Below are 72,089 nucleotides of genomic sequence, written 5' to 3' on the forward strand. Positions count from 1 at the left end.
CCTGACGAATGCTTCAACCATGTCTTTTACGTCTATGCATTCTTCAGTGTTGTGGCCTTTTGTCTTGTGAGTCACAGTATTTGCTCCGATCAGCATCGTGACGATATCGGATTATTGGAGGCTTTGGCCACGGGAGCTCTTCAGTGGCGAATATCTCAGTGACGCTTTTGGTGAGTGGCGTCCATCTGGAGTTTCGGTGCGGCTGTACATTATCCTTTCCGCCCAATCGATGTTGCAAGCCGGATGAGGTGTCAAAGTTTACCCTTGACTGCCAAATGCCTAGCTTCCGCTTTTTATTTAATCGGGCGGTGAGGACATTGTCTTCTCTCGTCTTCTGAGTGTAGAGGTTTGTGCTCTGTGGGAGATCTCTACCCAGTTGCTTCTCCGTTTCCGCATAGCGTTTTGCTGCTGTCATGATGGCATCCCATGTGGATGGCATGCCATCTTTACCCGTTAGGGTGCGGATGAGCTCTGGGTCATGTGCGCCCTGGATGAAGGCAGCGCGAACAAGATCTTCACTGATATTGCCCAAACTTAGCTTATTTGAGTTGAAGCGAGTGATGAAGTTTGGCAGAGATTCATCTTCTTCTCGTATGCATTTGAGGATTGTCCATTGCTCCTCGGTATACTTCCGTTGCTGGCTGAAGTGTTGGCCAAACTTCTGCTGGAAGTCTGCCCAGTCGTAGATGTGGTTGACCGGGAGACGATCAAACCAAGCTCTAGCAGCCCCAACAAGCGTCATTTGGAACATGTAGCACCACGTGGGTTCCGTCCAATTGCTGACGGTTGCCCCTGCTATGAACCTGTTCAAATGATCGTCTGGATCAGATATACCGTCATATGTGCCTATGTTAGGCATTTGTTTGGCACTCCTTGGGGCGATTGCTTCCGCAATGTCCCTTGCAAATTTGGACGTTCCTGCATTTGCAACGTTTGGTCTGAACGTTTTGGAGAAGTCTCGTGGACTTCCACCTGTGCTTTTTGGTTTGAAGGCTTGTCCAAAATGCCTTTTCGGTTGGGATTCCATTTCCTTACGCTTCCCTTTTGCCCTATGGCGAGGGTTCGCGTCGGAGTCGGATTCCTCCGAGTCATCCTCCCAATATTCGAATTCGTCGGCCTGTTGTAGGGAACGCAAGCGTTCGTTCAACTCGGCCTGGAATTCCTTTTGTCGTGCCTCCGCCCATGCCTTGACTTCATCTAGAGTTTGGCGGGGGAGTCTTCGTTTCTCAACCTGGGTATCAGTGGATCCCAGTAGGCGATCATTTACTGCACTTGCCCCAGCATGAGTAACTGGGGTAGTGTTCGTAAAATTTACTTCACTTGCCCCGGCTTGGGTAACCGGGGTAGTGTTTGTAAAAACTGTGTTACCGGTATTCCCCCCAGTAGCTGGGGTCGTGGTTACCGGAATTTCTCTAACCATCTTTGTAGAAGTTTGAAAAAACTGGAGAAAAATGTAGTTCTAGCTTTATGCACGGATGGCGCCAATGAAGAAACACTAACCGGACCCCGAGCAGATTACTGGTAACCTGGGGGTTAGATGTTTCCCACGAGGGGTTAGACCCTTTGAAGATGGTTCTTCTGATAACCTGCAAAACAGACACCGTGAGCTCGTCACTGTGAAGGGGGGGGTTCCTCCTTGTGACCACCCTCCGGCGTGAGAATCAGACTAGATTGCTCTTTAAATATGAAAGTATATTAAGAGATTGCTAGAGCAGATATCAGGTATAATATGATGATAATGTGATAAGATATGATAAGATGAGATGGTCATACCATTTGTGGTATTTATAGCCGAAGGTAGGTTTCCAAGGAGGTATGGCCGGCTGCAACAGTGTTCCTGTTCCACCAACAGTAGCCTACGCACGTGCCCTGCTGGTAGTTGGTGGGTAGGTAGCGGCTGATAGCGACCAGGCCTGCTGTATACTATTCCTTTTCCACCAACTGTCAGCTACTCACGTGGTATGACAAGAGTTGGTGAGTAGGCAGCGGCTAATAGTGACATACAGTGTAGGAGCATGCTGCTCGCCATACTGTTGTCTATAAGCTGTCGTATCTTTAGTCAGATCTTTTTCCCATACCTCGTCAGGTACAGTACAGAAGATCTTCCCGTATCGTACGGACTGGCTTATTTGGGCGGGAGTATTCCCCCTCCCGCCCTTGTGCGGGATTGTTCCCGGCTTCGCTCATTCCTTCAGGTGACACTGAACGATTGAGAGCTAAGTGCCTTGTGCGTGTAGCCTTGCTGCGCGGGTGGCCTTCCCTAATGGCTTGTATCCGAGGCTGCGGGGACAGGCGGAGTCCTTCACCATTGGGAGGCATTTCCTGCGGGACCAGCTTGCGTACTGCGCGTAAGGACGTCACGTCTCTGAGCATGGTTGGTCCTGCGGATCCAGTTGGTTTTTGCGCAGACGTCCCTGTTTAAGGTGAGTCTCGCGGGTCCAACTGGGCTCTGCTGGGACCTACCTCTTCATATATATATATATATATATATATATATATATATATATATATATATGTGTGTGTGTGTGTGTGTGTGTGTGTATGTGTGTGTGTGTGTGTGGAAGTTGATTGTGATATTCTCATCCAAGCCCTGCTATCATTTATTCAATAAAATTGTTAGGAGCTTTATAACTTTTGTTGTGAGATTAGAAAATGAATACACGAGTATTTCCTGGTCCAAGTAGTTTCGATTTGTTATTTTTAGGTGAAAATCATCGAGCCTACCATTTGTTTCATAATAACAATTTTAGTCAAGAACCCCTAATAGTTCATGGTGGCGACCAAAAAATTTGGGAATGCGTTAGACGTAAACCTATACCGGAGAACGTTATGCCCCACATACGTGTTGCTAGTTTTGGCGGTGGTATTGAACGCAGTTACAAAATGGTTGATAATCATCTTGTAACCACTTTAGTTGAGAGGTGGCGTCCGGAAACACACACATTTCACTTCAAGTTTGGGGTGACCACAATAACCTTAGAAGATGTGCAAGTCTTATGGGGTCTACCAATTGGAGATGAGGTTGTTTCTGGTAGGGATAATAGATTAACATTTTCCGAGCAACGGTATTTGTGTAATGAACTTTTAGGCTTGCATGTTGAAGAAAATGATTTTAAAACTCAAAAATTAAGGTTAACTCGTCTTACAGCTGAACTAGGAAATGATTTTCCGGAGGACGCGTCGGAAGACGATTGTGTTAGGAGAGCAAGAGTGTATATACTACACTTATTGGGTGGTACTTTGTTTCCCGATTCTTCGAGTAGCAGCGTATTTTTCCATTATCTAAGTCATTTACGAGAGATGAATGCGAGCATCTTCTAAAGCCATAGAGATTTATGGCCCATCAATGTTGTTGCAATATGGGCGTGGGAGATAATAATTCATGTTTCACCAACACACTCAATGGAATATCAAAGTGGCAAAGCATACGGTTCAAGGTATATCTATTAAAATAATGAGTGCTTCTTTTTCTATTTTTAGAGCTCTCACACTTTTAGATTCTTTTACTATTTATTAGATCGAATTGTCATTTAAGTTTTCGTGAAATACCAAATCATGCAATCTCCCACTACCGTTCACAGTTACAATCTTTACAAGCATTTGAGGTATTCAAAATTGTGTATACATATAAACTTTATTCATATTGTGATTGGGTGTTAATATAATTTATTTTTTATTAACAGTTTAATTGGATGCCATATTTTCAAGCAGAAGACCTTCTTCCGAAAAGTTGTTTAAGTGGAAAAGATAGTTGGAGATGTGATACGGCTCTCTTATTTTGGGAAGTTGTTGAACCACATTTACCAAGCAGGGTTATGCGTCAATTTGGAATGGTACAAACCATTCCTAGAAATTTGATCTTTAACAAAAAAGAACACATGAGAATGCATAAAGTCAACCGGAAAGGATAAGCAAAGCACTGGAAAAATGAACACTTAATTTATGTTGAAATGTGGTAGGGGAGGTTAAACAATGTTGTAAATGGTATACCATGTGATACAAGTGTGGGTAGCGAAGAATATATGACATTGTTCATGGCTCGAACCGTATTTTATATTTCTAAACCTAGCTAAGCAGGAACATCACAAAATCACGGCGGTAGATTTGAACTATTGGTGTGTTATTTCTTGTATATAATTTTGTATTTAACATCTTATTCCGTTGTTTTATAAAATAACTAATGTTTCATCGAACCTTGAGCAAAGCCTTGAACAATTCTGACATTATACTATGTTGGAGGTTCAACGTAGCCGTCTTCATCAGTTACATCGGTAGACAAGCTCAAATCATGTCTCACATCTTCCGAAGATTCAAAGCTTTTATAATCAGAGTTGTCAAATCCCCCTTGATCGTCAGTGTCACTAGCTTGTGGATCTGGAATATCGTGTTGGCTGGTAAACATTGACGAACCGGCTGCTACATCATGAGTCAAAAGATTAGATTCAAATGGAGTTGTTTCTTGGGTTGTCACTGCCACACCCCGACCAAAGGCGGCGGAACATGCGGGGGTGCAACGGATTGCCCATGAACAACAAGACACTATTAAAGTGACAATATTTAAACAACTCATTAATTTCATTCAATCACCAAAGTAACACATCTCGTTCAAACAAATAAGCACCAAATACAAGAAATAAATATTGTTCATTCTTCTAATAACCTTGCGGTATCAAATAGCATGACGTCTTCAAACTCCAAGTCAAGTAATAATCAAACCTGTAACAATGCATAAAATAATATTTGTCAACACGTATTTTGGTGAGCAATTTCATAGTTTTGAGTATATATATAATATGAGCGAAATCCATAAACGTATATGAGACTATATATAAAAGTATAAATCGTGGTATATAAAACATATATAAATGAGGATCCTTTCTAATCGGTAACAACCGACATACTCGGATAATGAGGCCCTATTCTACTAGCACAAGGCTAAAGTAGTTAGGGGAGCGTATGATCATACTTATTGAGGCTCAACAACAACATAAAAATAAACACTCGTGCACGTAAAGCATATGAAACATATAACACACAATAGAGCAAGTATTCTAAGTATCATACACCCTAGAGTTTGTGGTTTGAGGATCGAGTATAACAAATCATTCTTGTTTTAAATAAGTATGCATGTTACCCCCAAAGTATAAAAGTGAAAACGGGGGATGAAATGTACTCACTTTAACTAAGTAACTTGAAAGATTGATTCATGAATAATCGGAGATCGGTTTAACGAGCAAGACCTAGATTAAAAGGGTCTTAAGTTAGTAGGTAGTATTGAAAAGGTTTAAAGTAAAATATATAAAAAGTAACGTAAATAAATAAAGTTTAGGGTTTAAAATGTAAATATTTGATATTTAAAGAAATGTTTCTTGAAAAATAAGTTTACCCGAAACCAGGTGTTGGTATTCCATTCATAAATATTACTCAACCTATGTCAAGTAATTATGTGGGTTATAATGCACTATTGCAAGACCCTTTGTTATATAAATACCAAAACGAGGTTTTAATCGAGTGTTCGGATTTGTCGATTCGAGTCTTGATAATTAACCAAACTCAAAGTCAACTTTCCAAAATGGTAAATATTATGAGATAACTCAATAAAAATCAAAAGACTTAACCAAATATATAGTTCTATTGTGAAGAACCTTAACGTCCATTAAGCGAGTATTTGGTTTCACCGATCCAAACTTGTTATAATATCAAGTTAGATTCCGACACACCAAGTATGTTGAGAAAATAATTTAAAATTAGCTTTAAATACACTCTTGAAGAAAAGATGAGTTTCGGTGGCCCAAAACACACTTGTGTGTCTTAAGCGAGTGAACTCGGTTTAGTTCGGTTTTGGTTTTGTCCTTGACTCGGAATGATACCGAGGATGGTTTCCACATACCCAAATACCATAGAACTATAAAAACGATTTTAGAAGTTATAATATTCAAATCTTACATAAACATGTTTATTTAACTATATAAAAAAAAAACTAGTAAACAAGAGTTCGGTTTTGGTTCGGTTCTCAACTCGGGATAAAACCGAGGCTAGTGACTTCATACCCAATACCATGGAACTCATTTAACATGAATTAGAAACTAAACTACTTATACTTTGATCAAGACTTGTAAGCATTAAAGGAAATATAGTATAATCAAGGACTATAATGAGTCCTCCATGTAACCTTGTCTTGTAGCGTATCACCTCAACCAACCAAGGCCGGAGAAGGTGAAAGTCGAAGGTAAACAAGGGGTGCATATTATATATATGTTGTACCACAAGCTTCAATTACTAAGTAACAAAACAAAATTAAAGAATGGTTCTTGTTTGATTATTAAAAAACCTTGAAGAGATGAAGTTGTGTTTTTTGTTTGGGAGAGTAAAGAAGTGAATGAACAAGGTTGGAATGAAGAAGATAAGCTTGTTTATATAGGGTAATGGTCAAAGTTTATTTCCAAGTTTTATATCAATACTTGTATGTGTTTTAATTGGTTAGCAAGTCAAATAATACAAACAAACAACAAAAATTCATCACAAAGTTGATGCAGACACCAGTAGCGCCGCGCGACCGGCCTCTCCCCCTTGGTCGCACGACGCGGCATGGTTAGGGGTGAGGTGGTCTGGTCCGGTTCATTTCGCGTCGTTTCAGTCGTTTTCGATGCGTTTTTAGCGTTTTAAAGTGTTTTAATAGCCGTAAAAGGGTGTTTTTGAAATCCGACAAGTGTGAGATGATTATGTAACATAAAACCCATCATTTTATATTATCGAAAGATCCGAGTTACAAAACGGGTCGGTTTATAGTTCAATCGTATAAAAAAGTTATCCAAAATTAACGAATGTCATAGTCTCTGAGACAGAAAAACTTCGTAGGAGGTCCATACAACCCACTTGTTGGACGGGAATTACTGGTTCCATGTAAATATCACCCCTGAATTTTCTATCTGATTCTGCTAGAAAATACAACATTTCTAAACTCCCGTCATTGACAATATGTGACGCTTCACGTATCCCTTGAAACTTGTAGGATAACAACACCACCAAACTATAGGATTCTTTAGGAAGACCAATAAGATTATAAATCATATCAGCTAACTATTCGTAAGACATTTTTTGGCGAATAGGAAATGAAGAAATTCGGGTTGATTCGTCATAAGAAACAAATCCATTCTCATAAGAAATATTACCACCCCAGAATATTCTTAGAAGAAATGGACTGAATGAAGACATCTTGATTGAGTGAGAATAAAATTAGAGAAAATGCCAAGTTAATAGTTTTATTCTGAACTATGTGTTTATAATTTATTTATAATGTCATTTAAAGTGTATTTTTAATATACCATAGTGCATGATAAGTTATTGAAATGATATTACACTGAAAAGTTACTGAATCACATATCTCTGCAAAAGTTGTGAGATGAAATCTCACTGGAAAACTTGCATGCTTTATCCCACTAAATAGTAACTTCAATCATATCTCTCTGCAAAAGTTGTGAGATGTTACATTTTGAGAATCTTGCAGGCTATTATCATCACTAAAGCATAAAACAAAAACATGCATGCAAATATATTATGTAAATCTGTTTAAAGTGTAGAGAATCAAGAAACATATCAAACCGTGGTCTTGAACCACGGGTTGACTAAAAAACAAAAAGATACATGTGAACATTCTGTACTTGACAAAAAAAATAATAAAAAGCATCAAACCGTGGTTTCAAACCACGACTTGACCATCAAAACCACTTCACTCACGGAAAGCAGTATTAGGTTTATATTTTGGGTGCAATCCGTGGTTTCAAACCACAGTTTGTATTATTTTATTCATACTTATTTTTTTTTTTGGAAGCTCACCATTTGTAAAAGTACTTTAAAAAAATATACCATTTGTGAAACAACTTTTCTTAAAAGCACTATTTAAAAAAAATTCAAGAAAACAACATAAAAAGTTAGCTAGAAAACATAACGTGCATAAATCATAAACTAGAAAACTTTAGTGGGTAGTTTATGAATATAATAATAAAAATCACGGTGACCAAAATTCAGAGTCAAATGTGGGATACAGGAATAATGGAGCGAGTGGTGGATATGAGAGGCACAAGTGTGCGGTGGTGAATGTTATTATTGACTCTCATTGCCCTCTGCTCTCATTGGCCAACTGCTCCACTGTTGCAACCAGTCTCCTCCTTCGTCTAACAGGCAGGTACTATTTCAACTCCCATCCATGCCGCAATAGGCATGATATCCAATGGTTATTATTATTCCGAATTGTGTTTCAATCTGTTCATACTTTATTGTCTGTCTGTAATCTACAAGCCAAACCAGTAGGATTATATTAACTTATTTTATTCTCAGAATAGTTAGCTTGTGTAAAATTATTTTATTGATCATGGTTTATGAATCTAATAAAGGTTAATATATTATTTTATGTAACTGCATATTCCAAAATTATAAAATAAAGGTAGAACTGAGCTGAGCTGAGCTCTATAATTGCAAACCAGCCAACTTGCTTCGCTTAGATGGTTCGGTTTTAACAGTTTATTTAGTCTCTTTGCTTTACTAGTATAATAGGTCTGCTTATTCATTACACTGTATAGATCAAAAGAATTCATACTTTGATTTTTTACTTCTTACAGTTGATACATATCAAGAATTAATAGCGAAGACGAAGAACATCGGCAACTCTACTTTTTTGATTTTTTAGCACATTAAATCCTGGTCTATACATACTTCAGTGAATAAACATAGCACCATGATTCACCAAACCCTCATGCCTTTTGCTAAAGTTAAGATCCACAGCACACAAACCGAATTCAAAAACCAGTCAACCTTACTGGAAACAAACTCCATGTGATAACAGAATTGTGGTTTCACACCATCATAGGTCACGGTTCCACTATCTACGAGTCAACTGTTCTTTAATTGAGATAATGTAGAATGTGGCAGATTTTCATGATCTTTGATGCATGTTGCAGGTGATTGATGAACAATCAGATATAGCAGAACGACTTCGAATTAAGGTATGATATTTCATCTATTCAAAATTCCTTTCTTGTTTTACCCTTCCCGGGATTTAGCTTTTGGTTCATGGGTCGGAAAAACTTGGGCATGACTGAACTGATGGTTTTTTTACTGTTATTATTATTATTATTCATCATCATCATCATCATCGTACTCAGTATATCCCACCAATAGCAATGCTATGGTAGGGTCTGAGGAGGGTAAGATGTAGACAGCCTTACCTCTATCCCATAGGGATAGAGAGGCTGCTTCCGGTGAGACCCCCGGCTCGATAGTAGTTTTGAATCAAGCCTTGGACATAAGACACATAACACTCAATCATCGGGACACCGGCTGATTGGTGCATGTGCCCTTGTCTTTCGGCTATCAACGCCACCACATGATGCCTGATTAACCTTCCGCCACTTTTAACGTTATTTTCACGTGATTAGTAAAATAACGTCAAAATTAGTGCAATTTTACTTTTGCCCACCCAAGGGTTCACACATATATACATTATATGTGCGCACCGCAAGCAGGGCGTATTATTATTATTATTATTGTATAATTTTCTTATTACTATATACAGTCAACCATCTTTATATTTTTAAAAGTTTTTAATGAAAACTAACATTTTAAGTTCAAAGAGGGAAACAACTCCAAATCGCCAAACCGATGGTTTGTTCATCGCATATTACAAAACCATAGTTGGTTGTTCAACCTATAATACAAATTTTAGTCGACACCGACCAAATCAGACTCGACTCTTTTTTAGTCAGATCGGAGCCAACACTACAAGGTGAAGTTTTGTAAGTGTAGTTTTTAAATTGAATTTGAAACTAGCCCACTGTGATTCGGTTTTCTGCTTATAACAAGTCAAAATTAGACTCCAACATCCCCTTTACTGTTAAATAATTTAACCTGGTCACTCTGTAATTTGAGTTTACTTTTAAATTTGACACAGGCAGTACCTCTCTTTCATTTCTACAAAAATGGAACCCTATTAGAAGCTTTTCCTACCAGAGATAAGGAACGAATTAAAGCGGCTATTGAGAAATATACAGCGCCGACACCTGCTCCTGCTGCTTAATAAAACAAATCGATCTGGTAATACGCTTAAATTTTGCCATCTGCAGATAATAGTTAGCTATACCTTGCATGGTATCATATATATAATTCAATCCATGCTACACATACAAATTTGCAATATTCTTATTCTTGTAGGCTACAAAATAAACAATGAAAAATGAATAATACCATATATTTGTTACAAGACAGGTCAAATATTCGTTTATTATTATTCGACTTCATTGATCCATGCTACAGATCGACCACATGGTGGAAAACAAAACTAATAAGCACGATTACAACAAAGGCAAAAAATTAAAAGAAGAAAAACGAGAACCAATCGATGATCAATAACCTAACTATGTTGACTTTCCAAGTCCAGGTCAAACATCCTTTGACTCTCATTATCATCTAATCTACATCTTCAATATTTGCTTTCAGCACCCTAAGCCTTAAGTGGGTTAAAAACATATAAATCGTCACCTATAATGCCTTTCGCCTTTTATTACCAATAAAAGACTATGGTAAACTAACCGAAGCCCTTCTTCTTTTGTGGAAACATAACTATCGGGGATCTATAATAATCTTTTACAAAAACATGGAACGCTTGATTTTTAATACACCTAATTTGCTGATACAATAGACGCTCGTATTACCCGATCATTTAAGATTCACACCTTTTTCCTGCTGCATGACATGTCATCAACAAAATTTTGATCCGTTCCCTCTGTAACGATAGCATGTTGATCCAGTTGAGAAGTTGCGGTTGAAGATAGCCGTTTGCGGGACCAGTTACTGAAATGCTGAATCCAAGGGTTCCCTGGTGAAACACGAGGCCTGTATGCACGTTTCGCATGTGGACTTTGTCTTTTGAAACTTTTCTTTGACCGATAACCACGGCTAAGAACCTTGTACTGACAAATGAATATTATCAGAATGGTGGAAACATATAAAATAGCTTATGACGTTTGTAAAGTTATAAATAGGATTTAGAATTTAAACCTGGCCAGATGAAATTTCATCAGAGCAGTAGGTATTTTGTGTTTGACAACTTGGCATATCTAAAGAGTTGTATAATTGATCAACGAATGATGCTTCTATTGACTTCAGATATAAACTATGTTTCTCATTCGTCCATTTTGATGATTCCTTTTTCGGCGACATCTGAACAGTAAGTTTTAGTGAGCACCTCATGTGAGGAAATAATACATACATTTTATAAACATAGTAGAGAATAAAAAATACGCATATACAAGCAACCCTTAATCCAGATTAATGAAAATTAAAAGCACCATGTTTTTCGTCATGCAGAAATATTTCAATTTCCTGCTCAAAAGATGTGTAATCTTTCTTTTGTGTTTCAGCTATGCTCAAAAATGTGTTTCTACCTTTTGTTTTAAATCAGCACATGCTAAACTTTAAGGTCTTTATTAATGTGATAATGTCACATAAGATTTCAATGACTGGTAAGTGCCAAAATCCTCTTCTGATTCATATAAACAATAAAAAGATGACTAAACAAGCCCTAAGCTATTAGTTATCCAACAAAAAACTAAAAGAATGGTTTGTTTTGAGCCCAAAATATCACCAATTTCTCAGAAATCAACACAAAACACTCTTGCCTAACCGTTCGGCTTTGATCTGTTAGGCTTTAACACATGCAAAATTCTGCACATGATTGCCTTTTAGGAGACAGAAATCAGTATTCGAATCACGTTTATTTTGATTTCAAAAGCAATTATGCTCCAAAAATTCAATACAAATCATAAAATTCTAGCTCTGCCAAAACACCTCATAATAAGAGACCTTAATTTGCTAAACACAACAGACCTACACAAAATATTTACACCAACAATCATATTCACATAACACGAAACCAATTTATCGCAAATTCACAATTACACAAATGGAGCGAGAAAATAACCGCAATTCAGATCAGAAGATGATAACAAACTAAACAGATCTTAAAATTATCAAATCTAAATCTAACATCATTCAATACATACAATCAAATAAATAAAAAGTAACATAGATTGTTTATAATAATAATAATAATACCATAATTGAACTCTCCTCTTGCTCATCGTTACCGGTCATCTCAGACGCCAGAGAACACGTCTCAACCACCGTCTCCGCCGCCGGAGAAAACAGTTCACCTTCCATAGATCTATTACAGATAATTAATTTAATTAAAAATATAAAAATGAGAGAAAACTGTAGATTTGGATATTTTTGTTTTTGTTGGTGAATCAAGGAATATGAGAAACAAAAACTCAAAAGAGCTTCAATAGGAGGAATGATAAGTGCCAGGTGTCATATGCTTTTACACGTGTTACTGGAACCACGTCATCTTCACGTCCACGTCGGCAGCCAGATATTTTGTTGCCCGTTGATTTTTTCTGTGAACCAGATATTTTTGTGATTCCATTCTCCTCTCAAAATATCAGGCTATCAACTGACCGCCTCTGGTTTTATTTTACACGTGGCATGCTTTCAATGGTTTGATTCCTTTTGTACGCATTTCCTACCATGCTATAACAATTAGTAGAATTATAAATTAAAGTTAATAAAAGAGAAAATTCTCAAAATGATTCAATGAAGGATTATCAGATTCCCAAAACAACCCATTAAATATGTACTGAGGCGACGCATTGGTAAAATAAACGACGAGATTTTTAAACCAATCAAAAGTTGACATGTGGAAAGAATCTGACTTACCCGACGAGATTTTTAAAAATCTCGAGGTTTCCGTCCAAATTTTGTAGTTAAGTCACTTTTTAAAAAACAGTCTCTCCAGACGGTTTTTTTATGTTTCTTGTCTGGTCCGTTCATATTAATTTTTTCTTGAAAAAAGAGCTTTCTGAATCTCGTCTTTCAAGACGCATTTAGTTTGAATTTCGTCTTCCAAGTTCATATTCTCATATTTCTTCTTGTAAGTTCTTAAGGTTTAGAGATGTGTTTTGATTAAATATTGAGAGCTATAATGCATTTATGAAGTAATCCACTCGATTAGGAAATGAAATAAGCTATTAATGAGAAAATTGGGTATAATAACCATTGTTGTAAAAATCGTGTCTAGGTGCCGAGTACTCAACGAGTAATCCTCACCTAGGCCGAGTTCTCGGTGAGCCATCCCCAAGTGCTCTCTGACTAAGGCTGAGTACTCATTGATTAAGGCCGAGTACTCCTAACTTCCCAATTGGCCGCCTAGGATCCGTCTAGCGACTTTTACAACCTTGATAATAACTAACAAATTTCAGCTTGGACAACAAGAAAACGAATCGGGCTGTTTTAAAACATTAATTTTCGTATCTTGGAGCTTTTTCACATCCAACTATAACAACGAGTAACTTTTAAATGGCAATTCCAAAAAAACGTACTTCGATATCAAAAAAGCGTATTCGTAAAAATATTTGGAAAATGAAAGGATATGGGGCGTCGTTAAAAGCTTTGTCATTAGGGAAATCTCTTTTTTTGCAACCTAGTCTATTTCAGATATCAATTAAAAGTTCTTAGCGGGAGCTGCTTCATGTTTTTTAGATAGAGTACATGTTTTTTAGATTTAAATAGAGTAATAGTACTCTATTCCAAATCACGCAGGGGAGACGGATTGGATCGAGAGGCGATGCTTATACCTCTTCTTTATCGATAGGATTCCCATCATTTGCAGTCTCCGGCGAAGGAGATAAGGGCGAGGGACCGAACATGTTCTATCCTCAACCTCCATCCGGGTATGGTATAGCAGCCTTTCCGAGCGAACCTCGTTTCTTTAATTTAGTCAAAAATAGGAAAGAGTTGGCAAAATTAGTCCCTAAAGTTCCAAAATGCATTTTTTAGCCATATTAAGCAATTTTAAAGATTTCTAAGCATTGTTTGATAAGTTTGAAAGTTATTAATATATACAATTAGTTAAACCAAGTTAAATACTAATAAATACAAATTTTCATTAATACGAAAGATTCGAAATATATTCCGGAGTCTGGTAAACGAATACGAATACAAATACGAAAAATCAGAGATGTTACATCATTTACACCCTAGATATCAACTAGACTCAAACTCAAACCCAGTTAAAAATAATATTTGTTGGGTTATATAGGTGTTAACTATTCATATTAGTATGTAAATACATAGTCACATGCCAATGATCTTTAATTTAAGCGGTTAGGATGAGACAATCAAAAACTTTAATTTAAAAAAATTTTGAAAAGAGGAGGTTTCATGTTTTAGTCTAGGAGGCTTAAATTAGACCAGTGAGTTTTCTTATCTGTTGGTTGAATTTCTCCTGAATGTGAAATGTCAGTTAAAAAGATAAAATACAAGTCACATTTCCATCTCATCGTATCCATAATCCAAATATCCAATTGAGGAATCCACCACACCCGACCCATATCCAATCCAATAGAATGTTGTTACCAACAAAACAGTTATCCTCATCAGCACTTGTTAGTTAACACCAACACCCTTCTCTAAACCTCCAAATCCACCTCAACTGGATTAAAAAACTAACTAGGGTTTATAGTTTACAACCACTATGGAATCATCATCTCTACACACTCACCTCCACCACACAACCCTTATTATCTTTCCACACATATTATCCACAACTCCTTCCATAGTTTCATTTCCGTATCGACTCTCCACATTGCGTTTTGCTGGTTTGAAAGCAGCTAGTAGTAGTAGTAGTAGTAGTAGCCGACGGCAGGATGAATTTGCTTACGATTTACTCAGAAAGCCGGTGGTGGAGGTGAAAGACGAGGTGATTGATTCTGATTATGAAGATGATGGTGGTAATGAGGATGGGTGGATTGATTGGGAGGACAGGATATTGGAAGATACGGTGCCTCTGGTTGGTTTTGTTAGGATGATTCTTCATTCCACCAAGTAAGATATTACTTATTGTTTGTGCTTATGTATCAATTACTCTTATTATTGAGCCTTAGATGTTGGAATTAGAGAGCATTAGGAGGTTCTGTTTGATGGATTGAAATTGTATACATTCTCATTAAGTTGTTAGCAACTCAAATCTATCTGCCTGTTCATTTTTAGGGTTTAATGTTATGCGGACTCTGATTGTTATAACGAAGTTTCTTGTTGCAGATACGCAAGTGGTGAGAGGTTAAGTCCCGAGCATGAGAGAACTATTCTAGAGAGGTTGTTGCCACATCATCCCGAAAGTGAGAAGAAAATTGGATGTGGCATCAAATACATCACGGTTAACTCTCTCTCTCTCTCTCTATATATATATGTGTGTGTGTATGTGTGTGTGTAGGGGAGGGATCATGAGGAAACTCTTCTTCATGAATCATGAGTAAACTGAAAAACTTCAAGCTGATATATGCAGTATACTGTGGTATAAATAATACATATATGTAATTCTAATAGGGACCAAAATAGGCATTTTTGCCTAAAATATTCTCAAAATAGGCATATGAAAATTTCCTAACCAAAATAGGCATCGCTTCCGTTATTGCTGCTTGTAGGGTTTGCATGGCTAATCACATCTTGACACATAACCCTCTTGGACACATTAGGCACTAAAGGGGCCAGCACGGAATATCATGTAAAACTTAGTTGGCTAAACCATATTATGACGTCTGTCACAACCGGGCTATAGTGGTGCCTAAACAATGATGAATAGGCAACAACGGTGCCTAATAACACTCCTTTTTAGGCATCTTTTGAATTTGATAAGGCTAAAAGAGTGCCCTATTGTCAACGTGTGGGATCCAAATGAGCTTAACTCATGCCATTTAAGGCGTCTTGGGTAATTGCCTAGTATACAAAGGTGGCCTATCACCAGCGTTTAGGCGTCTTTGGGAATTGTTTGGTGCACAACACCATCGTAGCCCACTCATCGTCATTTAGGCACCGCTGTATCCTGATCGTGACACATGTAATAAGGTTTTGCCAACTCAGAGGGGAAGGGGCACCTATATGGGTAGGGTGTATGGCTTCCAAACCACATGGCAACACCACCCCATCCCATGTGGATAAGGTGTACGGCTTCATTTCATGGCAAAGGTTTGCCACACTACATTGATTCATTATTGGCCATTGAAGAATTAAAATGAATTAATAAAGTTCTAGGGTACTTGTGGGTAGGCGATGTCTGTAAGTTTGTGGTTTTTGGGTACTTAATGGTAGAAATGAGGTGGCAGTACATGATTGACCAATGCATGGGTAATACCCATGAGTGCCCCTTCCCCTCTCAGTTTTGCTGATATTTCATGTCGGCCTATTTGGTGCCCAAAAGGGTTATGTGTCAACATATATTAGCCATGCCTATTTTTGTTAGCAAAATTTTTTATGCCTATTCTAAGAATATTACTGTCAAACATGCCTATGCAGTTTTTTGGTTTTCTCATGGCCTATGTTTGTATGTGTATATATATGTAGACACAAGTTTTTATCTTATTGTCATCAGTGTTGACACCTTAATATATCAGGAGATTTTTGTCAAATTGTCTTGATCTACTATGTTAATTGTGGTAACTAGATTGCATATTTGATACAACGTGTACTGCAAACTTTGAAGAAAAATATCATATGATCGTAAATTTAGCAGCAAAAATAGTTCACAGGGTATGTTTATTAAAGATAATTCGGGTTTGGATTTTGATGTTTCTGAATATTGGGTTTGAATTGCTATTTCATTGTAGCCACTCAAGTCGGTTTTCTCAGCATGTGTTGTTTGTTTACAGGTTGGTTACCATCCAGATTTCGAAAGCTCGAGATGTCTGTTCATAGTGCGAAAAGATGGAGAGTTGGTTGATTTTTCTTATTGGAAATGCATCAAAGGTTTAATAAGGAAAAACTATCCTTTATATGCAGACAACTTTATCCTAAGACATTTCCGAAGGCGTAGGCATAATGATTGAAGCTGAATCATTGTATACATCGTGCGTATCACAGCTTTCATATGTATTGCCTGCGAGTTACAAGAAACATAGGCTCTGCTATTACGTGATGTTAGGTTGCATCAAGATTAGTGTGATTTTTTCTTTGTTTTCTGGTTCATATTGCTAATGCATACGTATGCAAGAATGCGATTATGCACATTTTTGAGAAAAGTGTAAAGATGAACTATGACATTCTTTGCAGTTGAAATTACTCTTCTATTTTTGGCATTGTATAAGGATAAAGTGGAACACATATTTATGTTCACACTTGTTGATCTTATTATTTCATTATGTTATTTATGTGAATGTGTACATGTTTGGTTGGCGATGACGGGAATTTAAGTTAATTGCATAATTTGCATCTGCTAATGTTAAGGAGCTTAGTCGCTTTTCACTTCACAGTCGAAAAGTTATAATGATTGTAGTTTTGGTGGTGGTGACGGCGTGCGTAGAAAACCGAAATAACTGAACACTGATTGGAAAAACCGAACAAGACAGTCGAATCAATTGAGAAACTGATAGTTTAGTTTGATTTTGGTTTTCTATATCCAAATATGTTCGGGACGGTTGAATCAATTGAGAAACCAATAGTTTAGTTTAATTTTGTTTTTCTATAACCAATTTAATGGTTTAGGTTATGACTGTGTCTACAAAGAAATAAAAATTTATGGTTTATTAGTATGTTTATATAAATAATATATTATATGTTAGAAATTTTGCTAGATTCTTTATACATACTTTAATGCATGTCTTAAGAATATATGAAACAAAAACTTTATCGGATTTATCAACCGAATTGGGACTGGCCCATGCCCAGAATCAATATTGGTTAAGCAATCTTTTTCTCCAATAATTGAAAATTTGAAATAGCGATTCTGAAAACGATGGAATATAAAAATCTCGAAACAATTATTATAGGTTGTGGTATGAAATAGAATCAGTTTAATTATATACATAAGAGCATTCCCAATGGGTTCTTCATCTCTATTTTTAAAATTTAACCAAAAACCACAATTTCTTAATTTTATATATCATTTTTTAAAAACCTGTTCCAACCCATTTCTATCTTTCTATTCTTTTTTTATTATTTCTTTCTCTTTCTTCCATTTATATCTTAACTACTAACTATTTTGTTTTATTATCATTTTCATTTTAAACTAGTAGTATTACCCGTGCATTGCAACAGGACACGTCAAATGCATTACATGTATTACCAATAAAACACTACTACCAATAAAATCCAAATTACAATCCGACGCTTTATCAATAAAATAGAAATCGCCTACTATGAAGAAAATGTAACCTTATTACAATATGACTCCTTAACAATCAACATTCAATAAATCTTGGTGTGGCGATTCTCCAATCATGTGTCTTGCAATGATTTGTGTCTTCCAATCCGGATGAGTTCTCTCAAATCTTGGGGCCATTAATGCCTCGAGCATCCTAAGTACATTAATATGTATTTGAATTCAACTAATAATAGAAAGATACCAAATAGACCATCGGATGATGCAAATGATTAGTTGATAAGTAACTCCTTTTTGTATGCTTATAAAAAATATTTCCAAAGATCAAAAAGTACATAGAACCAAGCCTGCAAAAAGTATATGAAAGTTGAAAGACCTCTAAAATATAAAGATAGAAAAAACAGGCATCAAGGTAAAAGGGATATAAACATTTTCCATTTGATCGATCACTTGGAAATATGAGCAAAGACATTTGAACACACTGTTAGCCTAAACACTCTATCTGCTCATCTACAAATTCTTCTAGCTTCTCCTAAATGTACAGTGAATTAGCTAAGTGCATCTTTTGCTCTACTCTTTTAAAACAACTAACGTGACATTATAATGGTTCTACTATTTTTTAACTTAAAATTTTGTAAATTCCAAAATTTCATATTAGCAACATTACCACATGTTCTCACCAAATGAAGCATTTTTTTGGAAGGAAACTTAAAAGTAACTGTTATACTATAACTCTTCAAATTAGAAAAAATAAAATAAAATAAACCACCCATATCCTAACTTGTAAACAAACACAGGCACCTCTAAATAAAATCACAAATGCAACCCAATGTCCCAATCTGTAAATAAATTAATAAATTCTCAAAAGAATAGCAACGCATCAGGTTGGCAAAAGAAAGACCCTAATTTCCTAACAATGCAATCATGTTTATTGACAAAAAACAAAAAAAGACTAAACACAAATACGGTTGTAAGAAAAATCGAGTACCTACGAAGAAGAAGTCACCATTTAGAATAGAATCGGTAAAGACGCAGAAGACCGACAACTTACCTTAGACCTGCATAAATCAGAAAACATGAGCACAAACACTTTTAAGACCACTGTAAATTAACAGATATATAAAATTACATACCGAAGATGCAGTTTACGATTTCTGCAGCTCTTTAAACGACTTCTTATTAAGTAAAGCTTCAAGATCCTTAAGGTCATCTTCCTCAGTTTTAGGCGGCTTCGGGTTCGATTACCGGGCCACCAAATTGTCCACCATCTCCTTGTCCAGCCCAACCGCCCGGCCCGGTGATCACCTACCTTTCCTGATTCACATTCCTGCCACTCCAATTATTCGAATTCGACTCGTTATGCTTAAGTCAAACGAGACCAAACATTTATAATTGTTCCCAACACAAACAGTAGTGAGTAATGATATAAAGCAAACGCAAGTATACGACACATGATATATTTCAAGCAAATGAAGCCCACAGAAAACTACCATGTCCAGTCAAGATATAAATCATATGACAGACAAACGCAAAACATGGAATGATGAAAATGTAGGTTCCAACCTCCTTAAATTTTTTGCAAATAAAATACTAGTACCAACAGAAAATCAACCATCAAAATAAAGTTTAAGACCGACCCTAACACAAAAAAAATAGGCATAAATATTTCCATGTAGAACCAAAATATACGCACTAGTCTTCGACTTTCAAAATTATCTCAAGTATGATTGCGCCTCATTATGATTTCCCTCTAAAGTTCCTCAAAATATAGCCGCTGGATTTGTGACATGCTACTCATGTCCCCCATCATAATCCGTTGTTCGGACTCTTTCTTTGCAAACTCCATCTTCTCCGCTTGCAATGGCAGCCTTTCATCTTCAACTTTTTTGTCATAATCAATCTTCTTGGACTGCAATCTCAACCTTTCATCTTCAACCTTTTTGTCATACTCCATCTTCTCCAACTGCAACCTCAACCTTTCATCTTCAACTTTTCTGTCATACTCCATCTTCTCAGCCTTAAGTCGATAAAACTCTTTCTCTTGAACCCGTGACTCCTCTAAAAGAGTATACCTCATCTTTCTGATTTGGATGATTTCCTCGGTTTGCATAGTTTCGGCCATTCGTTTTCGTTTTGCAGCTTTCCTACCCATTGGTCGGTCTAATTCGACAACTCCATTGTCAATCACATTACATGTTGGAGACGGGGTTGTGCTCGGGGATGGGTTTGGGGTCGGGGTCGGGACCATCGTCTTCCTTTGCTTTGGGACAGATTTTGTGGGACGCGAATTCCATTTAGGTTCGCCCTTCAGTATGTGCCAACAATGCTCAAACTGAAAGATGCACTTTTCTATTGATTGGTACATGATCTTCGCCCTATCAAACTTGTATTAAACAAATAAAAATGTGTGTTAGAAAAAACAGAATAAAAAATAAAGTAGTCTCAAAACAAGAGTATGGAAACTTTACCTTATCATGCTCGGTTATACCACTTTGATTTACCCCTTCAACTTGATCTAGGTATGAACAAAAGCTATTTGTGGCCTTTTGAATGCACGACCATCGTTGTGTTAAAGACTTAACTGACCGCTCGGTTGTGGTTTCTTTATGTTCATGAAAGTATTTAAATATTTGTACCCAGAAGTGAGAGCTCTTTTGATCTGTTCCTTTTATGGCATCAAGGCTGCAATTTAGCCATGCTGAGACAAGTAACTCGTCTTCTTTAGAGGTGAAGTTTGTACCCCTCATCGACCTCTTAACGTTGGTTGAATTGCTAGAGGGTAAGGGTAGAGAGTCACTAAGGTTCATGAGAGTTTCCACCAAGAAGATTGGTGAAGGACATATCCGGGTCCTGTGAATCCATCCCCTGGTCTTGTAAATCCATATCATGATCTTGTGTATCCATATCTTGACTAAGTAAACTGAATAATGATACAAAAGTAAGAAACATGATCAACCATGTTCAACACAATAACTATATTTAGTCTAGTTAAAAAAACATAACCATCAATATCTTTTAAGGCGCAAAAAGATCTTTACAACTACAGAACATAAAAGTATCAAAAAGTTTAAACCATAGCGAACGGTTTGGTTTGCGCTTTATACCAAAAACCGGTTGTATAAAACCGGGCCGGATCATAAGCTTTTATTACATTTTATTTTTTTAATATTTATATTAACTAAAACTTGATTAAAATAATATTAGCTAGCTTAAAGTCCAAAATCTCAAAGCACAAACCTGCACTTTAATTAAGAAACCAAACCTGCATCTCTATCACCATCATCGATCTAACAATATCACCATCAAAACTAAAGCATTGAAATAAGAAACCAAAGATAATTTAGAGTTTACCAACAAACTCTCAAGAACAGTAAAGTAAACATTTGATAAATATAACATATCAGTTTTCTATTACAGCATGAACCGAATATTTCACAATCTAAGCATCATAATCAATTTTGACTAAATTTGTCATAAAACCCTAGAATTTGTGTAATAGGGTCTGCATCAAAATTTACCATATTAGAATCAAACTAGGAATTACAAACCAGCAATATGAATGAATTACAAAAGATATATGGATTTAAAGATGAATTACCGGAGAATGGAGAAAGAATATTTGAGAAGATGACCTAGAATCACGAGTGTTTGATCATTTGATAGCCAAAGAAATCAAGGCAGTGAAAGTGAAGGGTTATATTTTTGTATCTTGGTTAATAATACCCAATTTGATTAAGTCAAGGATTGAGAGGGAAAAATGAGCGGCAGAAGACAATAGGCGGGAGAATGAAGGAGTTGAAAATGGAGTGTTGTGGCTTGCTCTAAATTTGAAGGGTTACTTTAGGATTTCATTAAAATATGGAGATGGAGTTTGGAAATAGGAAATGGGGTGGAGTAATTATTTAGAGGTTTTTTCTAAAGTTTAGAGATGGAAATGCGTATGGAGAAACCATTGAGAATGGTAGAGGGAATTGAGGGGTGAGAAATGGAATTGGAAAGAATTCTCTTGTTTGTTTATGAAAGAAAGAGGTGAGAAATGGAAATAAACCATTTCCATTTCTCTGATTTCGTTTCTCTAAAAAAAGCGGAGAATTGATTTCTAAGGTTTCATTTCTCCCATTTTCCTCCTTTTCATTTCTCCCATTTTCCTCCTTCAGCAAGGATAGCACCGCAACCCAATTGCCTCCTGTTAATCGTTATCTCGACAGTCACTCACCAATCGGTTGCAACATTCACCTATTCCTTCAATAACCTTTATAATTGCTAAACGATTATGCGGTAGTGTTGACCAATTCCCTTTCTAACTGCGGTTGTCGCCTCCTTCGGCAGGTCTTGCAATTATCATTTATCTTTAATTTATTGCTTGATTGCACTCAAATTAGTGGTTCATTGTTTGTGATTTTGTCAATTTTCTTAAAGACACTGGTTTATTTTGTTGTTCATTTCATTTGAAGGTTGTTGTGTAGAGGGTTACACCTGTGTTATACTTATAAATTACATGTCCTTTCATGTTAGTCTATAAAGTTTTCTTTAGGTTTGTTGACTCATTTTATTTAATTGATTTGGAGGTGACTGGCTTTGTGTCTGTGAAATGTTACAAATCCGTCGTTGTGTAAACCAATATCTTCGACTAGACTATTGTAAATTATGGTGTATGTTTTGCAAGCCATTTGAGGAATGAGCCTTACACTTACACTTGCAGGTTTTCTTTGTTTTACTCTTCATTAGGGGATGGAGGAATTTAGACCTATTATGTGTGATTATTTTGAGATTTATTTTTTCACGTTCATAAAATTTGAACCTATTATGATTTATGATTGGTTATTTTGAGATGGATATTCGTTTTCCTACAATTACATGTTCACTTTCACATAATTTTGTGGTGCAATTTGATGCAAGATTTGGCATTCATGTTCTAGGATTTGATGAGTAATTTCGCCGGTTCATAGTGTCCATTTTGACACTTTATAAGATAACTTGGAAGCTTCTTTCACTTTAACTCAATTTTGCACTTTATTTTGCTGCATTTTGGTGTGCATTTTGGCTGCGTTTTTGCATTAATTTATCTGCAATCTCATGTGCACTTTGGCAGCCTCATAGTGTATGATTTTGGCAGCTTTAACATGTGCATTCTTACATAGGTATTGTTAGCATTCGATAATGCCCTCAACTTTTGATATATACAACTGATACATGGGTATTGTTTGGATTAGTTAGATATCAGTTTAGAAATGTTTATTTAGGATGAAGATTTTGGATTTTTTCTTTTTGGACAATATATAAGTTTGGTTCCTCTGAACATGGTGCGCTTATTATAAACTATCGTGAGGTCTAGTTTAGTGTATAATAGGAACTATGAACTCTTTTGATTTGTTATATATATGAAGTTTAGATTTAACAGACACAAAGCAAACTGATATACTTTTTTTTCATCAGCATCGGCAGTCACCTGAAATCCATCAGCATCGCCGCCGTACCTGGAATCAGCTTCTATCAATCATTTAATCATCAGCAAACCTAACCTGTGAGTTCTCCTTTAATCCAACACTTTGTTTTCATTATACATCTTATTCTATTAAGTGGTAGAACATGAATTAGGTTTATGTTGTTGATTAAATTAGCAACTGCTTCAATATTCTTAGCTAAATGAAGTTTAGATTTAACAGACACAAAGCAAACTAATATTTGGATTATATTTTGGAGTTATTTGTTTTTCTTGAATTTTCTTATATTTTTATGTGTAAATGGCAAGATCACCTTCCAGACAAAGAATAGTTGCCATAGGTGCATTTTATGTCATTTATGTTACGATTCGTTGGTGGATGTTCTGTACTTATCATTTGCGTCGGTCGATTGAGTCAATGACTTTACGTACAAAATATTTAATGAGTTACCATAATAGGCGTGAAAACATGGTGAGGATGGTTTATGAAAGTGATGTTACGAGTGTTGTTAACATAAGAATGAATATACATACATTTACAACACTTTGTGATATGCTAGAAACTAGAGGGGGACTAAAGAATAGTAAAAACATGCTAGTCGATGAGCAAGTTGCTATGTTTTTACATACCCTTGCTCATAATGCAAAGAATAGGATACTAGTCAACAGATTTCATCGGTCCGGGGAAACTGTAAGTCGGTATTTCAAGTTAGTCTTAAATCCTATATGTCGATTACACAAAGAACTCTACAAGTCACCCGTGCCAGTGCCAGATAATAAAACTGATGAAAGATGGAAATGGTTTAAGGTTAGTCAAACACATTTTTTATTAAAGATATTTTTTGCTAACATGCATTAGTAAGTAATGATTTCTTTTAACCCAGGGTTGCTTAGGAGCATTAGATGGAACATACATTAAAGTTAAAGTCCCTGCTATTGATAGAAAACCTTATAGGACAAGAAAAGGGCAGATTTGTACTAACGTACTCGGAGTATGTACGAGAGACCTTTTATTTACGTATGTCTTAGCGGGATGGGAGGGTTCTGCAGCTGATAGTATAATTATGCATTTGTACGTAGACATGGCAGATTCAAATATAGTGAGAGGAGTTACTCGGAGCAAGCATACCTGGACAAATGATGAAGATGCAAAGCTAATTGATGCATTAATGGAGATACATGCATCCGGAAAGTATGCTGGTGCTGACAATGGATTCAAACCAGGTTATTTAAATGGTGTTCAACAATTGCTAGATGTAAGTCTTCCTAACTCTGGCCTCAAAGCAGAACCACATATAAAGTCTAGGATGAAGACATGGAAGACACACTTTAGCATTGTATATGATATGGCGCATACAAGTGGGTTTGGTTGGGATGAACCAAAATGTTGTATTATTGCCGATGATAGTGTTTGGAATGAATACGTGAAGGTATATTCTAAAAATATGTTTTTTAGATTTTAAAATTTTAGTCTAATTTATTTGTAATTGTCTTGTAGTCTCACAAAGGTGCTGTGAACTTTCGTGACAAGTCATTTCCTTTCTATGACAAATTGTATACCATATTCGGTAAGAATAGAGCTACTGGTAGTAAAGCAGTTGACCTTGGAGAAGAAGATGTTGTTCAAGAGACGCAAAAAAGCTCACCTGTTGATATTGAAGACTTTGATTTTGTTGATGAAGCCGTTCCAAATGTTGATAGATCTGAAGGACAAACAGGAAGTGTAACAAGCAAGCGCAAAAGAGGTAGAAGCACGGATGCAGATGAGATATATCCAGAGTCTTGCAAAGATATCAAGGAAGTTTTGCTTCGATTTGGGGAGATGGTGGGTGAACAACTTAGCAAAGAAGGTATGGAGGCTCGTAAAATCTATGAAAAGGTTAGTGATGAGTTGAAAGCTTTACCAGGTATCACTACGAAAAAACGGTTCAAAGCAGCTCATTTGATTGGTAAAGATGTGGATCTAGGACGTTCTTTTCTTGCGTTGACAATAGAAGAGAAAATTGAGATGGTCGAATTGTATACCGATGGTTCAATGGGATAGTTGTGTATGGTTGAAGTATGTTTTGTATGTGAATTGGTTTTAACTATGGTTGATGTTTTTTGCTTAAAAACTATGTTTTGTATGTGAATTGGTTTGATCAATGCATATTTTGGTTGGAATTTATGCATCTTTTTATATGTTTTTTATTTTTTAATAAATATTTGTTATGAAAAAAATACTTGTGCTAATGATAAAGTTGATATAATTCTCTGTTTATTTTCTATGTACCAAACAAGAGAAATGATTATCAGCTATATTTCTCTATTGAAATCTCTGTACTACCAAACAGAACAGTCAATTCTCATTCTCCAGACCAATTCTCTTTCTCTGCAATTCCATTTCTCTACAATTCCATTCTCTGTACCAAACACCCCCTAAGAGTAGTTGTTGAAGCTTGGCCACCTATTAAATACCAGACAAATCACTATAATCTTAATATTGTCATCACACATCCATATTGTGATGATTATATGTTATGGTGTCAATAACACATCATTTTTTGTATGAAAAGTGTGTATATACGAAAAGTATACAAAGGAAAATGTAAAAGATAACAAAACTATTAGGAAATTGCTTGAATAATAAACAATTAAATAGTAGGATGACACATCAGTAGAGTATTCACTGTTTATTTCAACTAGTTTTAACAAAAGGTTTGCATAAGTTTTTAATTGGCTGAATCAATCAACTTGTTTATGTTAATAGTATCATCAGTTTCACTTTCAACTGCTCACAAGGAATGTTTAACATCGTTATCATATATTCATATATATTTTATAAGAGCAAGTACAATTAGGACAACTCAACTACTAGAAACATATAATCAATTCACTTTAGTATGCATGTGTCACATGCCGTGATCATCATAAATGAATAAATTCTACTTTCACTAATAACGGAATAGGCAATGTAAGCTACCAAATATAGGACAAAGTACAAATGTTCAAATTTAGTAAAACATATTATTAATACAACTACAATACATGAATAAAAACCATTTTACATTTATCTTAACTACTATATGTCAGTAAAGTTTTAGACGCATTCTTAATTCTAACTAGGGGTGTTCAGTATTCGAATCGGACTCGAATAACTCGAAATTCGATTCGATTCGCATTCGAAGTTGACGGCTCGAATTCGATTTTCAGTCATTCAAATTCAATTCTGTTCGAACTCGATTTTAGTAATCGAATTTCGAATCGAATACGAATTTATAATCATAAATTCATATTCGATTCGAAATTCGAATTCAAATTATACATTTTATTTTTATTATATATATACGTAATTATGAAAATATAAACTACATAATTGAGGATTAAAAATAAAAAGTTTATTGGTTAATAATTAATGTAATTGGACATTATCATTTTGAATATTCAGGATGTGATAACTTTAAATGATTTATTTATTTTATAGATTTGTATTTTTTGTTGTTAAAAACTCAAATTTATAGTGTTTTGAAATTGAAATATATTTTTTAATTGAATTCGAATCGATTCGAATTTCATTTTCGAATCGAATCAAATTTTGAATTAGCTATTCTGAATTCGAATCGAATCGAATTTGTTGAATCTATTTCGAATTCGAATCCAGCTTTAAAATTTCAAAATTCGGATAATTTGATTCGAATAAATTCGAATATTCGAAATTCGATTCGTTGAACACCCCTAATTCTAACATTTCATTAGACTTCACTAGGCAAGTAGTAATAGTAATGTATTATTATAACATATTTTTATGTGAAATATATCATATAAAAGGAAAAGGATAAAAGTGAAAAGAAATAGAAAGTAGAAGGGGGTAGTTATGGTGGGACAAGAACAACAAAGTAAAGTTGATGATGACAAAAGGCTATATTAAAAGCCTCTCGTTTACATTTATCTGTTCGTGTGGTACGTGTTTTAAATCAATATCCTTTTCTTACGGCTATGCGCCACCACATCAATGTGAGATTACATATTATTAAATCACCATGCATTACTATCACCATGATTGCCTTATATTAATGTATCAACATACAACATCCATGTTCTTTTCGGTTTTAATTTTTAATTTGCCTTTCTAGCCAAGAATGTGGCCTGTGTATGTTCAAAGAAACAATCTTTAAGATTGAAGTATTTTATTTTATAGAACTTGGAATATTTGTATAGTTCTCATGATGTATCGGTATCATTACAATCAGACTAATAATCGGGCCATGATATTTCTACAACTTTGTACATTCGGTATGTGAACATACCTAAATGTTTTTGTGTTAGTCAATGTGTCACGACAAAATCTTTTAACCAAGTTTCAGCGGATTCAAAAAAACAAGCCCTAGTTAAAAGATGGATCAATGCTAATCGTTTGTAAGAGGTCGGTCAAATAGTCAATTGAAAGGTGTATAGATCATAAGGAATAAATTTTGGGACCAAACGTGGTCCATTGCCCGTCCTCGTTACCATTTAATAAATGACCCTCTTAATCAATAATAGTCGGTCATAGTACCTTGTTTTCTTGATTGGTTTTTAAATTTTGAGGCTTGAAAGGGTTTAGGCCGTGTGTCTTAATCAAACCCAATATCTTCCGGGGTCTCTTGGTCATGGTAAGGCTATAACAATTACAGACCGATTTTCAAGAAGAAAAAAAACATAAAGGAGAATGGTTTGTAATCAAACGTGATCGATTATAAGTTCTATTTTAGTTTTGGAACATAAAAAATATGAAGTGATCAACACAAAGGTCCTAATCTATTATATAGATGCAAACATGAATTCAATACATACTTATAAACCATGCCATTTTATGCAATTTCATAACGAATGCCTGCAACTCTTAGTATACAGATTTAGATGAGAAAGTGAGAACTACGACAAATTTGTTTCACAATTTATCATTCCGTCTTATTCAAAGCGACTGAGCTTGATTATTCACTAAATATTTTCTTCCGGACCACCCAAGAAATCAAGTATTAGAAAATATAGCTCAACTATTCAGTCGATTCTAAATCAAAAAACGGGTAAAATTTCAACATGTTAAGCCTTTTCTCGTTGAAATATGAAATAAAATGTATAATGTTTTTAGTAACACCATACTAGAAAATTTTATCATCAAGACACTTGAATTATAAAAAATTATAGTCAAAATATCGGGCAATTTAAAAAACAAATATAAAGACAGATTACCACCCCACTATTGTCTGTCAGTAAGTCAGTCAGTGCTGTATTAATGAAGTGGTATCTTGAAGTTTAAAAACAAATATAGACTTCGGATTCCACTCTTTCTTTCTTTCTTTCTTTCTTTCTTTCGGAATTCCCCTCCAAGATACCCGCCATATCCTCCGCAATCTCACCAATTTACTACTAAAGTTACAACTCAAGCTCTACATTCTATTAACAACAACAATATGCAAAACCTAAGCTTCCAAAACCACAATTACAATTACAATTACAATTACAATTACAATTACAATTACAGATCAACCTACAGCAATGCTGCTAGCCCTGACTCCGTAATATTCTCCAACTTCACCCTCAACTCTTCTTCCGCTTCTGCTTCAGCCAGCGTTGACCCTTGCTCCTCCGCCTCAGATATCCTTGACCGTGATTCACTACTCTCCGCAATGTCTACGGTAATATTATTATTATTATTATTATTATAATGTATGTTTAATTATTATAAGGTAAACTTAAAGTCTTAATTAGTCTTGTGATTTGAACAGCATTTGTCCGGACGTGCTGCTTTTCGTCATTTCTCGTCCGCTAGGGGTCCAGATCCAGATCAAAACAACCCACAACTGATTACCAGAAAAAATGTGGAAAAAACAAAATGTATATTATTATTAACTTTTCTACAGTGTATTTTAATAATTCAACTAACTGACTGTTGAAGTTTTTATGCAAATCATAGACATTATTATTATTATTGATTATTGTTTCCTGCTGTGTATGATTATATCATAATGTGCAGCTATCATAGGCTACATTGATGCAGAAATTGATAGTCAGAAGAATCAAACACTAGACTCAGCAAGAAGCTCATTCTCTCAAGCTTTAAAAGGTATTGATTATTAATGTTGAATTTGAATCTGTTAGTTGGTTAGCTAGTTTGTTAGTGATTGTTTGTTACTTAACTGAATTAGTTTTGCTTTATGTAGATTGTCAATACAGGAAGTCTAGATCTGAAATTATTCAAAGAAAGTCGGACCGAAGACGACCGACATCATTGGATCTGAAGAATCAAGTGATTAATAGTAATATGACTAGCTCATCACCAAGGCTCGCTATGAAAACATCTGCTTCCACCAGGAAAACGAGTACGTTCCCGAGCCCGGGAACACCAAACTACAGTCCTGCAAGTGGGATTCAAAAAGGTTGGACTTCAGAACGTGTTAACCGGAGGCAGGCGAATTCGGGATTAATGAGTTATAACAGTGGAAAGGCATTGCCTTCAAAATGGGAAGATGCTGAGAGATGGATATGCAGTCCGGTTGGAGGAGATGGTGGAGTGAGGCGGTCGGGTCAACAACCGCAAAGGCGGCCCAAGTCAAAGAGCGGGCCGCTTGGGCCTCGTGGGTCGGTTTACAACTCTACGTATTCTCCTCAAGTGCATATGTTTGATGGTGGGAATATTGGGAGTTTGTTTGCTGGATCGCCGTTTTCGAGTAGAGTAAATGGTGGTGATGGTTTGTTTGTTAGGTATCATGATCAGCTTGATAACAGTGGGAGTTTTCCTTCATTGAATGAGCCTTGTTTGGCATGGTCACTTAGTGTACATGGTTGCTCTGAGTCGCTGAGCGAGTCATTGTTGCGTATAACTCAAGGTGTGTGGTGTTAACCTTTCTGTTTGCTTTGTTGTTATTTTAAAATGATCACTAGTTTAAATGCACATTTTTGTATAGTTCGATTCTTAATTCTAGTATCTTGAAGTTAAGTATATCAATTTGTATGCATTTTGGGCAAATTCATGAAACCACATTGAGTAATCAGGTTTTGGGTTGGCATATCTAACCCGTTTAAAAAATGGGCCGTGTTTAAGTTGATCTATTTAATTAAACAGGTTGTGTTTAGGTTGACTTGTTTAACCCATTTAGTTAAGCAGGTCGACCTGCCATTCTGTTTAGTTAAACAGGTTGATCAACTAACCCGTTTATGACCCTTTTTAACCCATGATTTAACAACCCACCAACTCGATTAACACGGTTACAAGTTGGTTAACACCTGCCAAACCGTTTGACACATTTAAATAAACGGGTTATACGGGTCGTGTTTGGGTTACACGATTTTAAGTGTACTCACGTTTGGGGTTGATGCTTTTGACACAAATAAAAATGCGGGTCGTGTTTGGGTCATAGACATGTATATATTTGCATTGTTTTGATAATCTTTTGATACATGAGCTTAAAACGAAAACAATATCATTTTTTACAGATGGTAGAATCGGTCGCATGACAGATGCAACTACCAACACACCTCATGATGCTTCAAGAAGAGATATGGCAACCCAAATGAGCCCTGATGGTAGTCCATACTCGTCTCCTAGAAGAAGAAACTCATACTCTATCCACCTGCCAACTTCTATTGGGGAGACGCGATCCTCTAAAGCAGTCGTGCGGGACGTACAGGTGGATGATCAGATCAGTTTATCAGGATGGTCCATGAAAACAAGACCTCAAGTTCCAGGTAGGCGGTCCGCCTCTGAAATGGTGGATGGTTGGAAAAGAAAAGGCCTTGAGGTTCGAGCTGCTGATTGGGATGTTTCAGAGATGACAAAAAACCTCTCCAAGTATGCATAACTAATGTTCGGTTATCTTTTCACGCTTGAAACACTTAAAGCTTGTTTTTGAATATACATTGTTTGTTATTTTTTTCAGGGTGAAACGGGAGGAAGCTAAAATTACTGCTTGGGAGAATCTGCAGAAAGCTAAAGCAGAAGCAGCTATACGGAAACTTGAGGTTTGTTTCCACCTTCTTTGCATACTTGTAATTTGGATTAAATAGTAGTGGTGTCAATTTCTTACACGACACGAAAGCCATCAGGTTTTGGGTTGATGGGCCGTGTTTGGATTGACCTATATAATCTTTTTATATATAACAGGGTGACCAGCCAACCCGTTTGCGACCAATTTAAATTACTTATTACAACTTCTCAGCCCGTTTAACTTGTTTAAATATTTGGGTTAAATGGGTCGTGTTCAAGTCACACGGATTTAAATGTGTCTGGGTTACGGGTTGATGTCTTTGACAAGAACCTGACTGTGACCCGTTTAAAGCATTTATTGCAACCCCTCAACCTGTTTTACTTGTTTAAAGAAACGGGTCAAACGGGCCGTGTTTAGGTCTTGTCTAGCTTAGGGTTGATGTTTTTGACACGAATAAATATATTGGTTATGTTCGGGTTGATGTGTTCAATCTGTTTAGTTAAACAAGGTGACCCGCAAACATGTTTGCAACCCGTTTAAACCATTTATTGCAACCCCTCTACATATTTGATTTGTTAAAAAAGGGTTAAACAGGCCATGTTCAGGTCACTCGAGTCTAAGTGTGTCTGGGTTAGGGTGGTTGTCTTTGATATGAATAAATATATGGGTCATGTTGAGTTGACCTGTTCAATCAAACTGGGCGGCCCTCCAACCCACTTGTGACCCATTTAAACCATTTATTACAACCCTTAGCCCGTTTGACTTGTTTAAATAAACAGGTTAAACGGGGTATGTTAAGGTCAAATGAATTTAACTGTATCGGGGTTAGGGTTTACGTCTTTGACACGAATACATACACCAGTCATGTTCGTACACAACGATTCATCCCTCAAACTTGATATGACTGATCCTTTTTACGATATATATTTGAGTGATGAAGTCAGGTTGTGTTGTATAGATGAAACTGGAAAAGAAGAGATCGTCATCAATGGATAAGATAATGAATAAACTAAGATCAAATCAAAAAAAGGCTCAAGAAATGAGAGGGTCGGTTTTATCCAAGCATACTCATGATCAAGTTTCTACTAGAACTTCTTCTGCTTCTTCTTCGTCTTCTCACAAAGCCATAATGAGGACTCCACAGATAGGTTCCTTAAGTGGCTGTTTTACCTGCCATGCATTTTGACAAGCTGTTTATGCTTGGTGAAGCGTTTTAAGACGTCTCAGAAGTTTCGATACATTATGTAATATGTGTTTTCTTGTATGTAATAACCAAACAAACTGTAAAAGATAAATTTGACAATGGTCATAACAACCATCAATGGGAGTAGATGACATTTTGAAACTCGTGATAGTAAAGTAAACAAACCAACTTGTGAACGGGTGACTGAGTGCCCCAGCTCGATGGTTATGTGTAAAGCTATGCAACCGGGAGGTAAGAGCTGGTTTGAATGTAGTTCAGGAAGATTGGTTACCTGCCCCACATGATAGAGGTTCTGTGTTCGAACCGATGACCTTTCCTTTCACTTTTCTCATTTTAAAGTTGCATACTTTTAGAGTCATTTACACCCTGGCATGTCTGCTTGGTGTTTGATATTTATAAGCAAAATACAGCTTAGGCTCGAACTTACAGCCTTTGGTCAAGTAGCGGTCTCATGATTTTTTTGTTTTCTATCGGGGTCAGCTTTTATCAATGTTCATATCTCTTAAGTTGACGTGTGAGTTTCCGGTTTGGGTTGGGTCACATAAATAGTGACACCTTGTTGCAACTGGTAAAACGAGGAGGTACAATGAGAATTGGAGGTAATAGACGAACATTTTGGCATTCAAAAACCTTAGGGGTCGACTGAAAACCGTAGTATATGTGTCATATTAAAATAAAAAAAAACAATAAGATAGGTTGACTAGAGGTGCACACAGAAACCGGTTAACCGGTTTGAATCCGATCCATTAACCGGTTAGTAACCGCTCTAATACAAACCGGTTTATAACTGTTTCTAACCGCCGGTTAGAAACCAGTTATTCATTTTCACCCACAGTACCGGTTAATAATCGATTTTTTATAAACCGTTCCTAAAAACCGGTTAATAACAGGTTATAACGTTAAAAAAACGTACAGCACCTGCAGGTCTTTTTTTTACCGTCGGGGAACGACTCTTAACCATTTTTTGACCGTTTGGACTCATTTTAACCCTCCTTAATGGTATAAATAGCTATTGGGTGTGCTGGGTTGATTACATCACTTCCCGAGCTCTCAAAAACGCAAAAAAACCTCAAAACCGAACTCAAAAACCACTTCCAAAATGCAAAAAAAAAATGGCACACTTGAACAACTTGGTGGTTTAACCGTCAAGAAAATTGTCTCAACAAACTAAGACAAAACTCTTTGGTCTAATTTCAAGTGCGAAATGTCGAACGGGACGTTTAAGGCTCTGTGCAAAAAACATGGAAAATTTTACGCACAAGAGTCGAACTCCTCTTTAAGGCTTCACCTAGAAAAACATTGTCAAACTTGGTTGACCCTGCACCCTATATGTGTGGGCCTTTCTATTAATCTTGAAAAATTACCACTTTTAGCATTAAAAGTCTACCTATATGTTTTGTATTATTGTTTATAATATAATCAGACAAATAATTTATACATAAATGATATTTTTTTTTGACAAGATGATAAATTTATAGATAAATGGTATTCTTAAATGATTTTATACATCATTATGTTTCTGTTACAGATTAAGTAAATTTAATGCAATCTCCGACCCATTTTGGCAAGCTCGAAACCCACAATTTCATATAATTCCTTTTATTGGAACAAGTTTGGGTTGACGTGTTTTAACCTAGCCCATTTTAACTTGACTTGTTATGGCTTGCCTTATTTTTCGTCCTATTGATGAAAAATCTAAGTCCACACCTTACCCATCACCACCATCACACCACAAATGTTCTCCAATAATAACAATTGTGATCATGACATTAATAACAATGATAGTAAATAATCACAATTACAATGATAATATTGACAATTTTAGTTATGACGAGAAAAGGGGTAAAAATGTAGATCAAAGGGTTGTTTGATCAAATTGTAAAATCATTTTCACACACTTAAAATACAAAACTAGAGCAAAAAGTTGACACTTAAGAATCAAACTTGCGTTTCTAAAGGCAGTGCATGTGCTTACTGTCATGTCCATTCTAAAATCAAGTTGCAATTTTCAAGTTTTGGAAATTTCCGGAATAATTTGTTAGCATCAAGAAGTATCTATAAGAAAATGTTCAATTTTGTTAACTTTCCTTTCTAGTTTATTTGGCTTTGTTTGTCTGGTTCTCTTTCTTTTCCTTGTACATTCGGGCTTTTGTGACTTGCAATATGCCTTCTTGTTTTTCTTTTATAATACTGGCCTTTCAAGAACAAAAAGATAATGAAACTTTCTTCAAAATTTGGTCTAGATTGGTCGGCATAGAAGGCTCTAAATTGCTTAAACACCATGGAAAGGTTAGATATTTCAAATGTTGACAAGCAAAGAAAGCATCTAGATCAGTCTTGAAAGGGTCTAGTATTCAAGTTATAGTATAAGTTACATTGAAAATCATCTTTTGTTAAAATAGATATTCAAAATCAACAAATTAGACAACGTTAAATAAACAAAGAAGGCAAATAATTAGCCGACCCACTAAACCTTGAAAAGTACTAAGGGCTCCATATAAAAGTCGATCAAATTAATATACGTGTGAATTGTTGTCTTATCATCCACTTCCAAATTGATCAATTATACTTTTAACCGCTGGCTAAAATTTAGTTTGCGCTTTAAATGTCAATATCTATTCAACCTTGTCAACATGCCAGTTTAGGTGATTTCCTTACAACCTAATGAAATCAGCTCTTGTACCATATTATATTACTTTCACTTTACTAAAAACATATTAATATCGAATATACAATCAAACACACATTCTGAATTCTCAAATCCTTCATATATGTGTGGGCTTTGGAACTTTTCTTGAATTCAATATGGGCCTTATCCCAGCTTTTACAATAATATCTATAACTAGTTTTAGAGCCCGTGTAATATACTGGATAATTCAAATTATAAAATTACAAGTAAAAAAAATAATTACATAACGTATATGAAAAAATGTATTACATCTATGTTTATATCTATATTATGTGTATATAGATTAATTTTATTTGTATCACAAAATGATTTTTTTAAATGAACTTAATAAAAAATGCACATGCAAAAACGTACCTGAGAGCGCTCCTTTTATTGAAACTTTCATTGTCAGTATCATATATGTATAATTGAAAGAAGTCAAGAAGAAGATTTTTCGTACAATGGTCATACAATAGTAATTCAAACCACTCAGCCTAAATACTGAAAGAGCTACCTTTATTGATGTAGTTATCAATTTATAACCCATAGAAGGAAATGAGAACATTAAATTATAACGACAGATGTTCTTCAAGAACTATGTTTTCTGAGCTAAACCATGAAAAAGATTTTGATAAGTTTGACAACATAAAAAATACCATGTTAACCCATTAAATTTTGTGAATATTCTGCTTCATTTAAGCATAGTTTTGTATGGCATGCTTCCCATATAACGTGCTGATCACTATTGAATGAAAGGCTAATGTTGACACAAATGCTTCAAATTTGATACAAGTTAGAAGCATTGATAGGCCTGTGGTGGAATGTCGTAAGTGTTCACTATCTATTCTTAAATTTTAATAGTTGAGAGAAAAATAGTCAATTTACCAAATCCCGAACCTTTTGATTTTTTCCAAAAATGTCCTTGAACATAAATTTAAAACCCAAATCATGTTTAAAATTCTCACTTTCATCCATTTGACATTTCAAGCTAACACTTTGAACCTGTAAAAAATTTGACTATCAATCTATTTGCATTCTCAAACTTTTAAAAATACTTAGATTTCTCATTTTTGGCCCATAACAAATTTTGACAGAAATGTAGTTAACTTGTACCAAACAATCTATTTACCATTTTTTTCCTGTAAAACCCAAATTTAAGTTCCACAAAACTTGAAACAATCCTTGATAAAAAAAATCAAGAAATTAAATATGATAAACTTTGTTATATATGAGAGTAATTGATATATATTTACTAAATTTACCGAAAAAATAAATTGATAGATTTAAAGCATATATTTATAATTTATAAATTTATATGACAATTTACAATAATAATAATAATAATAATAATAATAATAGATAAATGGATTGGTTATTAAATAATACTTTTAAGCATAGATTTATAATTTAATAATTTAAAAAAATTGTTTTGTAAAATAAAAGCATGTTCGAGTTTTGTTTTTCTTTATAATCTTCAACAATATACATAGTAAAACATGTTAATGATAACATTTGAAATTATATATTCTTTTCAATCTTTTAAAAACATGGGTTGTTAATTTTTGTATTTCACCAAGTATTTTGGAATATATAGTAAAATAATATGTTAATATTTACTTTTATAAAACTATAAAAATGTATAAATATAATATAAATAAAATTTAAAAGGAAATTGAATATGGACATGTATTAGAGTCAATTAAGATATTAGTTTTGAAGAAAAAAAAGTTGTGAGGTTTAACCATAAACTGACACGTGCCACAATTATTTTACTTTATTAGAATATATGTAGATAGATAATAAAAACATTTCGATTTTTGTTTTTCTTTATATATCTTCAACAACATACATAGTAAAACATGTTAATGATAACATTTACACCACCATAAATGTAAATTTTAATGGTTACACGAATGTTTATAAATAAATTAGATGAAAATGTTGACAATTATGACTATATTAAAAAAATGGTAGAGTTGAAGATTAACTTTAAAAAAATAAAAATAAAAATTACATTCTACTTAGTCATCAATGTTTGACTACCAGTTTATCATTTATTAGAAAAAATAATTATGAAAATTTATTAATACACTATTTCATATAAAACTATAATTTCTCTTTTGGGTTGAAAAAATAGATTGAAATTAGAATTTGGGCACGTTACATGTGACAAACAAGTGAACAACATAGAGCATCCAAATTTGACGATGAAAGGTAAAAGATTTTAAAAATTGGTTTCGAGTCTATTCGTTGACCATACCAACTAGCACACCCAGCTCAGTTGGCTGGGTGTGTATGTGGGTTATGTTGTAGCCGGCTTTCAGCGCGGGTTCGAGTCCCGACAGAACCGTTTCTGTTATTATTATTTTTCTTTCAAAAAAAAATTCATTGACCATATCAAGTTTCTAGAAACAAGTTAACAATATAAATTTTGTATACATCCCACCTATCCTATGCGGCCCAACATATTTAGGCCGTGTCATCATCTAAATAGTATATGACCCACCCATTAGGTTTCCGAATTTCTGTATTTGAATCTATAAAAAAAACTTGAATTATCCTTGCTTCATCATCCTAAATAATATATGACCCACTAGACTCTGGCGAGAAGCCCTTTCAAGATCAGAAGATGGTGACAATGCTTATTATGTTTTTTTTTACATGTTACTTATTACTTAACATACAACTCAGATTATTGATTTTGGGTTAAATGCTTTAAGTAATTTGAAATCCATGTTGTATTTATAGAATAAAAGTGTGTTTAAATGTCATGTATTTGATCAAAATAAAGAGATGATACTAAAATTAAAGTTGTTAACATATATGTATTACCTATTTGGGAATTGTATTAAGAAACAAAAATCACTTTTTGAACATCATATGAAATTCTAAATCAAGTGACGGGAATCCCTTTTGGGACATCATATGAAATTCTATCAAGTAATATGAACAACTTAACACGGCCTTTTTCAACTTTGTTCATTCGTTTACATACAAAGAGAAAAAACCAACCGAGGTGATCAAAGATCACTTTTAATATGGTCATCGATAGATGCTTGATGGTAGATGTAAGTCTCCACAGCCGAAGGTTTTTTCACGAAACTAATCGATCAAGAGGATAAATTGTAGTTGCAACTAGAACTAATAAATAGCTAGAAATAGTAACAAACTAACCCCAAAAGGAGGTACTGGGGTTGGATATCGAGTTGCATGAGTCGTCATGGAGGTAAGGATTCCGATGTAGGCCAAGAATGAATAGTCATTGCCTCAGGGCATCCGGTTGATCTTTTAGAAAATGGATGGATATAGTCTCCTAGATTCAGACGAAAAAAGATTTTGTCAGTGTTATTATTATGATTTCTAGGTGATCAGGTTTTGTGGTGATTAGTGTTGTATAAAATCGGTTCTAGGTGGCGATTAATCAGGAATTGATTGAAAATCAGTCCTAGATCGATACGTCTTCAGCTAATTAATCAGACCCAAAAACTTGGTAGTCTGCAACTGAAAATGCCCCAAATTGGACTAGTGTTTTTCTCTCTCTCCTTTTTAAAGGAAATTGAACCTTAGTTTTAACTCGTTAACTTTAGTTATATATGAACTTTGAAGTAAAATGTCTGTTGTTCTAAGAAAATGGAAATAGTCTGTCCTTTTGACTCACACTTTAGCCATTCAATCGACTTCTATTTTGTTTAGTTTGTATGTTAAACATTTATGTTTATGTATAAGAAAAATTATGTATACGAAAAAGGTCTTAACCTGTGCAAAAAATTTGGAGGCCCTAAACAAATGCTTTTAATTGAATTCTAGAGTTGGCACTTAGGTATACTAAAGTGCGTTGGTATCTGGTTAGTCCATGCATATTCTTCGGGTGGGCCTCGACATTTAAGTACGGGTTTCTACCCGAAGTGCTTGTTTTTCTCAAATCTACTAGTTGGGAAGTTGTGCCCAAGGTAACACACATCAACACTTCGGGTCTGATTTAAACCTTTATAAACTAAGAGGGACTTAACTGTAATCCATTCAAAGTTCAAATCGAGGGTTCATAGTTGAAATTATGAAAAGATATATAACCCATTCCTAGCCTAGATATTAGATCATGCATTAACGTATGATAAAACAGTATGCGAAAGACCTCCAATATCAAAATCAACATATCTCAAGTTAAGAGAAGAGTTATGAAAGCCATAATACATGAATTTGTGGTGTTCCAAAGAGAAGAATAAAAAATGAGGTCCAGCGGACCGTCGCCATATTATGGTAGTCCGTCAGGGGTGAATAAGTATGAAATGGGACGCTGACATGTGCATATGACTCATCAAATGCTAGCGAACCATCAACATTTTCCTAGCGGCCCGTCGAGCCAAAATTTGACATGTATCACTAGAACTAGACATATGTCTGATGATGAATCAACGTTAGGCGGCAGCGGTCTGCCCCTGAAACCCTAACATTCTGATAGGAGTCCCAAAATTAGCCTATGAATAGGGCAAAGGATTTCAGTTGAGGAATTTACAAAGATTGAACTCCCTCTCGATATACGTACGCCACACTCTTTACTCGAACATTGCTTCGCCGTTAAGGAATTCGACACCCGATTCCTGAGCCCCAATAGTGGTATTGCTGAGCCGTCTCCCCGTGCCTCAAAGTGTGTGTCATGTTTTTTGGAGTTTCGACGTTGGTTGAACGAAGGTTGTATCTGATCACCCAAAGCTGTAACTTGACCCCAGTGTCTCGTTTAGCATGGAGGTTCTACCCTATCGTTAAAATTTGTAGTTTACTTTGTAACTACTTATTAAAGCTTGTTGATGTACGGTTTACAGGCTTATGTCCTTATTTATCATCTAATTAAGACCTTAGTCGGGGTGATAGTGAAACCTTGATTGAAAATATCAACTTTTTTGGATTGACTTTAATCCAAAGGTTTTGACAAAATTAATGTTTCTTCATGATGAAAAATGTCTTTTTAAATTAAGAAATGAGTGATCAAAAAGAAGGATTGTAAGTCTAAACTGTCAAGATAATCTATCAGAAAATCTCAAAAGGAAATTATATTGTAACAAGAGGTTTTGATATATGAAGAAACATCTGATATTAAGATATGCATACATAAAACTACAGTTAATATGAGTAAAATGCAAGTGTGTTATGTGGAAGTACCTTCGGGTGAAATTTCTCGCTAAATGCATAGTCTACTAATCCAAATATGATCAAATTGGTTCTAGAATTTTGCTAAACAAAGTATATTGTTAGTTGACGTCATTCACCAAATGTGTGCTGACGTATTTTCAAAATAATATTTTCAGGTAATTAGGACTAGGGTGATAAAAAAATAGATTGCCGAATGGATTGATGACTCCTTAAACGATACGTAAATGTGATGGCTAAAATACCTGTAATGAAAATTTAGATTTAATGGTTTTGTAATATCAAGGGTATTTAGGTCAATTTTTGAATAAATTAATACTTTATCCACATAAATTCCCGTTGCAATAAAGTAAACTTTGATGTATTTACAACACCGTTACTAAGCATGGTCACACGGCTAGGCCCTGAGGCCGGATGTGACACCCAACTCTAAAGTTCATGACAAGAGGAAACTAATAATCATTGATCATTATTAGCGTACTTGGCGACTCTCGAGGACACCTCATTTAGAAGACGGCTCCCTAGATTATGGTTAATTTGATTGATTTCAATTTGGATTTGAAAAATTGATATCATTTGTTTAGATTTAAGGTAGTGTTAGATATCAAGAAATCACAGATGGAATAAAATGGATCATTGTGAGGAGATGGAAAAAACGGGTTTGGTAGGTCAAGAAGAATGGAATCACCAATTTTACAAGGAATCTCATTAACTCTGAACATGCTACCATCATCAACACCACCACTACCTTTGGGCGCTGCCTCCACCACCACCATTGAGCACCACCACCACCGGCCGCCACCACTAGATCCTCCGGCTACCTTCACCACCACCACCACCATCATCATCGAGAACCTCCACCAGCACCACCACTATCTCCAACCGCTATCACCCACACCGGCCGACACCATCAGCACCTACTCACCACCTCTAGTCGCCAATGCCACCGACAACAATTATACGCCACCACCACCACCTCTTACCACAACCATTTGTCACCACCACCTACCACAACCTTCCTGTCTAACAAACAATACACAATAAAGATTCATTTCGCTCCCACATGGTAACCAAATTAGCCAACAAAATGCTAACGATCAATTTCTTTAGTTGTCCATTCGATTCTCTCTTCTATTTCCCATTCTCTCATTTCCACGACCCCATACCAAATATACCCTAATTATCCATTCTGTTTAATTGATAACCATTGTCAGTAACTCAGCAACAAAAAAAGACTATTACTTATAAGGCAATGTATAGTGGGGCGAGAAATAAGGCGATGTAGGCAATTTTTTTAGGAACACCGCCCCCGACAATAATAGAGGCGATAGGGGGGGGGTGGCGATGAATATTTGTCGCCGGTGTTTATTATTATTTTAAACATTTGACCGGTGCCGGTGGTCTTAAGTAAAAAAACAAAACAATACACACACACACACTGTAACATCCCCAAAATTTCAATCCAAGTACGATAAGTTAATAGAAGAAAGGGGATTAAAATTGAAAATTTTTGATTTATTAACCCATCGCGATATGCGACGGGCATAGCTAAGGAGACATCGTGATACGCGATAGGAACGTCACAGAAACCTAAAATGGGCGGTGTCGCGATACGCTACGGCATAAGACATTAAGCCATCGCGGTACGCGATTACTAGGATAATAGGAAAGTGACACGTGTACGCCACGTGTCAACACATGGCTGAAGGTGTCTTATAAAATGACACGTGTACGCCACGTGTCAACACGTGGCAGAGAGTGTTTAATAAAGTGACACGTGTCCGCCACGTGTCAACACGTGACAGAAGGTGTCTGAGAAGATGACACGTGGCGACACGTTCATCTATAAGTAGAACGTTTCATGGCTCATTTCATTCACATCAAATCACTCTCTCTAGAAACTTTCTCTCTTTACCTCGGTTTCCATGCCACCGACCCGACAAATCATAACCTCGTAATCCGCACCATATACCGACGACACCTCGAAGTTCGTACCCACAATCCCGACGACCGGCGCACCTCGTTCTGCGTGCCGACCTCGTAATGCGTGACGACCACGTTTTGAGTGCCGACCCGAGACAAACCGACATTCTGCCTCGAAGTACGTGCACGATCCGACGACCCTGAACGTTGCCTCGATTTGCGTGCCGAGGAGTTGCTGATCAAGATTCTCAAAATATGTGCAAGAGTCGAAGTGATGCCCGAGAATCTAGAAAATAATAAGCTAAGCAAGGTAGGGGTTTTGTCCAAATAAAATATTATTATTTCAAAGGCTTAGACCCTAGTCATGGGTATAGCCTAGACCTTGATCAATTATTTTAATCAAATAAAATATAATTAAGAAATACTAAATTATATAAAAAAAGGTTATAACTAAAATATAATTTCTTCATGATTAAGAAATGTAAGTGTTCACATACATGAGGATATAGTAAGAAAGATAAGCTTTACCCACAAGAGGTATAGTCAAAAACTAGTGTTACTTTATGATTAAGAAACATGAGATTTTATATAAAAGTTATAGACAAATGACGTTTCTTCTTGAAGAAGAAACATAGTACATAAGTGGCAAATAAAGAGAAAGAATTCATGTCCAAAATGTTTTATTCAAACAAAAGATCAATCAAGGTTTAAAGCTATCGATCCGGGTATTTATATAAACCTATTTTATTATAGGTCAATCATTCAATCAATCATTCATTCACAAATGTTTTCAAACGAGATCACCACATCATTCAGAACAGACAGTCACAGGTGAATACGTTAAACCTTTTTCAGTCAAGATAAACGGGTTGTTCATCTTAAACAAATACAGACAAATAAAGATTTAAAGGGATTACGTGATCCCTATTTAATTTACAAGATAGAAAATAAAAGCAACTCAGACCGAGTACACATGTGTCTGGATCCAAACATAATCAATATAGTCTATCAGTCAAGGCTACGTGGCCGCAGACTAGAGATCATAATAAAAGTTCTCCAATGGGCATCAGTTCCCAATGGGCGTCAGTTCCCAATGGGCATCGGTTCCCAATAGGCGTCAGTTCATGGGAGAACCGTAATTGTGTGTGTATGACAAGTGGTACAAATCCCAGAAATAATAGACGTTTCTGCTGAGATGGTTTCACGAAAACTATCTTGTCAGTCAAAGAAAGATTTATAAATGTTTTTAGTGTCAACGATTCACCAGCATATCGCTGACGTATTTTTCCACCCCAATATTACAGGAAACAAAGTTAGTGAAGGTAACAAGGAATTAGAGCCATTCAAGAAGATAGACGCCCACAAGGTAGAGATGGCTCAGTTTTTAATTAAAAGATTATAAACAATATGATTTGTAAAATCAAGCGAGGTTTATAAATTAAACACTCGGGTATTTATTATCCGAGAAACTTTTCAAACAAATTAAATATTTTTCAAATGTTTCAAAATGATAAATTAATAAATAAAGCTTTATAAATAAATAAATATCTCGAAGTATATTAATACTTTTTAAAAGACTTCCGCTAAACTCTGATACATTTACAAAACCGGTACCAATTATTGGTCACACGCCTAGGCCCTAAGTCGGGGTGTGACACACACACACACACCTCTTCTTCTCCAACTTCATCTCCATTTCATACAAAAATACTCCATTTTCTTAAAAAAGATAAACTATATAAAATTGAATCTTAGAAACAACCTAAACCCTCATTTCAGTCAATACCATGGTTTGCAAAACTGACTGAACCAACCGAGCGTAAACATTCAATGGTTCCCGAACACCGGAAACCAACCGAACCTAAACTATCCGTATCCTTTTCCCGACCCGAACTTAAATATGTACGCCAACTTCCTCAGCCCCCCCAAAACCCCATGCCGGTTGTAATAACTCGAATTTTCCAAATTAATATTTTTATATCCATTTCCCGACCCGATTAATGTTCGGGAAATTTTTACCAATTAAAATATCGCGTTTATCAAAATATTATTATTTTATTACTATTTGTTCAATTATTTATGTAATAAATAAACTCAACTTTTAAACATAAACATTTTTAACCCTAAACTATAATTTAACGCATTTTGTTTCCACATTTAAACTAGAGGGACTAAACAGCAAATATGATATATTAATATATAACAAAATGGTATGACCCGCTAACCCTTATGTCAAACCCGTATCCGTGATCCAAACATCAAACCCGGAAACCCATTTAGTAATCTTGCACCACAATTATCGTCTAAGTTATGGAATTGATTTATGATCTTTGTTAAGCTTGCCTAAACGAACCTTACTGACATAACTGCTTAGGAAATTATGATCAAGAATATACGATTTGCTATTTTCCACGAAACCGTCTTTAATCATATTAGGGTTATACGTCTAGATGTTGATATACAACAATTAAACTTGCCTGCACAACAATAACCATGTTGCCAACAATAGCCCCATAACTGATTTGATTTTAACATCCAGTAAGTGTCTGTTCTTCAGATTGTTATTACCGGCTTCACGTGGAGATAATTAACCCACTGTTCATCATCGTTTGAGGTATTATGATACACAGATTTGGTCATCTTTGAATGCTCGTTATTAACCCTAACGTTAATTGAATAAGTTGTTAACGAATTATCCAATTTGATATTCTAGGGTTTGTTCTAAATGAACTGCTTTGTCTGTCTGTTTATTTATTATCGGACCTACCATATAAACAACCAACACACCGGGCGCATGGTTGGTGTCTATTTGTTTTAGACGTTGTGTGGCTGGGGGCGCAGCTTCGAGCCTCCCCCAGCCCGTTTTGGGTTTCTTTATTTTTATAAATCCTTTTTAATTCATATATTAATATATTAACCATTTAAATCCTATTATTAGTATTATATAGATAATAACAAATCAATATTTTTACAAGACTGACATTAACCGATTATTTTTCCGAAACTTAGTTAAACCATATATATGTGAATATATTTCAGAAGTTTTTTATAGCGAGAAGTGCGAGAAGTGAATGTGTAACTCCATTAACCCCTAATTTCACTCCATTTCTTATGTGTAGGTGCGTTGTGTAGGTGCATATGTATGTGTGTAGGTGCGTATGTTTGTATATGTGTACGTATGTTTGTATATGTGTATGTATGTTTGTATGTGTGTAGGTACATAGGTTTGAATGTGGCTCGATACATTTATATGTTTGTAGGTAGATTTGAATGTGTAATTAAGATATAAATACAATCAACATACATATATGTATGTAACATCATATGAAAGGGAGTGAAATTAGAGATTAATAGAGTTATACCTTCACTTCTCGCTGTAATATCACTTCTCGCAAGATCTATCCCCTGTATGTATGTATGTATGTATGTATATATATAATAGTTGTTAAAATTGTTAAAGTTTTAATAATAAAGTTTCTATTATTTATTAAAGTTTAAATATTCTATATATATATATATATCAAATATGATCTTGTTAATTAATGTATTGTAATGATATATTTAAGTATTTTATAAAAGATCATATTATTATTTATTGTCTATTATTTACAATATTATTATAAAAGATATGTTTATTAGCAATAAAAAATATAAAAGAATCTAAAAGCAAATCTCTTAATGTAAACCATAAGAATCTTTATAAATATTTGGTTAAGTATTTTATGTATTTTAAATAAGTAAAATCATATTATTTGTGATAAACTTTTGTTAAATAAAAGTGATAATAAATTAAAGTAATGTATTACTTTTGTAAGAACTCACTTGCAAGTCAAATCCCGAACCTCCATCTAGTTCTAGTTTGGTTATTCAATTCATACTAATTTTCCTCAATTATTGTTACTTAGGATTTCTCGTCGGTATTTTCTCGGGAAGATCAATCTACCTTTATATCTTAACGAATCATATATCTTGCTTAATTGCTAAGGTGAGTAATCACTCAACTTTTTACTTATATTAAATCTTTTGGGGGCACATGCGTACTTTATCTATTTACCTATTATTTAGTACTTAACTTGCAGCTGTTAGTGATCATGTGTGTTTAACAATTTATAGCTAAAGTTTTATATGCTTATATGCTTTCCTTGAATTCCTTCAATACATGTCGGAGAGGTTTAACATATTCTCAGACTAGTATGATCATACGTCCGTCGTGTTAGCTATCGTTCAGTTTCATCTGACATCGAGCTTACCGACAACATTATTTACTTGTTTATTGGTTAAATTGCTTATCTCACTTGACGCAGTTTGCATGTTTCTTTAATTATTATATATTACTGCTGTTGTGTCTTAAACTGGTGTTTTACTCACTCAACATGTGTTGTTGACAAACCTTTTTATTTTATACGCATATGTAGGTTATTGTTTGAACTAGTTGCAAGATTTGGTGAAGACTTAGTGAAGAATTTATGTTAGAAACCTTTTAATCAAGATCATTTGTGATACAAATTGTATTGTTGTATGATTATTGTTTTTGTATTTTGTACTTGAATTATTTGAATCATTTAATCGAATTAAATTGATGCTGCCACTTTTAAATATTACATGATAGTACCTTGAGAGCTGTGAGCAATCAGCTCACGCCCCGGAATTTCCGCCTTAGGTTGGGGTGTGACACCAGTGTTTGGTCTAGCCAACCGGAGCCGGAGCTGGAGCCGGTGATGGTGCCGGAAACTCAAATGACCCGTGCCTCCAGTTGAAGCCAAAAGACGACACGTAAACACAAAAATAAGCAACTGGAGAGCCGGTGGCGCCGCGTGATCCATACAAGCAATGGACGGAGGATGAGGAACTAGCTCTCACAAAAGCTTGGATCGCCAATTCAGAGGATCACGACGTTGGTAAGTTTTTTAATAGTAAGTATTTATATAACTTTATTTAGCGTTTATTAAAATTTTTTATTAATTGTGAATCAAGCCTCCAAAATATTTTGGAAGAAAATATTTGAAGCTTGGCTCGTGCTAACGGGTAAACCGGAAGAATACCCGGGTAAAGAAGCGGTTCAAGCCCATTGGAAGGTAGGCAATCGAGAATGCAAAAAATTGCCGGGATATACAGCCGCTTGAGTGATCTCGGTTGGCGTAGCGGGAAAAACGACACCGACATCCAATCTCAATCGTTAAGAGACTTTTGAATTCAAGGGCAAATCGAAGGGCGGATCGGGAACCCGTTTAAGCATTTTAGTTCTTAGGAAAAACTCAAGTTTTGCCCGAAATGGAAAGGGGCACCCACCATTCCAGTAGCTTGAAGAGCCGACGCATCATCTCGGGCTACAAAAAAGTAGAGGACATCGTCGTCAACAAATCCGAGCACAACAACAACACTCGTCGATACTCGTAAATTCAACCTCGTTGACAAATATGACGCGGTTAATTTAGACGACGTCGTACAATTGGCTTGACCCCGCGGGAGAGGAAAAAAAAATAATTCGAAAAACGGGGAGGGTTTGTCGTCGTCACAAGTCAATATGGAGGCGAACGATGAAGTCGAACATCTAAACGAGGTGTTCGGTCGTTTCGAAACCCATGCCGTGAAACGTAGCGCTACCCTCCAACAAACCAACAAGCACCACGAAAAACTTGCCGCTATGTTTGAATTGCGACAAATGTGTAATGACTATGAATTTCTCGTTGTGGCCGGGTTATACGAAGATGCCACATTATTAGAAGAACAACGAGTTCAAAAAATGCACGAATATTATGGATATTAGTTTTATGTTTTTTTGCTATATATATGTGTGTGTGTGTATTTCTCTTTTTAATTTATTGCATTTTAATTTATTTATTTAATTTAATAGGTTTTTATTTGTTTAATTTAATTATAAAAAGAAAATAATAAAAAAAGGTGACGTGGTAAGGAAGGGCTACAACACCATTACACCCTTAAAACAAAAACTCATCATTTGCTGATTGGGCGTCACATGGTATAAATCGTCTATTTTTTAGCCCCTATACTACACATAGGCCATGGCCTAATAACAATGATTTACCATAATCTAACTATAGTATAAAAGAAAATAATGAAGATGATCTGGCAATCCCACATTCATTCTTGGCCTAATATCTCTTCTCATTCATTTGACTTATCCATGGGTTATGGAGCAAAACCATATTAAAAAATGGGTTATAATTTCCTTTATAATTCTCTAATCTCTCATTTAATTCTACCTAACAATCCATGGGTCAAGATAATTTTGACAAATGGGTTATAATTTCATTTCTAATTATCTAATTTCTCATCTTATTCATTCTAACAATCCATAGGTCATGCCGTCATGGGACAAAACAATTTTGAGAAATGAGTTATAATTTTCATTCTAGTTTTCTAATATTTCATCTCATTTATCATGATTATCCACGGGTAATTTGTCAGAACAATTTATGCAAATATTGTATATAAAAAATCGATTTGTAAATTTGAGATTCTAGACTTCTTATTGTTTGTATTATATATTTTATTTTTACCTTTAATTTTGTTCATTTTTTTCAAAAAATGGATCTTTTTATTTTTATTATTTGATAAATCCCGTGTAATACACGGGTTTGTTTGTATTATATATTTTATTTTTACCTTTAATTTTGTTCATTTTTTTCAAAAAATGGATCTTTTTTTTTATTATTTGATAAATCCCGTGTAATACACGGGTTCAAAAGCCAGTTAGTAATAATATATTGTTGTCATAGACTTAACGTGCAGCCAAAGACTTGTTGCATTGGCTGGAGTTTCCCTTAACCTGCCATGTTGATTGTTGTCAATATGCTTTGCAAGTTGGTGCTGCCGATTTACTTCCCGGGTACTCAGGTAGTCTCAACTCGCAAAACCATTTATCTGACATATTGTATGGGGCGTTTTGTTTCTTGTTAAGTTATCATATTTTTAAGGACAAGTTTGTTTTGTTTTTCCTTCTTCACAAATCACAATACAACGATATTGAAAAAGATGCATGATATCAATAATTTGATGAATTAGAAGATGAATTAATTAATGATAAAACAGTGTTAAACTTTGACACCAACCGAAGTGTATATCAATCCGATAAATATCTTTACTAAACCTACGTGATGAACAAGCCATTAACATTGCATTTAGGATAAGACACTACATGATTTAGGAAATTAAGGTGGAAAGCCACCTAGGATAGAGTGTTGCACAGATATATTACTTTCACGTGCGAGCCAACTGCCGTAGGGACACCATGCACCTCATCGATCGTTGGGAGCAGAATAATTAAGATAGAAAAAAGATGGTGGTGCTGTGCATATATCTTTTTCATATAAAATCCATAGATATAGATGAGGTCAGTGGTGCACGTGATTACCTCGTGCAAGAAGCAGTTTGCTTTGCTTGCATTGTTTTGTTTCAATTGGGAGACTTGAAAATTACAACTCTTGTGTCGAACTCCTAGGTACCGTTAGGTGCATCGGAACTCCCGTGCACACATTTATCATGGATCCTCCATTGATGTATTAATTTATTAGATTATAAGTAGTCAAAATGCTTCACCTTTGACCATTTTAAGTCATATGGTGTCCAACAAGCTTTTTCAAAATTTGTTAAAAGAGAGTGTAGTAAAAAAGACTCACCATTGGATATTTTGCGTCACGTGTCACCCATTCACTTTTATTTTTTTTTGGTTTTCTTAAATTTTTTATTAAAAATAAACAAATAATAATAATAATATTTTATTAAATAAATATTGCATTAAAATAAAAGCAAAAACTACTCGTCACCCTCTTCGTCATCGTCTTCATCATCGATCTCGTGTTCGTATTCATCGTTGCCATCGTTTTGGTTTTCATTTTCACCTGGAAAATGCCGATTCATCCAAAGATGTTGGACCAAATCCCCTATAATTGCGTTATGAATTTTTCTTGATCGCACGAAATACGTGTTTTCAAGTCTTTGCTCCATACTTGCTGGAGTTCGTGGTGGATCCGAGTTCGGCATGAAATTTGGACATATTGCTCTTCCCTCGTCTTCGATGATCATGTTATGAATTATGATACACGCATACATAACACTTTTCGTTCGTTCTAACGACCATATACGACAAGGATTTTTAACAAAATGCTAGCGTTGGTGAAGAACCCCACCTTTCGATATCTTTTCTCGAAGACTCTTGTACTTTCTTAAAATACTATCTTTTTTCATCAAACGGGTCTTTAAATGTTTTCACAAAAATCACATACTTCGAATATATTCCGTCGCCCAGATAGTGTCAATGATCGTAGAAGTTATCATTAGCCCAAAACAAAGTGACGTGAATGGTACCAGAGATGTAACTCTCCATCACAAGCGATTGTTCTAAGACGAATATGTCATTGTTGGTACCAGAAAACCAAAGAACGCCGACCAAATCCAAATGTCGTATGAAGCAATCACTTGAAGGCTAACCGTTGGTCCCTTTTGGTCACCTCGAGTGTATTTACTTCGCCATGAAGTTGGACAATTAACCCATTCCCAATGCATACCATCTACACTCCCTATCATGTCTGGTAAACCATGCACGTTTGCGTGTGCCTCGTAAAGACGTGGTAGGTCGTTCCAGTTGGGCTCTCTTAGATTATGTGGTCCATATAGTTTTAATATTCCTACATTTAGTAATAAATTAAAAATAAATTATAAAATAATTAACTAAAAATAAATTATAAAGTAAAAAAGTGATATAATTATTTAAAAAAATGAAATGTAACGTAACAAAAATACTCCAAGTAGTCCCGATTTGTTTTATCTGCCATATTTAAATACTCGTCGTTGATGTCGGACGTGTTTTCGTAGGTGAGCACGCGTATGGCTGACGTAACCTTCTGATTAGCTGTGAATCCTAGCGTCTCTCGACGTCCGGTTTTTGCTTAAAGCAATCAAGCTCATGATCCAAATCATTAGTAATGCGCATAAATAATTTTTTAGACATCCGAAAGCGATGCATAAAAGATTTTGAGTTCTAGTATCTCGGAAAGTCGTTGAAGTAATCCGCCATCAAACGATCGTTGGCGCCAATACGGTCTCGTTCGATATATGTTCTTTTCGGAACCGGGGGTGGAGGAGAGCTAATAGAATTCATACTAGTTTTCGCGAGCACAATCGCACTCGTAACCGCCTCTTCCTCCGCATCTTCTTCGGCTTGTTGGTCGGGCCCGGAAAATTGGTTGTATATAGAAGTGGGAGAATCCATAGATTAGGTTTTATAGGAAATTTGGTGTGGGAAATATAGAGTTTAAGAAAGAAAAGTTTATAATTAGTGAATTTTGATTGGGGATGAAGATAATTATATAGAAAAAAATTTGTTTTTTTTAAAATGGTAATATGACCGTTTTTAACGGTCAATTGTTTTAAAATTTGTGCCATTATCGCGTTGTGTACAAAACACTCTGGCCAAAATGCCTACACGAAAAATGGGGGGGGGGGGGTGCCCCCGACATTTTATGGCCAAAACGCCACAATGAAGGCCGAGTACGGATGGGAAATATAGAGGTGATATCTAATATTAAGAGGTGATATCGAATCTTAAAAATCATCAAAACAAACAACAAAAGAAAATATTGGAAAACAAAACCTATAGGAAAGTATACGACGATGTTGCATGTGTTCAGCTTAACGATTGGGAATTTTATTATGAGTTTAGCTATTTTAAAAAATTACTTAAATCATATTGACATGTATCATATGGGTCATATGATATATAGAGAGGGTAGGGCTAATATTCTATATTAATATTAGGATTGTGTATGTATTTCTATTTGCTTTTAATCAGTGTAATACGTACCTCAGTACGTTTATTTTGTAAGACGAAATGTAAAAGTTGGAGAAATTGGGACCATATAAAAGGTCATTTTACCCATTTCTCAAACCAACTCTTCATAACTTATCAATTCCAAGAAAATATAGAGAGTTTTATCTCACCAAACACTCTCACTTTTCTACCTTTCTTTCTTTTGTTTCTTACAAACTAAGATCAGAGATCCGAGTGTTGTTATTGATTTTCGCTATCTAACAACATGGATTGATCCAAGTAAAGTTGTTAGATCCATCCAAAAAGGACCTACAAGTGGTATCAGAGTTTTCGGCTCAACTTTGTGGTTTTCGGATCAAACTTTTCGGGTTTTGATCTTAGTTTTTGGTAGATTTGAAGTTGTTCTTCGTGTTACTCACTACTTTTGGAGTGCTTTACATCCAAGAAATACCCGAAAATCTTCAAATCTAAGTTTTTGGTGTTCTTGGTTTTTGTGTCCGGGTTCATATTCGGTATGAAAAACTCAAATCTAGACCTATTATCTTCTCAAAAAAAAATCAGCTAATCGTGCCGGTCAGACCAATCTAGCCGGTCCAACAGGCTAATCGAGCCGCTAGTCAACGGCTAATTGAGCCGGTCAACCTTTGATCGTTGACTGTGACAAAAAGATTCTAATCGAATCGAACGGGCTAAACGAATCGAACGTTAACCGTTGACTTTTTGACTTTGACAAAAAAAATCCTAATCGAGTCTGACCAGTTGACTTTGACAAAAAAAAAACTTTAAACTTTATTATTATTACTTAGTCTTCTATTAAAAAAAAATGTCTTGCAATTCTAATTTTGAAGTAAGTCTCAATATGAGGGAATGCTAAAAGGACATGTTAATAGAAGAATTCAATATGTTTAAACATATTCAAGGAGAATATGTTGCCTCTCTCATCAACAAATTTGAGTCACTCTTTACTAAATTGAGAAGTGCCGGTATCACAAATAAATTATCTGAGATCAACATGAAGTTGTTGAATTCACTGTCTTACACATGGAATAGCAGTGTGATTACCATCAAGAGAACGATAAACCTGGATACCCTAACACTATTAGAGTTGACTTCTATCATCAAGTGTTGGTGCAAAGAAAATAAAGCTGAGACAAGTGTTGCCGGTGTAAGTAGTCAAGCAAGTCCTATCATCCCCGAGTGTGCTGCAAGTGGAAGTAGTCAAGCGAGTCTTATCCTTCTCGAGGTACATACACACTTGTGCTCTCAAGCTTGTATAAATAAAATAGAGAACTATAGAAGTCATAATGCTACCATTCTAAATCAAATCTTTGGCATAAAATGCCAGAATGATGAACTTAAGATAGCTGAAAAGATCTATGCCACTAGGATTAAAACTCATAATAATGATATGGCTAAGCTTAATGGAAAACATTTCCAAACTGAAAAACTAGCTAAACACCACGAAAGACGTGTTGTAGAATTAAACGCTAAAATTGAGAAGCTAGAATTAGATTTAGCTCAAAGAAAAATAATCGTTGAAAGATTTGAGTTCGACTCTGATAGATTGAATGGGATTATTGGGGCACAGATCGGGGTGAAAAAAAAAGACGGGTATAGGCTATGATAATACAGTTGTTCCACATCCTTTTAATGAGAATTATACTAGCCTACCTCATTTTGACTTCAATACCCCACCAGAGGACGAAATGGTCTATGGTATTGGTCATGTGCCAAAGCCAAATACATTTATTCCTCCTGTCTCCAAAACTGTTGATCCCATTCCTTCATCAGTTAGTTCTAGTAGTGATTTATCTTGTTCAGCAGTTTGTGCTAAAGAAAGTGGGCCGGTGGAAAGGCCTGTTGAGGTGAACATATCAAGTTGTTCATCATCAAATTGTAAGGTTGAGGATAATACAAGTAAAAGCAAAGTGTTTTTAAATGATAATCAAACGAGTACTTCATGTAAATACGTGCCACCAAATAAAAGATCATTTTTTCAAACAACTAATCATTCACAAAGTCCTCAGTCATACAATTGTTTTGATAACAACTACTATGGCATTATCAACAAAATTTGGTTGATCCATATTACACTAATGTTTTTGATGATCGGGGTCAATCATCAAATGTGTTTTATAATCATGTTCCTTTCCACGGATCTCTTTTCCCATCGCACCAACCATATTACAGTTATGATAAGTTCTATGGCTCTCCTAGGAGAAAGTTTTTTGTTTTATGTGAGGTCATTCTTCTCATCTTGCAAGACATTTCAAGCACTGGTTCAAGCAACAACTTGATATTCAAAGGCGGCTTAGTCAGTCCCCAAAATGTGCTTTTAGTAGCCCAGATTCAAGGACTGATCAATCTGATAGTGAAGCCAGTGAAGTGGATGTGAGATCCAAAGTCAATAAGGTAAAACGCAAAAAGAAACCTTTTTGGAAAACTATGAGGATAAAATTTAAAAAGGATCCTTAGACTGAAAAGTCCGAGGATTCACCAAAAACAATTTAAAAATCAAGAAAAGAAGAGTCCAAAGTTGCCAAATCAAAGAAACAAGTTTATGCTTGCATTCCTAAGGACGATTCTTCATCAAGTGAGGCTTCACCAAGAAATAAATGGTTTTTAAGAAATAAAAGAAGTTTAGTCGATTTACAGTCGACTTTCCCGAGACAACTAAGCCTCGGGAACCCATGCCAATTAAAACGCTTAGTGCTTGTAGGGTCAATCAAGGAGGACTATCAAGTGTATTCGGTACTTAGATAGTGGTTGCACCCGAAAAATGATGGGAGACGAATCCTTGCTATTTGATGCTAAACCATTCGATGATGGATTCGAGTCTTTCGTAAGAGACATGGGAGGACAAACTTCAAGAAATGGGAAATGTTTCATATGGTACATTGTGTTTCAACAACGCCAACATTGTTCAAATGGATCAACCACAACATTGTTCTCAAAGTCACCGTATCCAACTACCTCTTTCAAGTGATGGATCCAACGTCAGCTGCTGGGCTTCGGTTTGAATCTTTTTAACTTTGTTATATGATGTGATGATGCAACATCATGAAATATTTGGATAAAAATGCCAAGTATTCAAAGTAAAGGACATAAAGCGGAAAATCTAATTTCTTAACCCATCGCGATACGCGATGGATCAAAAAACAACCCATCGCGTATCGCGAAGGGTATGTTTCAAAACCCAAGAATCGGCGTGGCGAGATACGCGATACCTCAAAGCCTCAAGGTCATCGCGTAACGCGATAACGTGGTCTGACAAGCGATGACACGTGTCTCTCTACTTGGCACTGCGTTTAGCCATGTGGCACACGTGGCAAGCCTACTGGGTTACGCGACAAGCCTAGTCACGATACGCGATGACCTTCAGGTAGGCCCATCGCGTATCGCGATCCATTAAAATAATAATAAAGGGTTCGTTAACCCATTGTTATACGCGATGGACCCTGTGCAAGACCCATCGCGTATCGCGATGGGTTAGCTGATCAGCCCCTATAAATAGGGCCACCAGCCCTCATTCCACACTTGAAACTTTCATATCTCACTTTCTCTCTAAAAATATCACTCTCACTCTACCTCGTAAAACGTGCCCCGACCCTCCTCGTAATATGGGCCAAAAACGAAGTTTCCTCGAAATCTGTGCCATAAACCGACGATGTTGCCTTGAAGTACATGCCACCCAAGATGACCAGACGCCCGGCCTCGAAGTGCATGCCAAAGTAGATTGACGAGCGGCGAACATCAATTTACGTGCAAGGAGGTGTTGACCAAGATATCTTGATGAACGTGCAAGGGTAGAGGTGCTGCCCGAGAGTCAAGAAATCTATAAGCCAAACAAGGTAGGGGTAATGCATGAATAAAATAATAATATAATATTAAAAGGCTTAAACCCTAGTCGAGGGTATACTCGATACCTCGAGATTTAAATAAAATAAAATACAACAAAGAAAAATATAAATAAGAAATATGTAATGAGAAGTTAATCTTTGTTATTAATATTATTATTATTGTTTAAGTTTCTTAAATAAAAAAAAAATTATACGTTCCTTAAAAAAAAGAAGAAACGTAGTGTTAGAACAGTAAACAAGTAAAACTAAAGGTTGAACTTGTAAAATAAAGAAAGGATGTTTAAACTAAAGGTTTAAAAAGAAAATATAATCGAGGTAAAGATTATACAAAAAGAGACTAAAGTTCTTAAGCCAGATTAAAGATATGGTAATAACAAAAGGTTATACTCGTACTATAGGTCCGAGATAGCTAAAGAAAGGTTAAACCGATCGGTGAAATGAAGCTGGTCCTTTCAAAGGTGAATACACCCAACTTTTATAACTTATATTATCGAGTCAAATAAATTGATTACATGAGATTACATATCTCTAAAACATTATAAACAAAAGTAATCGTTGGCCCTTAGGCTGTCGTGTACGTTTGTTTGGATCCTTACATATGTGGAAGACGGTGGGCACACCCCGCCACACCTAGTTCCGCCATGACGGGCCGGACCTAAGTTACGTCCGATAGAGGGTAATTATGTGTATACTGATGGTAGCTAAGTAATCTCGAACGCTGCGGTGTTTGTTGAGCGGTTTCGAGTAGAGCTTAAGTTTGTAACCGTGTTTTATGTTTTGACTTGATTATTCCTAAGCCATGATGGGTCGAGACCAAATTTATGTCTTGAGGGGTAATTAAGTAAATAAAATATTTTATGCGTCAGCTTACTCACCAGCATGTGTTGCTGACGTATTTTTAAACTGTTTTACAGGTAATGAAGGTTAACCGCTTGAAGAATTGAAGTTAACATCTAGGCGATCTGATGGCTCAGATCATTTTTGTTAAATGTTAAACTTAAATGGTGGTTTGTATAAAGCAAGAAATCTTTTGTAAACATTAACGGGTATTTTATAATCCCGTCTTTTGACATGTAAATATTAATATTTTAATCCATGCAAATGTTTCCGCACTTAACCCGTAACTCTGATTTAATCACAAAAACAGTACCAACTGTTGGTCGCACACCCAACCCTAAGATAGGGGTGTGACAGATAATGCATGCTTAGGATAGTCCATATGACAACATCTTTGTTGACCTTTTCATTAAAGCCATCAATCAATTTTGATCAAAACAACATATCTATCTTTTTATATATAAAACTTGTAAATACTTTTCAAATATGTCACAATTTTAGAGGGAGAAAATGAGTTAAGTATAACTCACCAAAAAGATTTTCAGTTTCTTTAAGAAATAAATTAGTCACTTAACATACCAAAATATTTTATATTTTAAGAAATCAGAAAAAGTTTCAAAAGTATATTCTCTCGTTTAGAGGGAGCTCATACTTAGAGAGAGTCTGATAATTAAAAATTCTAAAATTTTGAAAAATTATTCTGACATTAGAAATTGTCTTTAATGATCCTAACACATGAAAAGAATATATCAAAAGTCAAAAGATCATTGCTTGATGTGTAGATAGGCTTGACAAATGAGTACGTGTCAGAGTGATATAAACTTAAATTGTCGCATATGCCAGTGGTTACACTCTTATGAAGCGGTTGCCAATTCCAAATAAGTCATACCGATGAAAACAAAAATGTTATTAGTCAGTCATACACGAGCCCGTGAGTAATTAGTCACCATAAAAATGATTCTTGCTTTAGATATAAATATTGAACATCAAAATGATAAAGCAGAAAAACTGCAAAGTGCTAAAAAGAATTGTAATCAACAATAAAAATGTTGATAAATTGTCAAACAAAAAGGGGTATATTAGAACCACGTAATGTGGGACAAACAAGTAAGTCATAAACACTTATATGAAGGCTTGTAAGTCCGTATGGCAAGTAAATCTATAGTTCAACCTTTATTGTTTGAAAGAAAATTTGCAAAAAGTTTAAATAAGTGTTAAAATGTTTTGATCAGTCACTAGGGGGTCGGAGTCAATTCGGGGTGATACTGATTAACAAAAAATTATACCCAAGGTATGATTGATTTTGTAACATGTCTGATTAACAGGGGACCACATAAGTATCGTGCCTCATTAACACCTTAACGTATCACATTGACATCAAAATAATTGTTAAGTTTAAAGTGGACAAAATATATCTACAATCGAATTTTGGGTTCTTGGCATAATAATATCCAAATAGAAGTGTGATCTAGGACGATATCGATCAATGTGATTCATGTTGTGATCTTTCTCGCAAAAATATTAAACTCATTAGAAAATTTTGTAAATATTATGGTTGTATAATATTAATTTCATTTTTTTCATTGTTCTTGTTTTATTTTATGTTTCAACTTCAAAAATTATGTATGTATATTCGAAATACTATAATTTATGAAAATTACAAAAAGATTTTATGTTTTTATGTGTTCGTACATATTTTCTTAAATCTCTGTTTTATTCAAAATCATGCGTTTTGTTGTCAAGGTCGTTCATACAAAGTTCGTTGGAAACCTAGGACTTAAACCGATCATTTACAAGTTGAGAGACTGGATATATATTTTATGAGAAGTCTATGTAAAATAAAATTTCAGAGTTATCTTGCAAATACTTCAAACAAGAGCATGTTTTGAAAAAGAAAATTCTTCTTGACCCTCGATAGTGTCTATGAACGAATCTTATTTGCTTTAAGTTTTGTGCAGCTGTACATGGACAGGTAGATCAAGATCAAGTGTCCTGGGCTGCAGAGACTGAAGTTGCAGATGCTGAAACGCTTAAAAGAAAATGAGAACATGGCAATTGACGGTTGAACCTAAAAATGAACTGATCGTGTCTGAAGATCAGTCGAAGGACAAAGAAAAGAAACCGATCGGCCCAAGAAAGTTAACAAAAGGAAAATTAGATGTCGAGCCACCCGCATCTGATGTTTTCTAAAATTTGCTGTTGCCAATCCTTCCCAGAAAATAAGATTGAAGTTCAAGTCTTCAAGATCGGAAAATAAAGAATTGTCCAAGATCAATCTCGTTCAATCTCTTGGATCAAGACATGTACTAGATTTTATGAAATAAAGAAGAAGCAAGGAACTTGATGAAGGTTCCTAGACATACTCAATCCTAGAGGGAGATTGTAGGGCTAATATTCTATATTGGTATTAGGATTGTGTATGTATTTCTATTTGCTTTTAGTCGGTGTACACATACCTCAGTATGTTTATTTTGTAAGACGAAATGTAAAAGTTGGAAAAATTGGGACCATATAAAAGGTCACTTTACCCATTTCTCCAACCAAATTTCAAAACTTATCAATTTCAAGAAAATAAAGGGAGTTTTCTCTCACCAAACACTCTCACTTTTCTACCTTTCTTTCTTTTTTTTCTTACAAACTAAGATCCGAGATTCGAGTGTTGTTAGTGATTTCCGCTAGCTAACAACACGGATTGATCCTAGTAAATTTGTTAGATCCATCCAAAGAGGACCTACAAAAAGTGATTATATGGGTCATACAACATGTAAAATGGTCATATGGATTGTAAGACATGCGAAAATGGTTGTATGGTCGAATGAGGGTCATATGATTGGCGGTGTCCGTCAAATCATATAACTTGTGTGGTATGTTTGACTAACATGAAAATGTCTAATGTGACCACTATTAAGATCGTATGATCCGCGTAATCATTTTAGTTCTTTGAAAATCACATAACTATTTTATGATTCAGGACAGATTGGAATAAAACTATGTGATTATGATGATTACTAGTAGCATGTATGAGAAGTTCATAATTGAATGAGCGGCTGTAAAGTCAAATGGGATTTTGAGTTGCAGATGACGTAGCCTATGCTGGATATGAAGTTATACACTGAAGAGACTAAGGGATTGTTTGGCAAGTGCTGAGTCATTAAGTGTTGAACCAGTAAGAGGTCTGAATAATTAAGAGAATTTGAATTAGAAAGTGCTGAACTAGTAAAGTGTTGTTTGTTTGGACCTCTGAATGATTGTGCAGAATGACTATTTTTCCCCTTTAAACTATTTCGTGGTGAATGAAATATATGTGTTTAGTCATAGCTCCTAATAAATGTACTGTATGACCAAACATTTCATTATAACCAACCAAAATGCATCTTAAAACAAACTTTTATTATAACCAACCAATATTAATTAGATAAAACAAACTTATATGTTAATTAACTCTTAAAAACCTCTAAGACATAATTGTGCACTATATTTAATTTAAGTGCAATAGAAACATTAATAAATGCAAATTCAAGATTTTTATCCCATTAAGGTACACAAAATATTCTTCTTGGTATGATCTGAGACTTCATAACCGAACCACACTACGAAGAAGCCTCGTCTACACATAATTATATCGTATAAGTGTTTTTATAATTATATATAAGTGTACAACATAAATATATAATCAAAGGTTAATAATATATGCATCTATAATTTTCGACTTCATTAGTTCAACTCATAGAACATCATTTATTTATATATCCCAAAATCGACTATTCGTATATCCTTAAGGAACCTTATCATCAAGATGTTATTCTATAAGCTCGTACAAAACATTCGTTTTAGTACTCCCATACATATGTTCTAATTGTCCCATTCATAAAACCTCACAAACTTGAACAATTTAGTAAATGTCATTTTATAATAAGTTTGTATGGAAACATTTACGTTGGTTTTTGTGGTCCTTAGCGTCTTAATTACTCGTCTGACCCGTTGTACACCTATATCACCAACCCGTATAAGTTTACCGTATACTCATTTCATACATAACCATTTTTGACTCATTTGTAATTGGCTAAAGAAACACTTACAACATATTTAAGCACTATTTTTACTACAATTTTCACTATAGTTCACAAAATATACAACACCATTTTATAGCAATTTATCACACCAAAACTAGCTATTTTAGCACTAATTAACATCATATAACAGTACTATTTACATCACCAGATTTTAGCATTTTAGCACTAATTAACAACATATCACAACAGTATTTATAACACTTAGCAACACCATATATACAACACTTAACAACACTATATTTCAGCAATTACAACATTATTTTTACAGCTTATTACAGCACCAATAAATCAGTAAATTTCAACATTATTTACAGCAATGTACAATACGAGAAATGAAGCATCCATCTGATTAGAATTGAGATATCTATTGCTAAAGATCCATTAATTTACAAACAAATTGACAAAAAAACATCCATCAATATGCAAACAGATCGACAGAAATTTCTATGAATCTATCATTTCGGTAAATGTTTATATACACTTGCAAAACTAAACATACTGCAAGCCCAGGTGATAAAACAAGAAATCAAACCTACCATCCAAACCCCATAAATTCACATAAAAATCTAACTTAATCAAGAATTACATTTATAAAAAAGCAACCTTTAATCAATTTCTTCAAAACTAAGACAACTCCAGATGATTAAACAAGAAACTAAACTCAACCCTAGAGAATCAAAATCGATTAAACTTAATCATTTGAATTAAAACAATTAAAAAAGTTGATTAAATAGAAATCAAAAATCGATTATTGAATAGATTGAGGATGGAATAGAAATCGATTGAATCGGAAATAGAAATTGAACCTGGTTAACTGTAACACCCCGACCAAAGGCGGATTATACATCGGGGCGCCACATATTGTTTCATTACTCGTGACACTATTGGGTGTCAATATTTAATAAATACATTCATTCGCGCACGCGCAGGGTAAACACAAGATAACATAAATCATCATAAATCAATATATTATAAATCATAATAATAAAACAGCAATAACTTGTCTTGATACATTTTAATCTAGGTCCAAAATAAAGAAAACTTCCTAGGTGTCCACAAGCTCCAAAACAGCTACTGCAAACCTGAACATGTGTTAAAATAAACGTCAAACACTTGCGTGTTGGTGAGAAATCAAGTTTAATACAATACATAGATAACCATAAATCTGCGCGCAACATGTGTATGTCTGGTTTTCAACAAGGGTGTAATCTGATCGGGACCAACTCTAAGATTCATAGACTGCCAGTGCTCACAAACAAGACAAACTGTGCATGTGCAAACAAAAGAGAAAATCATAAACGATAGTTCTCCCGTGTTCATCTAATGGTACCATGAGAACTGCGGAATAGACCGACAAGACGGTTAATGATCCACACATACAAATAAACAGCCAAGTCTACGTCCTCAACACATGGGATACTGCGCGACTAAAGTTCATAAACAGTTTAAGACTCTAAGTTTGTATGAACACATGAACATCCCAAAACATTAAAAGCAAAAAGGGATTAGGTACGAGATTACTCACTTGATAAACGATGCGGTGTAAGATAAAGCAAGAACCAACTTTAAACAAGCACAAGTTAACCTATAAATAAGATTATTGTTTTAATGATTTGTTTTAAGTCTTGATTATAAGTTAGCATAATTAATAAGTAAATTATTATATATAATATATATATATTACCGGAAAAGCAGGGCAGAACAGGGAGGAAGACGGAGGCAGAGAGGAAGACGGCAGAGAGAGCAAGGAGCAAGAGAACAGGAGAGATTAAGTGTTTTGTGTGTGTAGTGTTATGAAAATATTATTATTATTTATAGGAAAACCCTAGGAGACATAATCCCTAGAAAAGGGGAAAGGATCTTTAACAGGATCAAGCAAAAGATATCAAAAAGCATAAGAATCCAAAAGCAAAAGATATGGAAAGATATGGCAGCTGCAGAGGCAAGATAAAGCTGACAGGGAACAGTAAAAAAAGGCATGGGCGGTTCAGATAAAGGTACAGGTCAGGCATGGAAAAAGCAGATCTCCAAAGATAATGTCAGTCACTTTTTCTGCCAACCAATGGGGTTGGTGCGCATGCTGCGCCGAAAGTAACTTTTCAGACATAAAGCAGATTAGGTCAACAGCACAAAAGATAAGACAACACAAAAGCAAACGGCTAGATTAAACGGAAGAAAACTCAAAGGGTTTAGCGCGAGAAAGCTCGAGCGCGAAGGCAGACACAGAAGGTCAAGAGAGCGCGAGCGCGAAGGCAGACAGAACCAACCTTAACGCGTCGCGGAAAGAACTACATTTCTAAGCGCGCCGCGGGAAGAACTACAAATCCTTAGCGCGTCGCGGGAAGAACTACCGTTCTTAGCGCGCTGCGAGAAGAATTACAATTCTTAGCGCGCTGCGAGAAGAGTTCGTCTCGCGTATCGCTGAAACAGGTGGTCTTCACGCAGGCTTCCTTGTAAGGGGTCTGGCGCGTGGAGCTGCGCAGACAACCTTAGGCGGGAAGGAACAAAGGACAAGCAAAGAGTTAGAAAAAAAAGAGGGAAACAAGGCGTAAGGGCGGGACGGCGACAAGAGGGAAAAGAAGGCGGAAAGAGAGGAGGAGAGGGACGGGACGGCGGAAAGAAAGAGAGAGAAAGAGGCGGGAAGGAAAGTATATTATTATTATTAAAAGTAAAATATAAGTATAAATAAATATTAAATCATAAAAGAAAGAGATCGGGTCAGAGAAACGGGTACCTGGGTCGGGTCGGATCGGGGCAGATGTCACATTAACAATGGATGGAATCGATAGAGCAGAAATAGATGTCTTGTTTGGGGTCTGACAGCGAGAGGCGAGCCTGACAACAGTGGTGTTGGACGGTGCAGAGGTGAAGATTGGTGATGAAGATCAGTGGTGAAGAATGGGAGGGGAAATGGTGTGGAGGTGAAGGGTATATCTGTCTGCTGAATGATTCAGCGAGTTTGGAAATTAAGCTCAATGATTCAGAGATACGTGGAATCATTAAGATGTTTAATTTTAAGCAACCAAACACATCATATCTGAGCGAATCAGATATTATCCTCTAAATGGCTTCATTCAGACCAACTAAACACACTCTAAGTTTTATGCTAGTCAGGTGCATAGGCTTCTATGACCTCGTCGTAGCCTACATCGGGTTGGTAAACTCTTTGGAATTTTCACTTTTTGATGTTGGGATCGACTTGTATGCGTTGTGTGCATGTGATTTTATACAGTTGCTATACTAAATAACGACGATGTTTTTCCTTTGGTAAAGTTCAAATATAAAGTGAGGGATGGTGACCAAGTGCTTGGACTACATTCGAACACACAACTTGAAGATTGTACGTATAGATTTTTGTAAAGGTGTAAGAGCGCGCTCCACATTATGCCAAGTGTTGTAGTCTAATAAAAACCTTGTGTTTTCTGTGTGTAATATTCTGACATTAAGTTGAGGAAGCCTAGTGTTATTGTTGACATCAAGAAACTTTTGGGACCCAATTTCCGCAAACTTAAAAGTACTATCTGGTCATTTAAAATTTAGGGAGTTACACCCTATATTGTGAGCAACACGCTGATGTACAAATTTGAAGGTGGTGTCTTTTTAACATCACTTTTCTTTTTATTTTTTATATGTGGTTACGTTATTAAGTGATTCTAGGCGTTTTTAGAAACATACAATACACGTAAAAAGTTTGGTTATAGGTAATACACTTATGCAAAAAGTGAAAGTTCGTTTGAGAAGCAAGCTCCAACATAATTCATTTTGTATATTTACGCCAGATACAGTGTTTTTCAAAAAAAAAAATATGAAAAATGTAAGAAGGATTTTTTAAGCATTTGATCTTTAACTAAGTGGTTAGCATTAAGGCTATGTGTAGTGGAGGGGCTACAAAATGAGGCGTTTTGCGCTATGTGGCGTCTCGTCAGCAAATACATTTGTTCTAAGAATAAGGCAGCATATAACCTACACACAAAATTCATCATCAATAAAATACACACGCACATGAAAACATATAACTTACACACAAAAAACATATAACCTACACACGAAAATTTTATCTTACACAAATACAATTTATTCATACATAAATTTCTTTTCAAAACCAATTTCTTCAAATTCAACATGTCAATATCCATCAACACCTAGTTACATTGTGATGAATAATACAAAAAACTACCTTACACATGGTTGCTTTAAATGTCAATAAAAAATATAAAACCTATACAAAATCATATAACCTACACTTGCTCTAAGAATAAGAAAACATATAGCATACATACGAAAAACATATGACCTACGCATGTGTAGGGTATGTGTATCTTTGTATAGTTTATATAATTGTTGATGTTGAATAAAATGAAGAATGTGTAAATAAAATATAAAACTAAAGTAGTGTTTTTATTTTTTTAATTATTATAGTTAAATTAATTAGATATATTAATTAAAGAGAGATTTATTATGGTTATATTAGTTGTATTAATTGGAGAGAGAGGGTGCATTTATTGTTACATTTACATCTTTTTCATTTATTTTTAAATCTAACATAAAATAAAACTAGTGCCTCATATTCATTTCTCTCATTTATTGTAATAATTTGATTTCTTTTTTTGAACTTAAACATATATATATATATAACACATACTAATATAATAATAATAATTTCTTCCTCCTCCGGCGACAAAACCCTCCAGCCCCAAAATCACCCAGGGTGCGCTGTCCCCCCCCCCCCTCCCCTAAATTCGCCCCGTTATGAATGGCCTAAGTGTAGAAAAGATCCAAATCAATTCTTATGTAAAATAGGGGTAGAAAGCGCTAAGAAAGAATAGCCACTACGGCTATTTTTTGTGTACTTAAATTAAATCTAATTCCACCAAATATTAAAAAAGTCAAACACGATTTCTTAATCTTTGACCTTGAAACTTATCTCTACGAACAATCCCATACCCCTCCCCAAATGCTCCCAATTTTAACACATCCATATCTTAATTAGTTGTTTTGCTATCTACACACTAGGATCAAAATGCACACGTTTTTTAATATTGTATTTGAAGTCCAATATATTTCTATATACGTTAAAAAAGATATATACAAGCCGTTAAATACCTTTTTTAATAGCGTTTTGACTACCCTCAATACCTAGGTGAACTTTTCAGTTGTGGTGGGATGTCAATCGCCCTTATTTATTTTGACGCTACAGGCCTAACTCACTCGGGATCACAATCAATTAGAAAACTCATCACTGTGAAAAACCCTATAGAGTTAGGTTTCGAACTTAAGACCATAAGATCTCAAGTCTTAATCATCACTCTCATATCATTTGACCGGAAGTTTAATGGTAGTTATATACTAAATTAACTATAAGTAGGCGCTACGTACGGAACATTTATACAGTTTAACCTAATTATATAATTCAGCGCCTTAGACAATTAAGTTTAATGTATTGCTTTTGCATGTAGCTAGGTATGTCTCTCTATCAGACACATACAATCACAGACAGTGGTCCATTTTTTTTTCTTCATTAAAGAGCCATGGTGGGGGAGTGAGGAAAAAAGAGAGTTTTATGATAAATGAGAAACAAACATAAATATTTCAATAGTGCCATTTCTTTTATTCTTTTAGGATTTCAATAATTGAGTAATTTATCATGACAAAAATGTGACATTTTTGGAGATAATTTGATAGCTTTGCACTATGTTGGTTTATAATTATACTGTCGTTTATTAAAAACAGTTTACTTTATGGAAATAGTTTATACCATCTAAGCTAGTAATTAACTTATAATTAATAATCTTGTATTTAAAATATTATCTATCTATAATATATATAAATGAAAACATAAAAATCATACGTGTCGCGATATGGTCGCTTCTTTTTTTTTGGAGTCACCAGATTTGCTTGATTTTTAAATGGAGGCTTCTCATGCATTTGACCCGAATTCATGGGTATGGGTCTTACCAAACTCATATATTCCTTAAACGGGTTATAACATCTCATTAAATTAAAAATTATTCTCACCAAATTATTGATGTAAAAATCCTATAAAATAGAATATAATAAAAATTAATATCTTATTTATTTTAAAAAAGATATATATATATATATATATATATATATATATATATATATATATATATATTATTTAAATTAAAAACCAATTTGATAGTAAAAAAAATAAACGGGTCTTGGGTCTCATCATACCATAAGTATATTATTAACTTTCATAATATTATTTATAATTAAAAAACCATTTTATAGTAAAATAAATAAACGGGTCTTGGATCTCATCAAAACCATACAACTTTTAAACCGGGTTACAACATCTTATTTATTTGTGAAACAATTTATCATCAAACCATAAGTATATTATTAACTTTCATACAATAAAAAAATATAAATTCAAATAATAAATAAATATTAGAACAAACAATATAAACAACCCCGTAATACGGGGGATAAAAACTAGTATTGTTATATACTATGTTACAACACTCTAGTGCAACAAGTTTCTTTATCTTTGGAAAGGTACAATTTCAGTTTATATATTCATTGATCTAATTCATAGTTATGATAGATTTGATGCCATTAATTTATCTCAAATAAGAAAATAAATTTTTTTTTGTTCAAACTACAAATCGCTATAATGATGAAATGCCATCATGATAGCCATGGAATCAAATGAAAGAACAAAGGTGAGCCGAGTCAAGTTCATAAGTTCATAAAGAGATGTTATGTAGGATAAGAGGAAGATAGCAGCAATCAGTCATAATATTTTGACAGTTTGTATTACAATTATCTAAACTACATATATCACTACAAAAGAAAAAAAAATGAATATCAAAGACTGAAATTTAGCAAGTGAATGATTGGAATGCTCATGTGTATAATATTCTCAAAATCAGTGATGTTATGCATCGAAACCATAAAATATCTCAAAATAACATGATGTCATTATATATGTAGAGAAGAAAGGAATAATTATTTTATTAGGATAGCGCAACTTGCATGGATCCCAATCCTAAGTTTCCATGTTGCTACCAATGTTGATAAGCCTATCAAATAAGAATGCAACTCATTTTGTAAAAAGTAAAAAATTTTATTTTTCAACTAGGCATGCACCTAAAGACTGATCTGATGATGATGAAAGTTCTGCTCCGGTTGCTGATAACCCTTTGCCGATGCCCCAATGGGAATATAACTTCCACTGGACATCGGCACAGGGAAACCAATCCCCGGAGGCCGATTCTCTCCCACTTTCTCTAGCGTCTGCACCTGATTCTTCAAAAACTTTAAATAATGAATCGCTTCATCAAGCATGGACGCCGTGTCCATCTTCGTGCCACCTGGCACGAGCCTTTGAAGTATCCTAATCCTTTCGCTTATCCTCTCTCTCCTATGCCTCGCAGCCACACTTTGCGGGTCTTTCGATATCTTGACGTTCCTTCGCTTAGGTGGTTTGATGGATTCAGGGTCAATGTGAATCGGTTGCATCGCCGCCATACGAAATATCATCTCTCTCATCGCAGCCATATTGTTTCGCTTCCGGTGATCAACCTGATCACCACCGTTCCGCCACCGTGAGGTTGGCAAAAACTGCATCTCATGACCACCTGGAGCACTTTGTGTTGGAGAGGTGAAGGAAACGGTGTTTGAAGGGTTAATGAAGTTCAAATCTTGATCCATTGAATAGTTAGGAATATAATTGAGGTTGGTGGTTCGTTGATTGTCCATGAAGGTGTCGGTTGATGGGTGGTCCTTATGATCATCACCAAAGACTCCAGAGAAATCTGGGAGCCTTTCAAGCTGCATCATCATCATGTCAGTTTGGTCTTCGGAAATGGACCTTAGAAAATCGATATCCATTAATTGTTAGTTTTCTGCTTTTATAAATGAATAAGGCTGATGTAAAAAAAGGATGGGTAAAGTAAGGAGAAGATGCAGATAGACTGGAAGTTTTATCAGGATGTAGCAGAGAGATAGAGAGAGTGCTAGGGTTACGTAAATGAGTTTGTTTACCTTTGTTGTGAGAACAGAACAGCCTATCAAGACAACATCAACAATCTATATATATAATACTTTTAATTTATTATTATTATATAACGCTAAATTAATATTTGAGAAAAAGAAAATCATTTTAATTTTTTTATTGATGTCTCATATTTTTGAAGTTTATATTTATCAAGTATAATGCGAATTTACATTATATCATACTAATATCATGCGTTGACTGATCGATATATTGTGTATATATTAACTTTGTTACTATTTTTTTTTTGAATTTCATGATAAATAATTAAATATTGTATTTCAACTAACTTAAAGAGATTTAAAACTAAAAGAATATTATAAAGAATTTATGTAACAATAATATCTACATAATTGAAATGATCGATATTCCAATGCCCAAAGTTGGTGAGATATATTATCCTTTCTTCTTTATTTTCTAGGTCATTTTCTTGTTTTATTTACATTATATCTAAATTATTGATGATTATCAAATACATGAATCCATGAAATCATTCAATGTTTTGATTAGTTAAACATGGAAATGACATTAATATTATTGTATATTGAAAAACGTAGAATACATTTGCTTCATGCGTATTGATTAATTAACATATATATTAGTTAATTAGAATGAATAATACAAGATTGTTTATTGTTTTGCATTCTTTGTACTTTGTAGTGTGACAACTATAAGTACAAAAAAATATAGCTTCATTATATTTTAAGGGATGTGAATAACCAAAAAGGGGTATAAATAACCATGGCCTATTTTAAAACATACAGACATATATTATAATTCGTTCCAACATGAAAACACATATTGATGATAATGCTAAACATGTCATATTCTGGCAAAAAGCGTCACGAGATTGCTCCTCTGTCAAAAACCGAGGTTGGGTCAGTGAGTGTGTTGGCCACTGGGGCTCTTACATCATGCACTTTGGAAAACTTTTAAATAAATTAACAAGGAAAATATTGAGAGTAATATTATGTTAAGCTTCGTTGCAGGGAACATCGAGCACAAATAATGCACATAAATATTATATTAAGCAAAAGCAGATGTCAGACGATCAGATAGGATGAGTTGCCCCCACAGTTTTCAATGGCTTAGATCTACTACCAGTGCTTTTGTTGGGGCATGAACAATTTACAAAATTTGTTTCAACCGCACTGTTAATTTACACCACTACACAACCTAATAAGAGCACTCACAACGCAAGGTTTATAGGTGCGCAACGGCAAATTTTCGAGTTGTAGCACTCGTCTGCGACGTCTGGTGAGTGGGGTTTGTGCCTACGAACTTTTCCACGAGTCGATGGGAGTTAGAGTTGCACAAATCGAGAATGGAACCGGGTTCAGGTATGAAAGGGTATTGAAAAATCGGGTATTGGCAAAACCCGGGTTGGGTTGGGTCCGGGTATTGTCTCTATAAACCATACCCTATGTATCGGGTTTGGGTCTGTATAGAACCGGGTATTCTAAAACCAGGTATTTGAATACCCTATTTTAGGATATATATTGGATTTTTCAAGGGTGCACCTTTTAGGATTATTTTTCCGGGTATTTGAAAAACCCGGTTCCGGGTATTTATAAAACTAGGTTCGGTTATGGAACTGGTTCGGGTTTTCGGGTATTACCGGGTACAAATCTGGTCTGGTTCCGGGTACGGCTTTTGGTACTGAAATGCATACCCTGTCCATACCCTACGTGTAGGGTCGGGTACATGTTTGGGTATTAAAAACTCGGGTATAAAAAAAACAGGTTTTGGGTATGTTTATCGGGTCCGCATCCGGTTCAGGTTTTTTGTGCACCTCTAATGGGAGTATGTGGTGGCCCCATTAATAATTTTTTAACGGGCTTTTGAAGATTTGGTGTTATGGAAAAAATCAAGGGTTTTGAAAAAAGTTCAGGATAGTGCATTAATGTGACGGTTTGTAAACGTTCAGCGAGTGCTCTAATCTTAATAAAATATAAAGTTGAAAAAAGTAATCCATATCTATATATCGAGCCCACTAGCGTGAGAGCAGTCAGAGAAGAGGTGTAAATAAATTAAGTAATTAAGAGGTAGCGTTGATCGGCGGTGAGTGAATCCGGTACCGGAATATTTTTATTGATGGTTTAATTAACACGTGGAGATAAGCCACTTGATATTCAAAAGTGGGGACATGTTATCTTGAATATTATAATATAGAGAGAAGAGATAATATTATTATTAATAGAATCATGATTGGGAGAGCAATTCAAGGCAGACCAGGTTTGATGCACCACCAGTAGCATTGGCAAAGAACCACTGCTTCATGTGACTGCCGTGTACTCGCAAATGTACCCAATAGCACTTGTATAGTTTGTATTTGGTGATCCTGTACGTTTTGTATTTTGGTATTTATTATTATTATTTTCTTTAAATATCTTTTGGAATCATGTACATCATTGTCGGTATTATGAGCATGAAAGAATATGTTATGAAAGAACATGTTATTAGAGATAGATAAAAATCCCAAAGAAATCAATTTATTAATTGTAACATATACAGTATCGGTTAGATAGTTGTTTCCCATTTTATTGTAATCAGTTCCCAAGTTATTAGCCTTATGTTTTGTATATATTCTTCCCAAATGAATAATAATAAACGTATCGGTTGATTATATCATATGGTATCAACCAGGTTTTACTAAACCCTAAATCTCCACTGCCGGCCACCCTCTTCTCCAATCAAACTTCTTCCCTATCATTTGTCTAATCGGGATGACGATCTCAGCAAATACCTCCTCCCCCGCCCAAACCATTCCTCTATCAACACCCTCCTTGGTCACTTCCACCAACGCTCCTGGTCTTCTACCCACACCACAACCAACAGTCACCTATCGCCCCTTCCTGGGAAAATGTCAAGTGTGCTTCACCAAAGGCCACACAATTGCCTCCTGTAATGTATTCAAGCAGTTATATCCTCAAGTGATTCTACCAACCTATCAAAGAACATGACTAAATATTCAA

General features: G+C 35.1%; 4 protein-coding genes and 1 pseudogene across 4 annotated transcripts; 3 read left to right on the forward strand and 2 right to left on the reverse strand.

The window, feature by feature from the left end:
- Positions 1-2,829: 2,829 nt before the first annotated feature.
- LOC143584254 (serine/threonine-protein phosphatase 7 long form homolog) lies at positions 2,830-3,911 on the forward strand. The gene is made up of 4 exons (XM_077066342.1): positions 2,830-3,212; positions 3,324-3,437; positions 3,518-3,605; positions 3,684-3,911. The coding sequence occupies exons 1-4, from the start codon at positions 2,830-2,832 to the stop codon at positions 3,909-3,911; spliced, it is 813 nt and encodes a 270-aa protein (XP_076922457.1).
- Positions 3,912-10,245: 6,334 nt separating this feature from the next.
- Positions 10,246-12,346, reverse strand: LOC143584255 (cold-regulated protein 27-like). The gene is made up of 3 exons (XM_077066343.1): positions 12,109-12,346; positions 11,053-11,214; positions 10,246-10,964 (listed from the first exon to the last, which is right to left on the reverse strand). The coding sequence occupies exons 1-3, from the start codon at positions 12,211-12,213 to the stop codon at positions 10,722-10,724; spliced, it is 510 nt and encodes a 169-aa protein (XP_076922458.1). The 5' UTR covers positions 12,214-12,346; the 3' UTR covers positions 10,246-10,721.
- Positions 12,347-14,558: 2,212 nt separating this feature from the next.
- Positions 14,559-16,964, forward strand: LOC143584256 (protein DCL, chloroplastic-like). The gene is made up of 3 exons (XM_077066344.1): positions 14,559-14,934; positions 15,151-15,265; positions 16,755-16,964. Exons 1-3 carry the CDS (start codon positions 14,585-14,587, stop codon positions 16,929-16,931), a joined length of 642 nt encoding a protein of 213 aa, XP_076922459.1. The 5' UTR covers positions 14,559-14,584; the 3' UTR covers positions 16,932-16,964.
- Positions 16,965-29,077: 12,113 nt separating this feature from the next.
- LOC143584249 (uncharacterized) lies at positions 29,078-32,972 on the forward strand. Its single transcript, XM_077066338.1, has 7 exons — positions 29,078-29,302; positions 29,393-29,501; positions 29,641-29,730; positions 29,828-30,493; positions 31,101-31,455; positions 31,544-31,625; positions 32,550-32,972. Exons 1-7 carry the CDS (start codon positions 29,078-29,080, stop codon positions 32,775-32,777), a joined length of 1,755 nt encoding a protein of 584 aa, XP_076922453.1. The 3' UTR covers positions 32,778-32,972.
- Positions 32,973-68,207: 35,235 nt separating this feature from the next.
- LOC143584251 (transcription factor HEC1 pseudogene) lies at positions 68,208-69,144 on the reverse strand (annotated as a pseudogene).
- Positions 69,145-72,089: the final 2,945 nt, after the last annotated feature.

The sequence above is a fragment of the Bidens hawaiensis genome, unplaced genomic scaffold (genome assembly GCF_021521415.1).
Source record: "Bidens hawaiensis isolate Kalapana, Puna unplaced genomic scaffold, B.hawaiensis_p1.1 tig00032892_1, whole genome shotgun sequence".
In the NCBI taxonomy this organism is placed as follows: domain Eukaryota; kingdom Viridiplantae; phylum Streptophyta; class Magnoliopsida; order Asterales; family Asteraceae; genus Bidens; species Bidens hawaiensis.

Bases quoted from the DNA above. Each gene is read 5' to 3' on its own strand.
- LOC143584249 (XM_077066338.1), top strand. From the start codon at position 29,078: ATGCAAAACCTAAGCTTCCAAAACCACAATTACAATTACAATTACAAT. The intron at 29,303-29,392 runs GTAATATTATTA...TGATTTGAACAG, and splicing joins TACTCTCCGCAATGTCTACG to CATTTGTCCGGACGTGCTGC. The intron at 30,494-31,100 runs GTGTGTGGTGTT...CATTTTTTACAG, and splicing joins ATTGTTGCGTATAACTCAAG to ATGGTAGAATCGGTCGCATG.
- LOC143584255 (XM_077066343.1), bottom strand. From the start codon at position 12,213: ATGGAAGGTGAACTGTTTTCTCCGGCGGCGGAGACGGTGGTTGAGACG. The intron at 11,215-12,108 runs GTATTATTATTA...CTTACTGTTCAG, and splicing joins AAGAGGAGAGTTCAATTATG to ATGTCGCCGAAAAAGGAATC. The intron at 10,965-11,052 runs GTTTAAATTCTA...TTCATTTGTCAG, and splicing joins ATGAAATTTCATCTGGCCAG to TACAAGGTTCTTAGCCGTGG.
- LOC143584254 (XM_077066342.1), top strand. From the start codon at position 2,830: ATGCCCCACATACGTGTTGCTAGTTTTGGCGGTGGTATTGAACGCAGT. The intron at 3,438-3,517 runs GTATATCTATTA...ACTATTTATTAG, and splicing joins GGCAAAGCATACGGTTCAAG to ATCGAATTGTCATTTAAGTT. The intron at 3,606-3,683 runs GTATTCAAAATT...TTTTATTAACAG, and splicing joins AATCTTTACAAGCATTTGAG to TTTAATTGGATGCCATATTT.
- LOC143584256 (XM_077066344.1), top strand. From the start codon at position 14,585: ATGGAATCATCATCTCTACACACTCACCTCCACCACACAACCCTTATT. The intron at 14,935-15,150 runs GTAAGATATTAC...TTCTTGTTGCAG, and splicing joins ATGATTCTTCATTCCACCAA to ATACGCAAGTGGTGAGAGGT. The intron at 15,266-16,754 runs GTTAACTCTCTC...GTTTGTTTACAG, and splicing joins GTGGCATCAAATACATCACG to GTTGGTTACCATCCAGATTT.